At 37.9% G+C, this 70,800-nt stretch overlaps 7 protein-coding genes and 1 non-coding gene across 11 annotated transcripts; 5 read left to right on the forward strand and 3 right to left on the reverse strand.

Annotated features, from left to right (window-relative positions):
- The first annotated feature begins 1,862 nt into the window (after positions 1 to 1,862).
- LOC130719712 (serine/threonine-protein phosphatase 7 long form homolog) lies at positions 1,863 to 3,330 on the forward strand. Its single transcript, XM_057570324.1, has 5 exons — positions 1,863 to 2,244; positions 2,355 to 2,679; positions 2,790 to 2,877; positions 2,959 to 3,051; positions 3,118 to 3,330. Exons 1-5 carry the CDS (start codon positions 1,863 to 1,865, stop codon positions 3,328 to 3,330), a joined length of 1,101 nt encoding a protein of 366 aa, XP_057426307.1.
- Positions 3,331 to 13,966: 10,636 nt separating this feature from the next.
- LOC130719714 (alpha-(1,4)-fucosyltransferase-like) lies at positions 13,967 to 15,096 on the reverse strand. The gene is made up of 4 exons (XM_057570325.1): positions 15,062 to 15,096; positions 14,819 to 14,891; positions 14,562 to 14,734; positions 13,967 to 14,477 (listed from the first exon to the last, which is right to left on the reverse strand). The coding sequence occupies exons 1-4, from the start codon at positions 15,094 to 15,096 to the stop codon at positions 13,967 to 13,969; spliced, it is 792 nt and encodes a 263-aa protein (XP_057426308.1).
- A 491-nt stretch (positions 15,097 to 15,587) lies between these two features.
- On the forward strand, positions 15,588 to 15,670 carry TRNAL-UAA (transfer RNA leucine (anticodon UAA)). Its single transcript has one exon. It is a non-coding gene; the product is annotated as a tRNA-Leu (tRNA).
- Positions 15,671 to 23,863: 8,193 nt separating this feature from the next.
- Positions 23,864 to 26,932, reverse strand: LOC130717478 (glucan endo-1,3-beta-glucosidase 11). Its single transcript, XM_057567712.1, has 5 exons — positions 26,726 to 26,932; positions 26,106 to 26,623; positions 25,419 to 26,021; positions 24,786 to 24,966; positions 23,864 to 24,037 (listed from the first exon to the last, which is right to left on the reverse strand). Exons 1-4 carry the CDS (start codon positions 26,790 to 26,792, stop codon positions 24,889 to 24,891), a joined length of 1,266 nt encoding a protein of 421 aa, XP_057423695.1. The 5' UTR covers positions 26,793 to 26,932; the 3' UTR covers positions 23,864 to 24,037; positions 24,786 to 24,888.
- A 2,086-nt stretch (positions 26,933 to 29,018) lies between these two features.
- Positions 29,019 to 30,731, forward strand: LOC130717477 (protein FAR1-RELATED SEQUENCE 5-like). The gene is made up of 2 exons (XM_057567711.1): positions 29,019 to 29,276; positions 29,437 to 30,731. Exon 2 carries the CDS (start codon positions 29,448 to 29,450, stop codon positions 30,714 to 30,716), a length of 1,269 nt encoding a protein of 422 aa, XP_057423694.1. The 5' UTR covers positions 29,019 to 29,276; positions 29,437 to 29,447; the 3' UTR covers positions 30,717 to 30,731.
- LOC130717476 (protein FAR1-RELATED SEQUENCE 5-like) lies at positions 30,707 to 32,488 on the forward strand. Of its 3 annotated transcripts, none has more exons than XM_057567709.1 (3): positions 30,707 to 31,696; positions 31,786 to 31,863; positions 32,016 to 32,488. In XM_057567709.1, the coding sequence occupies exons 1-3, from the start codon at positions 30,722 to 30,724 to the stop codon at positions 32,184 to 32,186; spliced, it is 1,224 nt and encodes a 407-aa protein (XP_057423692.1). In that variant the 5' UTR covers positions 30,707 to 30,721; the 3' UTR covers positions 32,187 to 32,488. The 3 variants fall into 3 exon arrangements, with proteins under 3 accessions (XP_057423692.1, XP_057423691.1, XP_057423693.1); XM_057567708.1 differs by having other exon boundaries at positions 31,950 to 32,487; XM_057567710.1 differs by having other exon boundaries at positions 31,786 to 31,858; positions 31,950 to 32,082.
- Positions 32,489 to 38,452: 5,964 nt separating this feature from the next.
- Positions 38,453 to 39,933, forward strand: LOC130716813 (uncharacterized). Its single transcript, XM_057566817.1, has 7 exons — positions 38,453 to 38,576; positions 38,687 to 38,793; positions 38,905 to 39,088; positions 39,178 to 39,267; positions 39,354 to 39,491; positions 39,591 to 39,715; positions 39,798 to 39,933. The coding sequence occupies exons 1-7, from the start codon at positions 38,478 to 38,480 to the stop codon at positions 39,901 to 39,903; spliced, it is 849 nt and encodes a 282-aa protein (XP_057422800.1). The 5' UTR covers positions 38,453 to 38,477; the 3' UTR covers positions 39,904 to 39,933.
- A 621-nt stretch (positions 39,934 to 40,554) lies between these two features.
- LOC130720789 (uncharacterized) lies at positions 40,555 to 52,793 on the reverse strand. Of its 2 annotated transcripts, none has more exons than XM_057571487.1 (3): positions 52,481 to 52,793; positions 41,073 to 41,224; positions 40,555 to 40,987 (listed from the first exon to the last, which is right to left on the reverse strand). In XM_057571487.1, the coding sequence occupies exons 2-3, from the start codon at positions 41,214 to 41,216 to the stop codon at positions 40,721 to 40,723; spliced, it is 411 nt and encodes a 136-aa protein (XP_057427470.1). In that variant the 5' UTR covers positions 41,217 to 41,224; positions 52,481 to 52,793; the 3' UTR covers positions 40,555 to 40,720. The 2 variants fall into 2 exon arrangements, with proteins under 2 accessions (XP_057427470.1, XP_057427469.1); XM_057571486.1 differs by having other exon boundaries at positions 52,233 to 52,793.
- Between the last annotated feature and the right edge of the window lie 18,007 nt (positions 52,794 to 70,800).

The raw sequence follows: 70,800 nt of genomic DNA on the forward strand, positions 1-70,800 counted from the left end.
GGGCATATTATTAGATAAATCATGATTTATATTTCTACGTCTGTCATGCAAATTTTAATTAAAAATGTAGTGAGACAATTAACAATGGATGTTTATCAAGTATTATTTGCAATGGGTTCATTAAACTTCTGTTATGTGAATGTAAATTTTAGTTAGATCTTTATAAGTTTACATGTTATTTTATAAAGTTGTAAGCAACAAGATTTTCTATTTATTTAAGAATACCATCGAATCCTGTGGAAAAACTTTGCCCTAATTATCTAAGATTTACCTAGATTACTCTTTACTAAAATTTCGAGAATTTTATTGCAGAGGCAATCTTGGCTAATTTGAAAATTTTAAATTAGATAAACTTTTAACATTAAAATTTTAAAAGATTATCCCTAATTATCTTAGATTTACCTAGATTACTCCTTACTAAACTAACCTAACTTTTATTGCAGAGACAATCTTGACAAATTTAAAATTTTTAAATCTGAGAAACTTTTAACATTAAAATTTTAAAAGATTATCCCTAATTATCTAAGATTTACCGAGATTACTCCTTACTAAATTGACCCGACTTTTATTGCAGAGCCAGAGACAATCTTGGCTAATTTGATATTTTTAAATCTTGAAATCGTTTTCATCATCTCTTCAAATTAAGAAAAGTCTCAAGCCTAATTTACTGCATATTTACAGGAATCCCCTGATTTCTCGTTTTATTCTTTCTCATGATCTACAATATAAAAAAAAATATGTCGTGCTTAATCTAGGATTTTACAGATTTAAGATTAGTCAACCAACCTTCCCAAATAGTCCCGTTGGTTCCCAGTTATTTACATGTCCTCCATCTAACCTCACTTCAGATCATAGTACTCCAAATAGCTCGACCGAAGCACGGCTGAAAAGAAAATCCATTATGAAACAGAAAAGATCTTTAGTCAAATCTTCAATTAATATTTATGTCAGACCGTTTGTAATAGAAGACGAAAATGTCCAAAATCCCTTGAAAAATATGTCGAGCCAACCATCAGATAAACAAATAAAATTTGCACAAGCTCGAGCGAATAGTAAGCCGATTTTGAAGCGCAACAGAGAGCATAGGGAAAACCAGAACATGGAAAATATACAACCCGATAGTCCACCAATAGACTCTATTTGTGAAGTTGGTGCCCTCAGCAACGATGAGTACGCTAGGGGTTTGTTCGGTTGGAGAGGGGAAAGTGGGAGGAAAGAAAACACAGAAACCGAGGAATGAATTTAGATTAAAGTGTAGTCCAAATTTATTTCTTGAGATCAAACGAGTTTTTGTTGATCTCAATCAGTCTCAGAAGAGAAGTCTTTTTGTCCACTTTGCTTACGATTTCATACTATTCTATTTCATCTGTTGTTTAATATATTTTTAATAATCAAGGTATTAATTGATGTATCAAATACACACAATACACATATTCCCCGTGCAATGCACGGGTAAATAAACACTAGTATCATTGTGAAATGATGACACAATCACATGATTTGCGAATTGGAGCTTTGTCAGGTTGCAGGGGTTGTCGACATGTGCTTGTCTAACGCTGAAGTCGCAAGAAAAATTGCGGATTGCTGTTCAGGGGGTGCATGGGGAAGGAACGTTTGGCAGGTGAGGGAACACGAGGCATGCATGGCAGGTGGGGGAAAACGAGGCCGTTGAATGGACATGCAATTCGTGATAAAAGTTGCGAATTGCATATCCAATAGTGGCGGTCTGGAGCCCCTATAAATAGACCGCCACTATGTCTATCATTTTGTTCACAACTCTCTTCTCACTCTCAACCTCTTCCCTTTGTTTAACAATCTCATTCAACTCTCATTTCATTCATCCTCAACCTATGTCCAGATAAATGGCCGACCAAGGAGTGGTCAAACTGGGTCCCAAGGATCAAAGTCTGTTGTATTTGCAAAAAGATGGTAAACACGTGTCTATTAGTTCTTGGAACGAACAAAATAGAATTCTGAAAGTGAGAAAATATCGAGATTTTAGACATTTTATTCCTGAGGAAATTGTAGGCCACCTTCGTCAAGCCGGATTTTACGAAGCCGCCTTAGCTGGTTCTCTGAAACTAGACAAAGTGTTGATATCGACCATGGTGGAGCGATGGAGGCCTGAGACACACACGTTCCATATGCCGTTCGGAGAGTGCACTATCACTCTACAGGACGTTGCTCTTCATCTTGGCTTACCATTGATGGGAATGCTGTCACCGGAGTTACTTGGTGTGATTGGTCTGTGCTTGTGGAGGAATTGCTCGAAGTGGTGCCACCCAACAATGCTATCAAAGGAGGTGCCTTGAAGTTGGTTTGGCTACCTGGGCAATTTAATTTTCAAAATCTAGGCGGTGTCGGCCCGATAGAGATTATGTATGTTGCAAGAGCAAACATGTTGCGACTAATTGATACTTTCTTACTCTGTGACCACACCGGTTCACATGTTCCTCTTAGATATCTCATTCTCTTACGAGACTTTGAGGAGACCGCAAAGTATAGTTGGGGATCAGCCGTACTAACACTTCTCTATCATGAGTTGTGTTATGCAACCGGTGTTGAACGTACAGAGATTGACGGGTGTGCTTATTTAATACAATTGTGGACATGGCTAAGGATTCCAGGAACCGACATGATTCCACTACAGTTGGACCCTGGCCTCCCTCTCGCGGCAAGGTATCCACATAATTTTTTAAAAAAATTCATTGGTCATTTCTTTAAATTCGAACTTTACTGTTCATTCATTTGCGGCGAACTTTATTGTTCATTAATTTTTTTCCGCACAGATGGAGGAACCCGGAGGAACCAATAAAGTGGGAAAAGAAGCAAATCGAGTGGTGGCACACCAAATTAGACGATCTGAGATCGAATGACGTGAGTTAACGTTGTATTGATCTCAAAATGTCAACTTTATATTAATTTAACTTCTTCTCCTTCTTGTGTCTGTCTTTGTAGTTTGTGTGGATGTCGTACTCTGATGATGTTCTCAATGCTCTTCCGGAACGTTGTCGAGAAAACATGCATTTATGGAGAATTGTGGTGCCAATGGTAGTGTATCACGTTTCAGAGTGGCATCAACCAGATTGAGTAATGCATCAATTCGGGATGTTTCAGCCTGTACCGAATGCATCATCTCAACAAAATGAAATGCATGATATTTCTTTGAAAGAGAAGGAAAAGCAGAATTGGGTGCATAACATGCGTGGTTTTATACGGCTGTGGTCGGAGAGGCACCAAAGGTTGGCTAACAAACCCGAGGTTAATGGTCATGTTGGGCCAAATGAAGAGTACATAATCTGGTACGACGAGCATTCCATTCTTGGCTGACACGTACAGCTGTAACAAAAGGGCAAATGGTTATGATATTTATGTTGGCTTGATATTTCGACTTCTTTTATCATATACACCTGTCAAGACCAAAATCAATAATTTAATTTCAAATTTTTGAATTACAAAAAGTTATAAATTAATATTACTAAATTTAAAAATTAATATTTAATAATCAGTGATGATGTGATTTTAAAAAACTTAAAATTTATTTAGTAATATGAAAAATCATACATTTAATTTAAAATATCTTGAATTAAGTAATAAGTTTTAATATCATCAGATAAGTTGTAATATAATTTTTTTATCATCAGATAAGTTTTAATATCATCAGATAAATCATTCATCGGGAGCGACAACCACGATTTTTAAACAGTTATATACATGTAAAGACGAAAATTAATTATTTAATTTCAACTTTTTTAATGTTATAAATTTAATAGAGTTCATTATTATATAGGAAAAATAATTTTTCAAATATTGTAATCGTTATTTTCCTTTGTTATGCTTCTTCAAGTCATTTTTACTAATATATAAGGAATAAAAAATTGTATTTAAATAAACTATTGTTACATAATACACACATACGTTTTCTGATGGAGCAAAATAATAATAATAATAATACACACATACATACAATAAAAAAGTATAATGATTTCTTTTTCAAAAAAGTATCCAACACATCATTGAAATTTTCTTCCAAAGATTAATAACATTTAATTACAATTTAAATTACATTTAAGAAATTTCAGATGTCTTTCAAAACAAATGAAATTTTCAGAGTTTAAATTTATGCTATGAGTGCAAATAATGAGATTTAACTTGCTTAACTTTGTACAAGGCCTTTATTTGGTTGGAAATATATAACTTTTTTTTTATTCAAAAGTTGGAAATATATAACTTAAGACAATAAGACCTAAAGAAAATTGAACAAAAATAAAAGAGCCAAGAAAATTATTCTTATTTCTTAAAAGAAAGAAAATTGTAATTCGCACCCCCTTCATTGAATCTTCAGACAGAAAGAAATCTCTTCCTCCGCTGAAATGCTCTCCGTTCTCCAACATGAAGGAAGCATGCTTATCCATCATCTCCACGCGCTGCCCCTTGCGCGAGTGCCTATCCCTCGCCGCCTGGAACTTCCTCTTCTTCTCCCGTGACGCCGCCGATCCCCCTGTTTGGCTGGATTGTTGAGTTGCATGATTAGGAAAGTGCTGCATTGCTTGACAGCTTGAGTATTGTTGAGTTATCTGTTTGTCTTTGTCATTGTATTTGTTGTCACAAGAAAATGTGCTATTGAGTATTGGTATTTAGTTTTAGAAAGCCTCATAAGCATGTAGAGATTCCTTGATATATTTCTAGTTTACCTGGAAATTTATTTTGATGGATATTGAAGACTGTCTTCTTGTGAGAAGCTCAATTACAATGACATCAAACACAGGGAGAGTCCTATACTGTCGTTTGAATTGTAAGGTTAATGTTGCTGCCTAGTTCTTTCACTTTACTCTCAGGTTAATGCTGGGGATATATCATGGCTTCATTTTTTTGAGGGAATCTTTCTTGTTATGTGTTTCTTCTGTTTATGTACTTGAAGTAACTTCGGTTTGTGCCTTATTTAGTTGAAAGAATGCATAAATGATGAATTCAAGGTACTGGTCACTTCCACTTTCACAATTAAGCCTGCTTATGCTTAATGGCTAGCTTCTTTCAACTTTAAAAGTATAAGTAGATACTCATTGCCCAAGCTTGGCCAAGCCATCTTGAGTAACTACGATGCCTTTTTTTCTTTCAGATTGTAAAAGTCATGAGCACCTGGGTTTGATATTGTACTGAATTTATTTGCTCCTGCTCACTTATATGCTTAGTGATCGTTATAACTAGAAGAATCAAAGACATTTGCCACTTACAAATCCTTTTCGTGTTCTGACTGTTTCTCACATCTGCTTACTTAAAATAATATTGTGCTATTAAGATGCTTAATATTCTCAAGCTTAGATGCTTGACATTTTAAGCATAAAAATTAAAAATCAATACCAAAGGTGCTTGATTTAGAAAAAGACAAACAAGTTGCAAATTTTGCAAATGAAGGTATATATCAAGGTGACCCCTAATGTGGACCACTTTTAAAGTGGTCTAATTTTAGACCACTTTTTTTAACCTACTATAACAGGTCAACACATCTTTTTTTAAAGATATTTAATATATGACAAATTTTTAATGATGTTTTTTCTTAAAAAATATAATGTGTTGACCTGCTATACCAAGTCAAAGTAGGTGGTGTAAAATTACACCACCTAAAAATGGTGCATATTAGGTTCTCCCATATATCAAATTGTTGCAAACTAAACCATAATACGTGCATGAGATGCATGGAAAAAAATTTAAGGTTATTTATCTGCATAATTTTACAGTACAGTACAACAATTGAATTTCAATAGGTTGCATAGTAAGTTTCAGATTTTTTTTGGAGTGTGAGTGTTGAGGATGAGAAATTGAATACCTAAAATGTTCATTAAATGAGATAAAATAATATGCTGAGAACAAATCACTCTCAGCTGTGATAATAAAAATCCTTGAGATATAACTAGTTCAATTCACAATAACACAGCACGGCAAAAGTTGCGCAGCAAAAGGGCTCCCCAAAACATCAAGTTTTTCCTAAAGCAACAAAGTCTATGGCAATTCTACAAACCTCCTGTCCCAAAAACCTAGAGGAATATCCAACCGAGGGGATTGCCAAAAGATGGGATAGCTGAAATGAAAAACGCGGGGAAACGCCTCATAATATAGCTGCCTGTTGGTGAAAACTTCACCACCAAAAGCACGGATGACCTCACAAAAAAAATAACCGAAACGTGAATAAGTCATCCCATGAAATATACCTGTAGTAGCTACCTCATAAGCTTGGCAGGAAGCGTAAGTAGTGAGCCGTGGATAATCCCAGAGATGTACCCCGAAGATAGGATCTTGAAAAACGCCTCCCGAATAACAACAGCTCAAAATGACTGTAACATGGAAACACCGAGTTTGTGTGTACATTGCCCAAGCCCTCAATTGTTCACCTATATTAAAAAAAGAGTAGAAATTATTTCATAACTAAAAAAAAAACTAATTAAAAATTGACATATCAAAACATACATAATAAATATTTACTTGAGATAGAGTCAGAGTCATTTATCGAGAGGCCACCATCGTATGCGAGGCCGTGTCCAGCAAAATAAAACAAAAGCACATCAGCAGGGCCCACATGCTGAGTCATGAGATGCATCTCCTGGAGAATGCTAGCAGCCGTGGGAAGATGCTCATCATCATCATCTACTAACTATGAAGAAAATGTCTTCCATGGCAAAATCACATGAGTCAACTAGAGTATCGCCTACAATGTTGAGGTCATTCCATGGACATTGTCGCAAGTCACGTCTCCAATCTATGCCGACTAACAAAGCACTTCTTCTGCCGGCCATGTCACTTGTACAATTACAAAGAGATATTGATATTTGAATTAGAATTAAGAACTATTTTTCAATTAGCAGTTTTGGCGCATAAGAACAGAATCACGACGAGAAGCAATGCGACATTGGCGACGAAGGACAAGAAGTTGTAACCAGATGCGAGACTATGCAAAGGTGAAGCTGGAGCTAAATCTGAAGATTCATACAAATAGATGCTGAGGTGAAGCTAGATCAAAACACAAGTTCAACAAATCCAATGTGTATAAATCAAACTTATGAATGAATGAGTGCAGAATGCAGAAAGTAAGATAGCATAAGAGATAGGCAGATTTCTTTTTTTGGATTCAGACGGAAATTAGTACTTATTTTTTATAACCAAAATGAATTAATAGGGGTGCAAGGGGTTTTCAATCCATTCATAGAATGATGCAGAAAAAGAACTTAGCATTAACCATGTTATTATATGTAGCTAGTATAGTATGACTACTCTTGTATTGCTATTATTCATTGAATTTACACATTAGCATTAACCATGTGATCAATCAAGCAACTGGTTTATATTATCTTTATATTATCTTAATTTCATGAATAAAAAGAAGCAATTGGCCATATGGATTAACTTTCCAACCCTGTAGATGTCATCTTAAATAGAATATAACTTGATTAAAAACAAAACCTCTTTTACCCTTTCCACCAAAAGTAAAGAAAAATATTACAAGCAGCAAATGTATAACAATCAGCACTCTAGCACAACAGGATGAGATGAAATGTTAGAACTGGTAATCTGAATTGCACAGAAAATTCAAGAACAGAATGAGAATTCTCCAGAAAATGGAGAAGAATCTTATTCAGATGAACAGAGAGAGAGATACACGTTTCCTAGAGAGAGAGAACCAACTGAATTCCACAATTCAGTTCCAACAACTCAACTAACCAGAAAACTGCCTAACAAACTCTAACTGACAGCTATTTATAAGCTGTGTTACAATTATTGACTAATTCACTTCCAGTCCCTAATAACTGGATTATTACAAGAGTGACCCCATAACTCACTCACTAACATCAACAGCTTTTCCCTTAGCTGACCTTCTAACATACACATTGACTATAGGCTTTCCCTGGATCCTATCAATACCCCCCTAAAAGAACCACCTTGTCCTCAAGGGGAAATGAAGGAAACTTGGCCAACATAGAGGAAGCCAACTCCCAAGAATTCTCACAAGCGGGAAGGTCCTTCCAAGCCAGGAGCACTTCCAGCTGTCCTTTAGGGTTAATCCTCCAGTCCAACAAATCCTCTGGTTCGACCTCCAACTCATATTCCTCATTCAACATGGGAGGTAGTGGCTGAGGTTGCTGTGTGGGTTGTATAGCTTGTTTTAACAGAGAAACATGGAAAACTGGGTGAATTTTTGCATGATCTGGTAGAGCTAATTTGTAAGCAACCTCCCCAATTTTCTCAAGGATTTGATAAGGGCCATAATACCTTGCTGCCAGCTTGGCATAAGGTCGGTGAGCCAGGGATTTCAACTTGTAGGGCTGTAACTTGAGATATACCCAATCATTCCCAGCAAAAGAAATATACCTCCTATGCTTATTTGCTTGGAATTTCATCTGATCCTGAGCTTTCAGCAAATGTTGTTGAAGAACTCCCAACAACTCATCTCTGTCCCTCATCAATTGGTTGACATCTGCAATCTTGGAGGGTATCACACAACCCTTAATTAGCACAGGGGGTTCCCTGCCATATAAAGCCTGAAATGGAGTCATGCCTGCTGAAATGTGGAAGGTGGTATTGTACCAATACTCTGCCCACAACAAACCTTCCAGCCACCTCTTAGGATTTGGTCCCACAAAACACCTGAGATAAGTTTCCAAACACCTATTTACCACCTCAGTTTGGCCATCATTTTGAGGGTGGTATGAGGTACTAAACTTCAGTAAAGTGCCAGCCAGTTTGAATAATTCCCTCCAAAAATTGCTAAGAAAAATAGGGTCTCTATCAGTCACAATAGTAGAGGGGAAGCCATGCAATCTGATGATCTCCTTAGTGAAAACCAGAGCTACATCCTTGGCTGTGAAAGGATGACCCAAAACCAAGAAGTGAGCATATTTAGTGAGCCTATCAACCACCACCAGAATTGTATCCTTGGCATTTACTCTTGGGAGACCAGTCACAAAGTCCATAGAAATGTCCTGCCAAACTTGAGAAGGTATTGGTAAGGGTTGCAAAAGACCTGCTGGAGATAATGTAGAATACTTGCTTTTCTGGCACACATCACATTCAGCAATAAATTGTTGTATATCCTTCTTCATGCCTCTCCAATAGAAAAAACTGACAATTCTTTTATAAGTTCTGAACAGCCCTGAATGCCCTCCAATTGGAGTTGTGTGACATTCAGAAATAAGGATGGGAATCCTATTAGATGTTCTGGACAAAACCAACTTCCCTTGGAACCTCAACACCCCTTGCTTGAGCTCATAGCCCGGGTGGGAAGTAGAAGATAAGAGAAGATCTTGCTTGATCTTCAACAGTTCTGCATCTTGATCCACCTCTTGTATCCATTCCTCAGCTTCCTCACTATTAATAAGGGACAAGGCAGAATACATATCCCTTCTAGAGAGAGCATCAGCTACCTTATTCTCATTTCCAGGTTTATACTGAATCTCAAAGTCAAGGCCAATCAATTTGACAGCCCACTTGAACTGATCATCAGTGAATAGCCTCTGATCTGTCAAAAATTTTAAGCTTCTTTGATCAGTTTTAATGACAAAATGCCTGCCCATAAGATAGTGTTTCCACCTCTGGACTGCCTGTACTAAGGCCATGAGTTCCCTCCCATAAACCGATTTCTGCTGTGCTCTTAAGGACAGCCCTTTACTCCAAAATGCCAAAGGTTTGCCCTCTTGCATTAACACAACCCCCAACCCCTTACTTGAAGCATCTGTCTCAACAACAAACTGCTTGGAGAAATCTGGAACAGCAAGCAAAGGAAGGTCTACCGTAGCAGTCTCACTCCATTGGAAGCTATCTTTCTTAGTTAAATCAGTCAATGGCTTGGCTAATTTTCCATAATCTCTGACAAACTTTCTGTAATATCCAGTTAATCCCAGAAATCCCCTCAACCCTTTGATGTCTTTAGGGATAGGCCACTGCTGCATGGCTGCAACTTTTTTCTGATCTGCAGCTACTCCCTGTCCTGAGATAAAGTGGCCCAAATACTCCAGACTTTGTTGACCAAAACAGCACTTTTTCTTGTTAGCCTTCAAAGAATTTTCTTCCAGTACTGTTAACACTTGGTTCAAATGGCCAACATGGTCATGAATGTCTTGGCTGTAGACCAAGATATCATCAAAGAAGACCAATGCAAACCTCCTTAGGAATGGCTTCAAAACTGTATTCATAAGAGCCTGAAAAGTAGAGGGCGCATTAGTTAGGCCAAAAGGCATAACAAGGAACTCATAGTGGCCCTCATGTGTGCTAAATGCTGTTTTCTCCACATCCTCAGTCCTCATTCGAATCTGGTGGTATCCAGACTTGAGGTCCGACTTAGAAAATATTTTTGCTCCCCCAATCTCATCTAGTAACTCCTCTATGATAGGGATAGGGAACTTGTTAGGTATGGTTATCTTATTCAAAGCCCTATAGTCTACACAAAATCTCCAGCCTCCATCTTTCTTTTTGACCAAGATAATAGGACTTGAATATGGGCTTATGCTTGGTCTGATTACTCCAGCTTGCAGCATGTCTCCCACCAATTTTTCAACCTCAGATTTCTGGAAATGTGGGCACTTGTATGGCCTTAAATTTGGAATCTCAGCCCCTTCCTTCAAGTGGATAGCATGGTCATGAGATCTTGAAGGGGGTAGTCCCTTAGGGTCATGGAAGAGTTCATCAAATTGCTGTAGGACCCCTAACAATTCCTCTGGTACTGTAATCTCTGGTCTAATGTCTTCCCCTGCATTTGTACAATGGAGGAGTAGGCCCTCTTTCTCTGTTTTCAGAACTTGCATGAAAGCTGCCAATGACAATTGTGTCTTGGTGAGTGATGGATCCCCTGAAATTGTTATCCTTTCATCTCCTTGCTTTATGGACAGTACTAATTTTCCAAAGTCAGCCTTCACCTCTCCCAAACTGGCCAACCAGTCAAGACCAAGGACTATATCCACTCCTTGAAGGTTGAACAAATAGAAATTCTGGGAAATTTCTATTCTTTGTACAGTGAGTGATAACCCCTCACATTTGCCCTGGCAAGCAACCTTGTATCCATCTCCAACCTCTACTGTGTATCTCGGAGTGTTAGTCACTGTAAGTGCCAGCTTAGGAATCAGTTCCTCAGCTATAAAATTGTGAGAGGCTTCACAATCAATCATGACTACCACTGGTTTTCCTTTCATCTGTCCAGCAATCTTCCAAGACTTAGCAGTGGTTAGACCAGCCATGGAATACAGGGATAATTGCAGGGAATTGAAGTGCTCAACTTCTTCTTCCTTATCATCCCCTTCATCCACTTCTTCTTCACCAAGAAGGATCATTTTCATCTGTTTGTTTTTACACCTGTGTTCCCTGCTATAAGGTTCATCACACCTAAAGCATAATCTCTTGTCTCTCTTCTCCCTCATTTCAGCACTTGTGAGATGTTTGTAATCCCCACTTCTGAAAGTGGTTGTTGCACCCACACCACCAGACACACTACTTCCTACAGTAGGCTCTGTTTTCTTATCCCCATTTCCCTTGGCATCAATGGTAACTACCTTGTTATAAGAGTTACTTCTACTATAACTATTGGGCCTTGTATAGCTAGGATAACTAGATTTATTCAACACTAAATTTTTCTGCTCAATCATAAGAGATTTCTGAATAACAGCAGTTAAGGTAGGTAATTCATAAAGCTTTACCTCCATTTTGACCTCTTCTTTCAGACCATTCAGAAAAATTCCCTTTGCAAAGTCTTGATCAATCTCCTTCAAAGCTCCCACGTACTTCTCAAACTCTTCAACAAATGCCTCCACAGTTCCAGTTTGCTTCAGAGATAGCAATAGCTCCAATGGATTATGTACCATAGCAGGTTGGAAACGCCTAATCACTGCTAATTTGAACCCTTCCCATGTTGGATTGGGATTGCACCTCTCCCACCATTGAAACCAGCTAAGAGCTTTTCCTTCCAATGCTAGCAATGTGGCTTGCATTCTATCTTCCTCAGACACTCCTCTCAAAGCAAAATACCTCTCCAATTTGTGAGTCCAACCATAGGCATCATCACCTCCGAAAATTGGAATCTCCAATTTCCTCCATCTGTTGCTTCCCTTGTCACGTTCTGGATTGGGATCAATTCCTGTTTCACTTCCCAATTCGCGAGTTAGGGTTTCATCCACAGGAGAAATCCCCAATTTCGTTAGCACTGCAAAGAGAGAATCTTCAATTCTCTTAGCTCTGGTCGCATTTTCCTCAATCGCATCCTCCATGCGCTTGGTTCTGGCTTCATTCAATTCCATGCGAGTTCGAAGCTCCTCCTTCTCAGGATTTCCATCATCGCTCCCCTGAGCAATTGCGCGAGTGGTCACCATGCTTGAACCTTCAACGAGTTGCGGAATCTTCAGCAGAAGCGAAATCAGGGCACCTAGATCGGTGCTCTGATACCAGTGTTAGAACTGGTAATCTGAATTGCACAGAAAATTCAAGAACAGAATGAGAATTCTCCAGAAAATGGAGAAGAATCTTATTCAGATGAACAGAGAGAAAGATACACGTTTCCTAGAGAGAGAGAGAACCAACTGAATTCCACAATTCAGTTCCAACAACTCAACTAACCAGAAAACTGCCTAACAAACTCTAACTGACAGCTATTTATAAGCTGTGTTACAATTATTGACTAATTCACTTCCTGTCCCTAATAACTGGATTATTACAAGAGTGACCCCATAACTCACTCACTAACATCAACAGCTTTTCCCTTAGCTGACCTTCTAACATACACATTGACTATAGGCTTTCCCTGGATCCTATCATGAAACGAGTAATTGGTTTTCATCCATTGAAGCAACCGTATTTAGCTTTTTAGAAGAAAAAAAATGATACTCATGAACACAAGCGTTATTATTCTGAATCAATTCCTTGGATCCCTCTAATTGAACATAACACAGATGCAAACTCATTAATCAATCAAATTCTTACTTGCGTGAGTTGCGTACTTCTTGCTTTCTCTTTTCAATGCATTCCCTCAGAGCTTGTACTTCTGCCAAAGGTTCCAACAATGGTTAATCTCAACACAAGCATGGAATTGTAAACTTTCTAGAGAAAAAAATTTAGACTTTTACAAAAGAAAATTCACCAAATCAATAAACAGTTATCAAGATTCCAATTTTTGCTTTGGTGGGGTATTACAATCGTCAAGAGCACTATGAAATCATTCCAAATAGAACATGGTCTCATGATTCAAGAATTAGACTGGTGAACCAGATTCCATGACGATTTAGGGACACCAAATTGGACTTTTATCCACTACATAGCCTACAAATTAAAACCTTGATGTCCACAATAGCATCAGAATGTCCTCATTAATTAAGCCAACGGATAACATCCTAGATGAAAAGACTATATAATACACTTGAAGGTTTAGTCCTTTCTTCATATGGAGTGTTTCATCAAACTTCTACAAGCACAAAAGTAAATTGATACTACTGTTTTAGTTACCTTGCCATAAAACAGTAGTATCACGATAGGCCTAGGAAAACATCAATCAGAATTATGCCTACAGTATAAGGAGCCAAACATGGAAAAATCAAGCTAAATTCCAAATGGAAAACAGCCCTATTATGCAGAAAGCATACATAACAGAATTATTAACCAACCTGCTACCAATCTGAATTTAATTAATCACTACTAAGATGGTGTGAATCATGCACATTCGAGAAATGTCATATTCCTTAATGCAATAAGATCAACTCGGATTTATATATAGGGTTTGGAATCATGTATATGAAGTATATAGATATATATAGCCAATGCAGAGGATTGTTTATCTAGGAAAATTCATCATCTAATACAGTATTCTTATACATTTCTCAACTATTCTACTTACTTAAACCACTTTTTTGGACCTCTACGGCTCCACCTAATTACTCAAACTGTTAGATGGATAGTTCCTTGACAAAGAACCAAAACACTTCATCAAAAGACGATCAACAAATTAATCTTTAGGAATAGAAAAATCAAGTTTTAACAAGAAAACAAGCACTCCACACCTTCGCCATGCATGGTATTCTGCATAGGCAACTGGATCATTAGCCACCGCCTTCATGTATGAAGCCAATTCTTCCAACGTCCTGAACTTTGTACCATCTATAATTGAATGTGGAGGAACAAAATCCATGACGTTTGGTGCACCGAAATAGATAGGAACTGCACCATAATCCAAGGCATAATATAACTTCTCCGTCACGTAACTCTCAGTAAAAGTGTTCTCTATTGCAAGGACAAACTTGTAGTGAGACATGGCACAATGCAAATGATCCCACCACTTTGGCGTAGCATTGGCATCCGTTGCACACTCAGGATAAAGAGAAATAGCCATGCCTTTACCACCGACATTGTTTAGGCACCTGCCGAATGAGTGATGCGGCAGCAAGCTAAGGAGTCTCTTGGCAAGTTCATTCCTTTGACGAAGGCACCGTGATGAAGACCAATAAACAAGTATATCATGTAAATAATAGATGGGGTTAGGTTACAATGAGTTCCTTCTTTTGTTATCTGTCATTTAAAATTCTCTTAATGAATTACTTACACTACCTTTGGTATTGGAGACGTGATAGTTTCGACCATTGTGAAACACAGCACCAGCATAGGTTGACTGTACATCATCTTCAGCATGATAACTAATATATATATCCTCTCGACCTGATCTCTTTCGGCCAGCTTCGAGATCCATGTAAGCACGAAGTGGTTTTCCCACACGTCTCTGAAATTCAAAAAGAAAATAAAAACATAAAAAAGTGGCCAAATGCAATGTAAATTACCAGCCAAAAAGTCTTGAAAGCCTAACATGCATTCTGCAAGAACCATGCATGAGAAGCATTTTATAAGGGTACACAATAAAAGCACCATTGAGTACAAACCTAAGTAGATAGTGGGATTTTGAACAGTTTTAAAATAAGGAAGTGCTTATAAATCTGTTGTACAAAATTTCCCCTGATATTATTAAGGAAGACATCTAAGATGGAACAAATAATTGTGTCAAGCTAATGAACTCAGGATTGACGGTGGATATCGTAAGCAAGTTACAAACCATGTGTGAACACCTAAAGGCTCAAAATTATACATGTCTTGAACTATATGAGGTAGTGCAGATATATGCAACATTCACACTGCCAAATAACTGTCTTGTTTGAAGAAAAATGGACCCAATCACAATAAAGCTAATAACATTAATTTTAAGAAAACAACAGGACATTAACACCAACAGATTCTTTTGTCATCCGTGACTGGTTAAGCTGTAATAAATTAAGAAGAAATTTAACTTGCCATGTTATAAATTTAAAACTAATTTAGAAGATGAAAGCCGTGGAAAAGGAGAAGGTATTGTTAGAGCTGGATGATACATGTTATAAATTTAAAACTAATTTAGAAGATAATGTGTCAAATTTGTGTGATGCAATCTTACATCATTTGGAATTGAAAGGGTAATGCACCTGAACCAATTTCTATAATGCTATCTTGCCCCTCTTTTTACCATCCAAGCCTTAATATTTTGGAAGTAACAAGAGACAAAACCTATAAGCTAATAATTAATTTGCCAACAAATATATCACCTAGCTGGTTTGCCCGAGAGGTTAAGGGGGAAGACTTAAGATCTTCTGCACATAAGTGCGCGTGGGTTCGAACCCCACAGCCAGCACTTTTTCTTTTCTTTTATACACAAATCAAATAACCTATTATTTTTCGTTTTAAGGAAATAGATATATGATTTTGGAATATAAGAATTAGTAATTAAAGTTGTTAGAAAAATAAAAAGGAAACAATTTTGAAATTGAATTATAAATCCAGTAATACTTTTTTTTGACGGGAATCCAGTAATACTTGAAATAGATTTGAGTTCAAAAAAAAAATATAGATTTAAATTTTTAACCAATTATTTTTTTAAGTATAGAATAAAGAAATATGGTTTCAGTCAAAAAAAAATGGTAAAAATATTTTGATTTTACAAAAAAAAACTATTGTGGAAAATACAATTATTATTTTAGTCTAAATGATTACATGTGCTCTTGAATTTTTAATTATAGTTCAGGGAAATTAATTAGAAAAGTAAAAAGGAATTTTTTTGAAATTGAATTATAAATTCAGTAATACTTGAAATAGATTTTTAAATTTTGAAGTATACAATAAATGAAATATGCTAAAAAAAATTGATTTTACAAAAAAAACTATTGTAAAAAAATACAATTAGTAACTACATCAAAAAAAAATTATTCATCATTAGTAATGAATTTTGCTTTGATTAGTAAAGAATTTTGATAGAAAATAACAAGGAAACAATAAGAAAATTTAATAAATTCAATTTACTTTTAATATTTTTCTTGGTTACAGAGAAAGTATAATTTACTTGTAATATAATGTTTCTTACTAAATTTGTAGTTACTAGTGCTTTTTTACCCGCGCGTTGCACGGGGAATATGTCTATTGTATTTGATACATCGATTCATATTTTAAATTATAAATATTTAAGATGCTAAGAATGTAAGAATAATCATAATAAAGATGTAGATATTTAAAGAGCACAAATTTTGAAAAACACAGAAGTTAATAAACCAAAAGCTTTAATTTTTGCATATGTGAGGTATAACTGAATTTTGTTTGTGAAGATGTATACTCGTGTTGCATAAAGGGTAATGCTTTTGTGTTTTAGATATATAACAATACATAAATATATAATTATATTTTAAATTATTAAAAATACACTTAAGTTATAGAAAATGAATTTTATTTTTTTTTAACTCGTACAAATTTTCATTTTCATGTAAAATGTTTCTCCCCGTGAGATCTCGTAACTCTAATTTGTTAGCACTAATAAATTCAGGTCATAATTTTATAGTACATATGTATTAATATTTTGTATTCCTCTTACTTTTCTTGTTATCAAATTATTATAGTTATATACTTATATAAATATACACTCTTAAAATTTTGAAAATAATACTAAAGTTAATTATATTAAATTTATTCTATTAAAATAATATCAATTAATTAGTTTAGAATATAATGATTGTATAAAAAAAGTATAATGATACTTTTTATATAAAACAAAATCTCACGTAGATAGCATTATAGTACTTTAAAATTAAAACATACAATTGAAAATTATACGCAAATACAAACAACAACCGCTTTTAGGTTTCAGAGCAGACTTAAATGCAAATCATCTTACTCAATGGATTCTCATTTATCAGAGAAACAAAATCTTATAAATTTCATAAATCAATATAGAAGGGGAAATTCTAGTGTTTTTTACCCGCGCGTTGCACGGGGAATATGTCTATCGTATTTGATACATCAATCAATTATTTGATTATTTAAAATATATTAAACAACATATGAAATAGAAGGGTCTCAAATGCTAAGCAAAGTGGACCAAAAGACTTGTCATCTAAGCCTGATTGAGATCAAGATGAAATCGTTTTACATTCTTCATGAACATGAAAACAATGACACAAATAATAGATATAAGGAATCACCAATAAAGCAAACGATAAACACATATTATGGGAAAAAAAGTATGTGATAGTAAAACTAATCAGGATTGTAAAAGATAAATCATAAAGTATGACATCATTTTGTGTTTATACCAAGTCATCCAAGTTTGAGTCAATATTGCAAGGTACCTACAAAATTTATGAAATATATCGGAATTTTTTTTTTGGTTTGTTTGCTCTGTCCTGTTTTCTTTCCGGCATTTTCTAGGTTTTCCTATCTTTCTGTCTTTGGGTTTCTTCTGTTTGGTTTTTGTCTGGCTCGATCTTTGGGTGTACTTTCGGGTTTTTTCCGCCGGTGTTGGTTGGTTTGTATTTCCTGCTTAAGAGTTTGCTCTCAAGCCTTTTGATATATTATATATATATATATATATATTTATCTTTCAAAAAAAAGTTTGACTTTTTTATTAGTAGTTTGTCAACACTACTTTAGTTGCATATAATAATAAAATGTGTAAGAAATATATATTGATTCGTCTACTTGAAATTTGTCTTCTAAAGGAGAAGAGCCGAAATATATAGGGAGTTTATGATCTTTTATAGTATATCAAGTAACAATTTTGTGTCTAAGGGTGACGACTGTCCTATTACCACAATGTGATTCCACCCTTAGTACATTCATTAAAAAATTATTCTTTTTTTGAAAATGGAAGAAATAGCACGTGATTCTTTTTCAAAAAATTCAACGTGTCAATACATTAGATAACAACTGTGATTCTGTTACATATTTAATTTTAAAAATAAAGTGACTATTAAACAATAGATGAAATAGAAGAGTCTGAAATACTAAGGAAAGTGGACAAAAAAGAATCACCAATACAGTAGATGATAAATACATATTAATCATGGAAAAAAAAGAACGTGATAGTAGCACAAATCTGAATTGTGAAAGATAAATCATAAAGTATGACCTCATTTTTTTTATTTCAAGTCATCCATGTTTGAGCCAATATTGCAGGGTGCCTACAAAATTTAAGATATATATCAGACTTTGTACATACTTGTTTTAATCAATAAAGAATTATTTCATTGTAAGGGAAAATAGAACGAACCTTAAACCGACAATAATATTTTTGCATCAGATGTTCATCAACTTATAAGATGTCATAGACATCATGTTAACAATGAAATAAAGTTAGGTCACTTAGAAGTCAGTTTGTATTAAAAAAACTATTAAGATAAAAAATTAAACTAACCACTCATATGTTCTCAAAAACTTCTTGGTAAACAACATTGCGCTTGGAGTTTGAAACTACCCCTTGTTTATCCCCTAGTGTTTTTTATCCGTGCGTTGCACGGCAAATTGATTGTTGGAGTTGACATTAATAAAAAATATAACAAAATGTGACGAGTATAGAGAAATACGTGTGGTATAGAGTAAATTATATAAGTTGTTTGTATGAGAGCTGTGATAGTAGAGAAAGAATGACGTAGATTCTCTCCCATCGTTGGGTTAAATAGAGAATAAGAGAGGGAATTAGTTTGCCATGAATCGACATTTAAATAAAAATAAAAATATCAAAATATAAAAACAATGATAGGCTTAATAAATTAATAAGATTACTCCCTCCCAATAACAAAAAAAATTAATAAGATTACAATTGGAAAGCTAAAAAAAATTGATCAAACTTTGTTCTATGTCTACTCAAAATGAGAAGATTGAAAAAATACATTGGACCCACAAAATCTGCCCCTTTTATCTCTCATCCCTTGCCAATCAAACACACTAACTCTTATCTCTCTCTCCTCTATTTCTCTCTTCTCTTTCACTACCATATCAAACAAAGCATTAGAGAACCTAGTTGAATAGTTTAGCAAGGCTATAACAAAATGGCATAGGAGTTCTTGGAAAATAATTTTAAAATTTCTTTAAATTATTTTTCAAATCTTATCCAATATAGCTTTTGTTTGAAAGTAACCTATCCACTTCATTAGCATTCTTTGTGTGCAATCACCCTCCTCTCTCTCTCTGTCTCTCTATTCTCCTGCCTACAACTCATTTCCTTCTTCTAGCTTCTCATACCTTATTTCAAGTAGTCCCTTGATTTCTTTAAGGCATTTGATTCAAATTAGCCTAATTGAACCAACCAAAACACATAAAGAATAAAATTAAAAACAGACACATAAGTAGCTTCAAACCAATACATTAATCTTATGAATCAAATGCTAGACATAAAGAACTTTTAACTAAAAGGATTCATTCTCCTACCTCGGAAATTAAAAGCATTAAGCCACATGCTTTTCCTTCCCAAACTCTATCTCGAGCCTTTAATGTACTTCAACAATTCTTCTCTAATTTTTTTTTTTGAAATCTCCTGCATTCTTCATTCCTTAGCATAGTCTGAGAAAACAAATCATAATATGTCTTAGATCAAGAAAATCATTTCAACCTACAATATTATATCAAGAAACTGATTTTGGAGCAACACACGTAGGTAGATTGGCGGAACCATCACCTATAACCCGAGTCAAAATAAGATTAGACATAAACAAAACTATGCAAAGAAGGAATTTGGAGAGGAAAAGGGAGAATGCTCACCACTTTTTCCGGCCAGCTCTCCAATTGAGTCATGGAACGTGACAAAGAGGGGAGTCGAAGCCATCATTATAAATTTAGTAAGGAGTAGTAGTAAATCTTCTTTCAAAATATAATTTATTTAAATCTTAGATAATTAGGGAAAATCTTTTAAAATTCAGGTTTCAAGATAAAATAGCACAACATAAGAGAGGCTATCTAACAAATTGACAATAAAAACAAAACAAAATCTTTAAAAAATATTTAATAAAAATACGATAAAAATTCAGATTTTTTTTAGAGTATTAATTAATTTAAGATAAAAATAAACAACCTAAATCCTAATTGATTTATACTCTAAAAATAACTCTAAAATAGAATAAAATATTTCATGTAGAATCACATACAAAGGAGAATCAGAAAACATAAAAAAACAAATTAAAATATTGCAAAATTCCATATAGAATATAAAATGGACTCACCATCCATGGCTTCCAAAGAATCTCTTTTGGTGGAATATCTATAAAAAAAAAACTGAAGAAAAGAATTTGAAATTAGCATGGCAAGTGATGAACGAAATTGACCTTGAAGTCAAACATGAGTGAATGAAAGTTAAAGGTAAAGTAAAATAAAATTGAAAAAAACCATAACATATTATGCAAGCAAAGGAAGAAAATAATTTGAAACCTCCATCTGCAACCTTCCCAATCAGTCCAAGGCAGCAAATCGGAGGGATGCGATTGCAAGTCGATGGCAAAGTGGTTCCGTTGAGAGATGAGACGATTTTGTGGGGGTGGTTCCGTTCAGTGGAGAGATGAGATGAAAATTGCATGGAGGAGATAGTGGAGGTAGGTAGGGTTTTAAGAGGGTTTTTGCTGATGGGATGTATTATTGATTTAAATCACTTATCACAGATTTTATATTAAGATAAAATAATGAAATAAACAACATAAATCCTAATCAAATCTAAAATAAAAAAATGAACCAAATAAATATAGATAAAAACTATCAAAATCTAGCAAATCACAATAAAAACTCATAAAATCAGGAATTAATTAAAAATCCGAAAATTCAATAAAAATACCATAAAAAAATAAATAATAATATAAATTAAGATAAAATACAGAAATAAACAACATAAATCCTAATCAAATCTAAAATTAAAAAATGTACTAAATAAAAATAGATAAAAACTATCAAAATCTAGCAAATCACAATAAAAACTCATAAAATCCGGAATTAATTAAAAATCCGAAAATTCAATAAAAATATCATAAAAATTAATTAATACTCTAAAAATAAATCAAAAATAAATCAAGATAAAATCAAGAAATAAAAAACATAAATCCTAATCAAATCTAAAATTTAAAAATGTATTTTTTTATTAAGGAGAAATAAGGTAAGGAAAAATCATGGCACATGTGGCAAGTGGGGCCAAGGAGAAAGAGCTTACATGTAAAATATTAGGTGAGAATTAATCTGGGAGCGACACGTCACTAACTTGGCATGTGAGAGCGACACGTCATGCTAGAAGTTGTTCTTTTCTAATATATATAAAATTTAAAAATGTTCTAAATAAATATAGATAAAAACTATAAAAATCTAGCAAATCACAATAAAAACTCATAAAATCTGAAATTAATTAAAAATCCGAAAATTCAATAAAAATACCATAAAAAATAATTAATACTCTAAAAATAAATAATAATATAAATTAAGATAAAATACAAAAATAAACAACATAAACCCTAATCAAATCTAAAATTTAAAAATGTACTAAATAAAAATAGATAAAAACTATCAAAATCTAGCAAATCACAATAAAAACTCATAAAATCCGGAATTAATTAAAAATCTGAAAATTCAATAAAAATACCATAAAAATTAATTAATACTCTAAAAATAAATCAAAAATAAATTAAGATAAAATCAAGAAATAAAAAACCTAAATCCTAATCAAATCTAAAATTTAAAAATGTATTTTTTTATTAAGGAGAAATAAGGTAAGTAAAAATCAGGACACATGTGGCAAGTGGGGCCAAGGAGAAAGAGCTTACATGTAAAATATTATGTGAGAATTAATCTGGGAGCGACACGTCACTAACTTAGCCTGTGAGAGCGACACGTCATGCTAGAAGTTGTTCTTTTCTAATATATATAGATTAAAAAGGACAAAAATTAAGATTGCGATAATAGTTCTTTTTTTATGGCAAATGTTAGTTATTAGTAAATTAATACAAATTATTCATCCTCAGGGTTCGAACCCTGACATTTCACCTATAATTATCTTTAGCTCAACAATGTGAGCTACCTATCCCTCGATAATTATTTATATGATTAAGAATACGATAATTGTGAATTATAAAAAGCTTTTAAAATTAATTTATATGAAAAAAATTACATTTTAAGGAACCAAAACAGTTTAAACAAAAAGGAACCAAGGAATATAAGAATTAGTAATCAAAGTTGTTAGAAAATAAAAAGGAAATAATTTTGAAATTGAATAAATTCGATTATTTTATTAGTATAAATTTAGTAGTACTCCAAATAGATTTTGAGACTATTAAGTTTCTATAATAATAAAGATGGAGATTTTGACGTTCTACCCACCACCTCTAAGATAAAGATTGAGATGAATAATTTTGTAATTGTATCAATTTGTTATCATCATTTTAGGATTTCATTATTTTCAAAATTTGAAATATTTATGATATAAAATAATATTTCAAAATATTTTTTAATGTGTTAAATTACTCTCGCAATTTTGACTTGGGTTTGGTGGAAGTCAAATGTCTTCTCAAGAATACAACTCTTAAGAATCGAACTCTTAATCTAGGGGTTTAAGCAACCACTTTTTACCACTGGCCACTGCGGCCCACCGTTGAGTTATTTCGAAATATGTGTTATCATCTATTATTAAAAGTAAAATATATGCATAAAATTATATATATATGGCATCCTATTAATAATTATTATAGTAGGGGAAAATAGTAAAGTCAAATCAGATAAAAACTGAGTCATCGAAAGCGTGCCACCTAGAAGAGCTGTCACATTTTGGTTTTGAAAATAGATTATAGTATAATTTTTTCTTTGTATTAAGCGTTTTTTAATCGTAGTTGACATGAGAGTTATGTCACTATTCTAGATGCTGTGAAAATTTATAGACATTGGATATAACTATTCTTCTTTCTTACCACTAGAAATATAATATAAAATCATGTATGTAACCTTTATCTAATAATTTAAGCTTTTATGATAACTAATTGTTTAACATGTTATTAGAACCTCGGTGACCAAAAGGTCAAGAGTTCGATCATTGTTGCTGCCCTCATTTTCTAATAAAATTGAAACCATGAAAGGTCGTGATTTAAAACCTTGTTTTTTGTTTTCTTTCTTAAACAAGATGATAAGTCACAAGCAAAGATATGATGAGTTCTTTTTACAGGGATGATAGAATGATTCATTTAGGAAGGACGGGAAGCCGGTTAGGGATAGACTCGCTCCACCTTCAGCTCCATGGTTTTGCTCTCCTACAAACATCAGTATCTACTCAATGGTTGTGTTGTCCTTTTTTTTAACCTTCTGAGATCCCGTGAGATCTTTTTATAACAATAATTTGTTGTAAATGATCAAATTAATCAGATGCAGAGTGTCCTAAAGCTAAGGATAATTGTTTCAGACACGTGTTTATTTGTTTTGAAAATGATACTAGTAATAAGGCTTACGTGTGTGATAGATTGGGCATTATGATACGGCTTGGTAATTGAATATGGGATAATAATTGAATACTAAAAATGTGAGAGTAGCACATGATGAAAGAATATCTCAATAGAGAACCAAACCAATAAATTTATCTATTTCTGTTAATATTAATACATAATAGATTGATTGGGTGGGGCAAGGCTCTTCTCAATTGAAGTCCACGACAAACTAGCTTTTCCTTCACAGACCAGCAAGCGACAATAAAATAAAGACAGTGAATGCAATGCATAGTGCATACTCCCTGCAAAAATCAAAAGAACACAGACCAAAAGATTAACTTTCCCTTTGTGGCCAAGGAACAAGTGCCAGCCAGCCAACAAAAGTATGTGATGCTGCCAGTTTCCTAATCAATAATACCCTTCTCACATGTTACTCTTTCACACTAGTGGTGGTACTAGATTCTCTTTTTCTTATTCAACCAAAATACTCCCATCATGCTCGAGTTAAGTATATGAGTATGAACATTATTAGCGACAAAGCGCTCTAGTACTAGATTCTTTCAATTGTGTATTAGATATAAAACTTGTTACCATGAGTAAATAAGGAATTGTCAAAATTATCCTCAGTAAAAATGAGCTAATATCACTCATGTCTAAGTGACATAGTAACATTTTAACATGTGTGATTTAGAGATGTCCATACTTATGGATTCGAAAAATGTTACACAAGTTTTTTAATGTTACACCTTTAAATTTTTTTATTTTAATTCTTTTTGTGCAAATAACATTTTCAATGTTGAAAGAAAAGAATAGTCTTGGCAATGGGCAAGCCATGAGAGAAAGTGTTACCGTTGGATGAACCCAGTTAAAGCTGGCTTGCATCCAAAACGTAACAAGCTAAGGCATTTTCTAAAAAGGAGTGGGGGACAATAGAGACGTTGGAGATGCACTTTGTGGCCAGGGTGATAATAATTCCAATAGCAACACACAAGCAAAGTGAAAAATAAATAAATAATATACTAACGTAGCTTCTGTTGTGGGTTTTATTACCTTTACTCCTTTCTCATTCTGCCTTTACTCTTCTTCTCTTCTCTCCCATTGCCAAGCCACTACAACCCATGATGTCTTCTCTAGATTCTACATTGAAAATTCCTCAAAACCTCAAAATCATCAGCTCCACCAGCAACAGCACCAGAAAGGATAAGCAAGGCCCAAGTAAACAGTATCTCTCCTGAAGTATTATAACCAAAAAACAATCATAAACAATTTCAACCCCTTCAAGGATATAAGCTATAAATTTAGATAAAACTCTACAAAATTGATGACACATTCAAATGCAGGAAAAAATGATAGACATCTTTAATTTGTGAAGTAACACCCTTACATGGAAATGGAATCCTACATTTTTCTGCTAATGGTTAAAGGTGAAAAAAAGAAACATTTTCCCAAAGTGAAACCAACACTCCCAAGTTTCATTATTAGATGCACCCCACTCCTTTAGGGAAGTGTTAATTAATTGAAAGAGACAAACAATCTGATTTCACAGCTAGCTGCACTAAAATATAGTATAATCTAGAAGATAAATACAATCCTGACAGAACCTAAACTCAAATCTAATAATTAACAATAATAAATAAATAAAAATTGGGAATTGCAGTGTCAGTGATAGTAACTAACACTAACCAGTGAGGATGCAGCTGAAGAAATGGACAAGTAACCGGAGGAGGAGGTGGGTGGTGGGAGCGGCGGTGCGCGACCACCACCGCCACCACCGGTGGTGGCGTTGGTTGAAGGAGAAGGCGAAGAAGAAGAAGACGGAGATAAACCAAGTGAATAAGCAAGGGTACCATCAGGCTTAAAGAGCCCATAGTTCCTTTCCGAGGCAGGTCCTGGTTTTTGGTTCTCATTGAAGAGGGCAAAAACGTAAATATTCAAATCAGCATCAGGCTTCAACGGCGTCCCCTTCTTACTGCTCATCTTGATCACGTTCCCGTTGTACCTCTTTGCGTTCTCAACCGTCGCGCCGGCCTCGTCGTCGTCCCCTTTCGATGGCCACCCCGTCTCGGAGATGTGCACCGGCACCTTCGCGCACCCCAACCGGCTAAGCGCCGCGTAAACCGCGTCGATCTGCGCGAACAGCATGTTGTCGTAGTGAAGTCCAGTGCCGGGATCCACTGTCCCCTGATTCGGCTGAAATAGAACATAGTCCAACGGAACCTGCTTCGGATTCGCCTTGTAAGCAAAGTATGGGTACGCGTTGATGAGGAACGGTGACCCGGTCTTAACCTGAACCGTCGGAAAAACATTTTAGTGCATCAAATAGAACTAACAATAAATCATGTAACTAACTTAGGAGATACTACTAGTAACCTGGAAACTCAGGATCTGTGCTAAACACGGAGCGAGGTCCGAACGGAATGCTCCGGAGGAAGGAGGGTAGGAGGTTTCTAAAACAGCTAAGGAGTGAGTTGTTGTGACGGTTATTTGCTTGTCGAGGCCGAGATTGACGAGCGCGGTGTGAACGCCCTGCATTGCGGGGAGGAGGTTGGAGGTGAGGGAGGTGTCGTTGAAGGTGAGGACCTCGTTGCCGACGAAGATGGAGGTGATTTTAGTGGCTGGGAGGTAAGGTTGGATGTTGGATTTCACCCATGCCTGTGCTTGCTTTGGGTCCTTCATCTTGGAGAGAAACTCGTTGCCGAGGCCAACCATGAACTCCACTCCGGTGCCGGCGAACGCCGTGAGCACGCGCGGATCGGCGTCGTAGAGCTTGACCTTGGTGGCGCCGATGCATTTCACCAGCGAAACCACCTTCTCCGGTGAGGGGAGGTTGTTGGCGATTTGACCGTAGTTGATTCCGATTGACTCTGTCCTAGTTACAAATCCTGCAGCTGCACGGAAACGACGCCGTTTTTCAGTTCCGGTTTCAGATTTACGGTATAAGATGTTGATTAAGAAGGAATGAATTTGCAGCATTGTTGTTTGTTACTTACCTGTGATGAAAATGATGATGATGAAGGTGGAACAGCGACGGTGGAATGTAGAAGGAGGAGGATCCATGGAGATCTTTGATTGATTGAAGTAGGGATGTGAAAGGAACGAACGAGATCGGTTAAATGTAGTGTCGATTGTGATATTTGTTGATGATGAAAACCTGCTTCCACGGTTTACTACTTTACTTGAGGAGTGAAGAGACAGAGAGATAGAGAGAAGATATTTTATTTTATTTTAGGGAGATAAATATATAAATAAATAAATAATAAACTAGTATAGGCGGATTCTACCATACCCCCAATGTATGGTACACGATTGACGAGTTATGACGTGTACCAATGGGGGATCGACACCTGGTACCGTATTTAAATATTGGCTTAATACTCCCTCCGTTCCTATATATAAGTCTCAAATAACTAATTCTCTTAGATTAAGAAAAGTAGTTACTAGTAATAAATTTGTAAAAAAATGATTTACTTTCCTAGATTACCCTTATTTACTTTCCTATGATTTTCTCTCTCCAAGTTAATACTTCTAAAGTTTATCATCTCTTTCATATTAAATATGAGGGTGAACTTGGAAAAAATTATTTAATGCTTCCTAGATATTAGAAAGTGACTTATATTTTGTAACAAATTTTTTTTAAAAAATGTGACTTATAATAGGGAACGGAGGGAGTACATCACAAGGCCCCTAGAATTGTAAAGGGAATCAGTTTCAGGGCCTGAAAAATTTTCGCATCAAATTGGGTCCCTAAGAAATTTTTTTTAATTCAATTAAGGCCAAAGTGTGTCAGACCTCAATTTTGTCATAGTCATAATTTACACGTGGCTTTTATAATTTTTTTTAATTAAAAAATAAAAAAAATTTAATTCCAACTCATCTCATTTATTTAAAGAGAAAAATTAAAAATTAAAAAATTCCAATTTATTTAACTTTTATCCTAATTATATCTTTAATCTTATCTCCCTCAATCTCCATGGAATCAACAACAACAAATTCAGAAGAAAAAAAAAATCCTCAGAATCAACAACAAATCTAACATCAACCACCATCTTCATCTTCATCCTCAAACCCAGAAACAACCACAAATTCAACATCACCCAAAAACAACCACAAATTCAACATCACCCATCGTCTTCATCTTCAGCCCCAAACCACCAAAGAGTCAAATACTGATTTCAAATCAAGGTTTCTTCACATAAAAGCTCTGAATGTCAAGAAGCCACAATCTTCAAGCTGGACAACCCATCAAAATGAACATTTATGTTTTAAATCATAAACATGATATGTGAACCAAATCACAAAACTTCTAGCTCATTAAAAAATCACAAACCAGATTCAACCCCTCTTTTGTGTGCTGGCACGCAGTACAAAATCACAAACCAGATTCCACCACTGAGAAGCTCCACAACGCGATCCACCTCCTCGAGAACCAGCTCCGCTCCGAGTTGCTCTCCCGCCACGACAACCTCCTCTCCCATCTCTCCTCACGCCGACCACGCCCTCTCCACCCTCCTCTCCTCCCTCCAATCCTCCCTACGCCGCCTCCGATCTGAACTCTCCTAACCTCACCGCTCAATCGCTACCAAAACCTCCCACCTCTCCAACCTCCACGGAACCACCGAGCTTCTCCAGCACTCCTTCCACGCCCTCGCCTCTGCAAGAAGCTCCGAGACCTCATGGAAGCCGCCGATCCGGATAAGCTCGACCTCGCCAAGGCCGCGCAGTTCCACTCCATGATCCTGAGCCTCTGCGACGAGCACGACCTCGCCGGCATCGACGCCGTAGACGAGGAGCTCCGGTGGGTGAGAGAGAGCGGCGACAGGTTGAGGAGCGAAGCAATGAAGGTTCTGGAGAGGGGAATGGAAGGGTTGAACCAGGCAGAGGTTGGAACTGGGTTGTAGGTTTTCTATAATTTGGGTGAATTGAAGGGTAATTAGATTTAGGTTTTATTTTTTAGGAAATGAGTTGGAAAATAAAATAAAAATATTAAATGGTGTTTAAAAAAATTATAAAAGCCATGTGGAAAAAAAGTTTAAGACACATCAGCAGTTGGCACACTTTGGCCTTAATTGAGTTAAAAAAAATTTCTTAGGGACCCAATTTGATACAAAAATTTTACAGGTCCTGGAACTGATTCCCTTTACAATTTCAGGGGCCTTCTGATGTATTAAGCCTTAAATATTTGTTTCAATTTTTAACATTTTCCAAAAATATAAGAAAAAGACATATTTATTATTCATTATTATTATATCCAAGTTGAGTTAAGGTTAGTAAACCCATGTGGGTCCCCCTGTGGTTAACACATTTCGAGGCTTTGAATTTCTGAGAGGGAAATTGAAGTGGGTTGTCACCTTTGGAGGGAGCAGAACAAAGAGTGCACGGCGGTGAAGGCGATTATGGCAGTGAAGGCGACAACGGCGGCGAAGGCTCCACTGTAAGCAGCGAAGGCTTGTTGGTTAGCTCCTGAAGCTATTTGAAGTGTTTGTTTGTGAGTTTCTTTCGGAATTCGACATTTAGGGTTCTAAGCTCTTGTTTTGTGTTACTGTAAGTCCTTCTCCTCTTTATTTAGTTTTTGTGTGTGTTTCTTTCGATTTATGGGTTTTTCAAGTTTAGGCCTTTCTCAAATGGTGAATTTAGGTTGTGTTTGTTGTGTTGATTTAGTATAGCTTCGATTTTTTGGATCTGAAAATGTACCATTCTGAAGTTGGTTAGGTAATGGAAAGTAATGTACAATCCGGTGAAAATGGAGAGGAAGAAGCCCATGTCAGTTTAGGTAACAATGGGCATGAATTATCTGAGGAAAATGGTGGTTCTACTGGAGTGGAGGATGAGGACGATGATGGTGCTGTGTATGAGAAGAGCATATTAGATTTGACAGAAGATGATATAATGGGTATGGAATTTGATTCTGAAGAGGATGCGATTAAGTTCTACGAAAGATATGGTCAGTGTTATGGTTTTGGTGTAAGGAAAGACAATGTCTATCGTTCTGCTAAGGGTTACATTGTTACTCGTCAACTGGTATGCAGCAAAGAGGGGGTGAGGCATAGAAAATACGTGCAGCGGAGGGACCGGGTTAGAGTTTCAAAGGGAATTACCAGGGTGTCATGTCCAGCTCGCTTCCGTGTTCGCTTTGAAAGCAACTCAGGTAAGTGGAAAGTTGCTTACTTTGTCAAGAATCACAACCATGTTCTGGCACCTGTGGATAAAGTCCACTTGATTTCTTCCTTTCGGCACCTCAATGATTCTGACAAGGCTCAGATTAATAGCCTTAAGCTACATGGGGTGAGGACTTGCAACATAATGGGCTTGATGCTGGGGCAGAAAGGTAGTCATGAGGCATTGGGTTTTACGAAGAAGGATCTGTTCAATCACATTGATAAGGAGAAGCGGATAAGGGTAGGAAACGGAGATGCAGTTGCTGCTTTGTCATATTTTCAGGCTAAGGCTGAGGGTGATCCAATGTTTTTCTCCAAGTATACTAAAACTGAAGATGAAAATCTCAAAGACTTATTTTGGAGTGATGGAGTGAGCAGAGTGGATTACCATGCTTTTGGCGATGTAATTGCCTTTGACAGCACCTATAAGAGGAACAAGTATAATAAGCCTCTTGTGATTTTCTGTGGCTACAATCATCATGGGCAGACAACAGTTTTTGCTTGTGCTTTGGTTACGGATGAGTCGATCGAGACTTATAAGTGGGTTTTGGAGACATTTGCTGAGTGTATTTTTCAGAAGCACCCGAAAGGTGTTGTTACAGATGGTGATTTAGCAATGAAAGAAGCAATAAGTTGTGTCTTTCCTAATGCCCGTCACAGGTTGTGTGGTTGGCATATTCAACAAAAAGCGCTACAGAAACTTAAGAATTCAGACTTTTTGGATGATTTTAAAGTTCTGATTTATGGCAACTTCAATCCGGATAGATTTGACCATGTTTGGGCTAAGGTTATGGAGAAGTATGGATTTGGTGATGATGAGTGGTGACAATAATGTATGGGATGAAAGAAATGTGGGCAACTGCATTTATGAGGGACAAATTCTTTGCAGGCATAAGAACCACGTCAATGTGTGAAGGGATCAATTCATTCATCAAGAGCTATGTTCAATGTAAAAACAGTTTGATTGATTTCATTCATAATTTTGAGAGGGCTGTGAAGGAGTACCGACACAATGAGTTAGTTGCTGATTTTAACACAATGTATACAGAACCTTTGCCCACTACTTCCCTTGGTTATATTGAGCGAGGTTTCTCCCATAAATTGACAAGGAGCATGTTCAATGAAGTTAAAACTCAGATTCAATATGTGGGTGGCTTAAATATTATCCAAAGGACTGAGGTCAATGATGTGGTGATGGTGAAGATGAACAAGGCTTTGTATGAAAGGCGTGAGTATGTGGTGTTATATGACAAGAATTCTTCAAAGTTTGTGTGTGATTGTGGTCACTTTGAGTATTATGGAATTCCTTGTTCTCACATGATATGTGCAATGAGAAATGAGAGACTGGCTGAAGTTCCTGATAGTCTTATTTGTAAACGGTGGTCAAGGACGGCTAAGGTGGACTACATGAATCAGATTAATGACACTGTTACTGGCAATGATTCAAAGAAATTGGCGATGTTAAGGAGGGGTGTGCTTTCTGCTGCTTGCAACATACTAAGTGAAATAGCTTGTGAGAATGTGAATGATTTCTCTCAAGTCTTGCAGGACATATATAAGTTGGCTGACAGTGTTCAAAGGCGTAGGGTGGGAAACAAAACCATCCGCACTGGACCATTCTTGATTGGTGATCCCACTGTGGTGATCACAAAGGGGCGCAAGAAGAAAGGTGGGAAAAAGACAAGGTTATGCTCAAGATGCAGAATGCCTGGTCATACAATTCGCACATGCCCGGAAATGCGTGAAGGTCAAGGAGTTGGTTCCCACGACACTGCTATGAGTGATTCATCTGTGGAGCTTGATGATGTTAGTATACATTTGGAGTTCTTAAACTATAATATTTTATTCTACTTGTTTCAGTTTAGTAGTGATTTAAAATTAATTTGTGTGTGTAGGTTGATGAGGTATTGCCATATAATGTAACTATGCCTGGAGTCTCCTCACTTGAAGTTGCTGGAAAAGGCAAAGGCAAGGTATTATCCTTGTGGGCCATCTTTGTGTCATTCATTTTTGATCAGTACATGTCCATGAGCATTTTAGATTTAACTTTGTTTTACAGGATCAGAGTGTTAACGAAGCTTGTTCTCAAGATTTGAATTATCCTTTTATGACTCCTTTGACCCAGGAGTATTTTCATCCTGGAATGAACATCATGGATGGGTTCACTTTGCCATCATACCCTGGGATTCGCATATGTGAACCTGGATCTTCTACACAAGTCCCAACTGTAAGTGTGAATGTGTTCTTGAAAGGGATTAAATTTTGTCTGCCAAGATTATGTTTTCAGATTTTGTAACCAATGTTGGCAAAATCTATAGCAAAATCGCAAAATCCTAAGATTTTACGATTTTGCAGCACTGTTCCGATTCAAATTGCATGCAAAATCTTTTTTTGGTGGAATCCCGTAGAATCTTAGATTTTAATCGTAAAATCGTAAAATCCTATTGAATCTTACGATTCTAGTATTTTTTTAATTTTTGAAGCTGATTCCTAAAATTGGGGAAACTAGAGAGTTTTTTTACTTTGTGGAAAAAACAACCCACCACCCAGCATTTAGGGGATTTCAAAATTGAAGCTCTAATTGATTGTAGTTGCCAAATTTGAATGGTTAATTGACAAGAATTAATAACTGATTGTATATTTTGAAAAATCAACTCATGTGACCGTTTTCATGCCTCTAATTGCCTATTTAATTCACTCATAGTAGAGTGAATTGAATCACGCATTCATGCTCTGTTTTCTGTAGTCTCTATCTAGGTCTCTTCTTCTTATGTTTTCTCTTCATTCTTCAACATCTTTGTTTTCCTTCATTCTTAGTGCTCTTATGATTTTGGATTGAGATTATGACTTATATGGATGTTAATCTAATGAATTTTTATTCCAATTTTTGTTAAATGATGTGACTTACAAGATATCAATGCTATTTTTTTGTTTTTCTATTCATGGTAGAATCTTACGATTCAATTTACGATTATACGATTATCCGATTTTGAACCCCCTCTCCGATTCTACGTAGAATCTAGTTTTTCACAACATTGTTTGTAACTAAACTATTGTTGTGACACAGATTGTGGGTTTCTTAAATGAAGTTGAGCGGAAGGCCAAGGCTGCACGCATTTATGTTAGCGATAGCAGTGGAGAAGATTGATGTTGTTGGGGATGATGATGCGGAGGAGTAGATGGTGAAGACACTTTGATTGACTGTAGTTTAGGTTGTGGTAGTTTTTGGATTGATTAATGGAAATGTTGATACCTAATAGCATACACTTTAATTAATTTGCACTGTGTTCTGTTGGTGCCAGCCACATGTGTTGTTATTCAATGCATTTAACTTAGGTACGCTATTAACTGGAATAAAAATTTATTTGAAAAAAAAATACACACAATGACTCAATGGGATTCGAACCCAGGTCATGGGACTTAAAAGACATTGCATTTACCACCAGGGCCAGCCACATTTGTTGCTATTCAATGCATTTAAATTATACTTATTAACTTAGCAATTAACTGGAATAAAAATTGATTTGAAAAAAAAATACACACAATGACTCAATGGGATTCGAACCCATGTCATAGGACTTAAAAGACATTGCATTTACCACCAGGGCCAGCCACATTTGATGCTATTCAATGCATTTAAATTATACTTATTAACTTAGCAATTAACTGGAATAAAAATTGATTTGAAAAAAAAATACACACAATGACTCAATGGGATTCGAACCCATGTCATGGGACTTAAAAGACATTGCATTTACCACCAGGGCCAGCCACATTTATCGTTATACAATGCATTTAAATTAATACTTATTAACTTAGCAATTAACTGGAATAAAAATTGATTTGAAAACAAAATACACACAATGACTCAATGGGATTCGAACCCATGTCATGAGACTTAAAAGACATTGCATTTACCACTAGGGCCAGCCACATTTATCGTTATACAATGCATTTAAATTAATACTTATTAACTTAGCAATTAACTGGAATAAGAATCGAGTGTGCATCCGTGAGTTCTTATACTTAGGTCAAGAGCGGCGTGCATCCCTAATCTCACTCTCTTAGGGCTACCTTCCACCAAGGCTAACCTTTAGTGACTGATTAGGGTACCCGATGGGGTAGGTGGACCGAATCGAGTGTGCATCCGTGAGTTCTTATACTTAGGTCAAGAGCGGCGTGCATCCCTAATCTCACTCTCTTAGGGCTACCTTCCACCAAGGCTAACCTTTAGTGACTGATTAGGGTTCCCGATGGCGTAGGTGGACCGAATCGAGTGTGCATCCGTGAGTTCTTATACTTAGGTCAAGAGCGGCGTGCATCCCTAATCTCACTCTCTTAGGGCTACCTTCCACCAAGGCTAACCTTTAGTGACTGATTAGGGTACCCGATGGCGTAGGTGGACCGAATCGAGTGTGCATCCGTGAGTTCTTATACTTAGGTCAAGAGCGGCGTGCATCCCTAATCTCACTCTCTTAGGGCTAACCTTTAGTGACTGATTAGGGTACCCGATGGCGTAGGTGGACCGAATCGAGTGTGCATCCGTGAGTTCTTATACTTAGGTCAAGAGCGGCGTGCATCCCTAATCTCACTCTCTTAGGGCTACCTTCCACCAAGGCTAACCTTTAGTGACTGATTAGGGTTCCCGATGGGGTAGGTGGACCGAATCGAGTGTGCATCCGTGAGTTCTTATACTTAGGTCAAGAGCGGCGTGCATCCCTAATCTCACTCTCTTAGGGCTAACCTTTAGTGACTGATTAGGGTACCCGATGGCGTAGGTGGACCGAATCGAGTGTGCATCCGTGAGTTCTTATACTTAGGTCAAGAGCGGCGTGCATCCCTAATCTCACTCTCTTAGGGCTAACCTTTAGTGACTGATTAGGGTACCCGATGGCGTAGGTGGACCGAATCGAGTGTGCATCCGTGAGTTCTTATACTTAGGTCAAGAGCGGCGTGCATCCCTAATCTCACTCTCTTAGGGCTACCTTCCACCAAGGCTAACCTTTAGTGACTGATTAGGGTTCCCGATGGCGTAGGTGGACCGAATCGAGTGTGCATCCGTGAGTTCTTATACTTAGGTCGAGAGGGGCGTGCATCCCTAATCTCACTCTCTTAGGGCTACCTTCCACCAAGGCTAACCTTTAGTGACTGATTAGGGTACCCGATGGCGTAGGTGGACCGAATCGAGTGTGCATCCGTGAGTTCTTATACTTAGGTCAAGAGCGGCGTGCATCCCTAATCTCACTCTCTTAGGGCTAACCTTTAGTGACTGATTAGGGTACCCGATGGCGTAGGTGAACCGAATCGAGTGTGCATCCGTGAGTTCTTATACTTAGGTCAAGAGCGGCGTGCATCCCTAATCTCACTCTCTTAGGGCTACCTTCCACCAAGGCTAACCTTTAGTGACTGATTAGGGTTCCCGATGGGGTAGGTGGACCGAATCGAGTGTGCATCCGTGAGTTCTTATACTTAGGTCAAGAGCGGCGTGCATCCCTAATCTCACTCTCTTAGGGCTACCTTCCACCAAGGCTAACCTTTAGTGACTGATTAGGGTTCCCGATGGCGTAGGTGGACCGAATCGAGTGTGCATCCGTGAGTTCTTATACTTAGGTCGAGAGGGGCGTGCATCCCTAATCTCACTCTCTTAGGGCTACCTTCCACCAAGGCTAACCTTTAGTGACTGATTAGGGTTCCCGATGGCGTAGGTGGACCGAATCGAGTGTGCATCCGTGAGTTCTTATACTTAGGTCAAGAGCGGCGTGCATCCCTAATCTCACTCTCTTAGGGCTACCTTCCACCAAGGCTAACCTTTAGTGACTGATTAGGGTTCCCGATGGCGTAGGTGGACCGAATCGAGTGTGCATCCGTGAGTTCTTATACTTAGGTCGAGAGGGGCGTGCATCCCTAATCTCACTCTCTTAGGGCTACCTTCCACCAAGGCTAACCTTTAGTGACTGATTAGGGTACCCGATGGCGTAGGTGGACCGAATCGAGTGTGCATCCGTGAGTTCTTATACTTAGGTCAAGAGCGGCGTGCATCCCTAATCTCACTCTCTTAGGGCTACCTTCCACCAAGGCTAACCTTTAGTGACTGATTAGGGTTCCCGATGGCGTAGGTGGACCGAATCGAGTGTGCATTCATTTATTTTTTTAAAATTTGAACAAATTTACATATTCAATTCATTTATTTTATGGGTATTGAAAATTCAGTGCATTAATATTTTACTAGTTTACAAATTTTGTATTTTTTTTATTTTTAAAAATCAAAAGTTGTATTTACGTTTTATGCATTATGTATACTTTCAAAATACTCTTTAGTATTTAGTATTAATATCGAAATTTTTTAATATATTTAAGTGGGTTTTTAAATCAAATAATTGAGGCAGAGATTTTTTATATAATCAAGTGGGATTTTAAACCATTTAAGTGATGCACAGATTTTGCAGCCCTAATTAAGTGGGTTTTTAAATCAATTTTGGAAGAAATCACATTTTGAAGACAAAAATTATTTAAAAAAGAAAAGTGTAAAGGTCATTATGAGCTGTTCAAACGTGACCCTCGAATCACGAGTATACCCCTATTATTTCACGCAGGTGGGCGATTTTGCCCCTATTAAATGGCCTATTATAACGAGTATGCCCCTACTTTTTTGTCCCAGAATATCCATTATGCCCCTATATCAACACCGGAAATGACCAGTTTGCCCCTACTTTTGGCTAAAAATGTCAGATTCAATGTGTTGGAACGCGGGAAGTCATGAGTGCAACAGGCGGCATAGGGTACAATCAAATCAATCAGAAGAAGAAGTGGAAAGGTTTATGGAGTTGGAGTTTATTTTCAATTTTCAATAGCAATTTACACTTGACCCACTTCATTTTAGTGAGAAATCATCAGCCAAGCCGTCGTTTGGCCTCAACCATGCCAGCTAGCATGATGAGGCTATATAAAGCTTCTCTAGACTCGAGTCTAGACGTTTTGACACCCAATCCTCACCGCAAAACCCACCGGAAAACCCACCACCACAAAACCCATCATCGCCGGTGAAGACATGACTGGAAGAGGAAAAACCCGTCGGAGAATGACCACGAGGAAGAGAAGGACTCGAGATGTTGACTCGATCACCTCTCCTTTGAAGTCTCGCACCCACCCAACCCTTTCCATCCATTCTGTCAGGCCAAGGAAGATACCGTCCATCATCACCATATCTTCCAGGTTTGTTCGCTACTAAGGTGGTTTTGTTTTCTTTGAAATACATCGTCATGTGATAGTGGATTCTAACTTGTATTTTTTTTTTCTTTTTGCATGACATGGTTCGTGAAGCCGTCATGAGGTGAAAGGAAAAGGTATCGACCATGATGAACACCCACTGCTTAGGCCTGAGGTCTGTACAGGGAAGGAAAGCCCCAATGAAAAGGTATGTTCAAGTTTAGATTTGTAGGATTTCTGTTGTTATGGTTTTTTAGGGTTTCGGTTGAGGTTTTTGGCACAAATATTTTCCTTATTTCTGATTCTGATTTTGTCATAAACCAACAAATCTACGACAAATCTGCCATATCTTTTCATTATCTTCTTCCACTGAAGTTGACAAATGTATTTTACTATTAAGTCAAATGCGAAGTCAAAATGGTTTTTTTTTTATTCAAGGTCAAAAGGGGGGTTTATTTAGGGTTTTGAAAGTGATTGTTGGTATAGAATGAAACTCCCATGTGAAAGTGATTTTGTAGGGTTTCGGGTTTGTTTGTTTGTTTTTTCCTATAAAGTGATTGTTGGTATAAAAGGAAAAGGAAAAGGAAGGCCTAAAAGGAAACTCCCATGTGTGTGCAGTATCTGACTTTGGTTTAAAAGGACCCTACCTGGCTTATTTGTTCTTTATCATGTGATGTGTCTTGTTTGTCATTTACTTGTGAAGAAGATTCTTCTTCCTGACTTTTCTGTCTTCACATTTTTTGTCATATACAAATGACTTCCTTTTCACAGTACTTGGAAACCTTTATGGCACCAACCTCTATTACCTTACCATGTGTTTAGTGTTTAATTTAATTATTTGTCCTTTGCTGACAACTTCAAAAAAACCTTCTGTGATAAAGAGTGAGTGAGAGAGAATGAAAGTGGTGGCATTTCTTTCTCATAATGATGTCTGACTGTGACTCTCATTTCAGTTTTAACTTTTCTCATTATTTATGCCCACCTTGCAATAACTTTTCTCATTATTTCTGACAACCCTGTGCAGGATGTTCTAAATACAGTGACTGGATTGAAGGAAGATGTCAACAAGCTCATGCATGCTGTTGGGTTCTTAGCAAATGCTTGGTGCAGCCAAAACACCATAAGTTCTCATACAGCCACACCAGAGAAACCAATTTCAGTAGGAACTGAATATGTTATCACCCCAAAGTACTCTCTCCGAACTGCAGCTACTGAAGAAATCCTTCACAAATTCTTGAAGACCAACCCAACAAATGAGAAAGCTAAACCCACAGAGGTAAGTGGACTGGTGAAGAAGCTGTTCTCTCCATCTGAGTTTCAAACCATACACCCTGTTCCACTGGGCACCAAGACAGCTACCCCTTCCTTTAAGCCAAATGACATGGATCCCACCAAGACAGCAACTCCTTCATCAAAACCAAATGACAACACTCCTTTGTGCACTCCAGTCCCTCCAATTGATCCATTATATATTCCCTCTGTAAGTTCTTTATGACTCTCTCCATATGTGAATGACTATTATTTATTTTAATTTTAGCATTTTAGCAGACATTGACTACTTTATTTGTAATTTATTTGTGTTTGAATCAGTGGCTGCTTAGCTTGTTTGGACCTGCTGTGACAGAGTCCCTAAGCTACATGGAGGCTGCTGTGGCTTGCTATATCTTTAAGAGGTGTACTGCTGGAAGTGCAGACAGGTAGATAGTAGATTAGTTTAATAATTTTTCTTATACAATATATATCTACAATATATATCTTTTAGTATTTTATTTTTAATAATTATTAATCTTTATTATTGTTAAACACAGCAAGGAGACAATCATCAAACCAATCCTGAATAATGTTGATGGTACTCGCCGCATTATGCAATTCCTGAAGCCCAAAAAGAGTGTTGACCAAGAAATCATAAACTTGACTGCCTGCATGTTGACATACACTGAAAGAGCCTTCAACAAGAATCAAACCACTTGGTTCTTGCCTACTTACTTCTCAGTAAGTTTTCCCTCTGTAGTAGAAATATGTTAGTTAGTTAATGTTATATTATTCCATGCATTAATTGTCTGCCTTTTCTTATTTGACAGCAATACATCCTTGGTTGGACAACCCATCCCCGAAGCATGACTATCCATCAGCAAAGAAGCTTCATGGGAAAGATAGAAGTCTTGACAAAAGTTTGTTACCTATGACTTCTATCTACCTATGTCAATGTAAATAAAACTCTAACTATCAATGTATGCATTTTTTGACATTATGTTAGGTGTTTGTGCCGATGAATGACAACAACGAGCACTGGTACTTGATTGTGTTTGACTTTGAGAATCAAGAAGTAGTCCTATTAGACTCGTTCCCTCAATCTGATAGGCTACAGTATAGGATAACAGATGCAAAGCTAGTTGTAAGTCTTCACATCTATTTTTTTTTTGTCTTATCCGCTGTGGTTCAGCTACATGTGTTTATCATTAAAGCTACACTAATTCACTCTGCATTCATTCAGGCACTCTACATGGAGGTCATGCTCAGGGACAGCACATTCTACCAGCTTGAAACAACTCCAAGGCCACGTTGCTCCCAGTTTAGGGTTGTCATACCCCAGGGATTACCAGCGCAGAGAGCTAATTCGTAAGTGCCTCTCACTTCTAACTTTTTGTTTCATTTTAACCACTTCTAACTTTTTGTATCACTTTCATGATGAATTTTGTAGAAATGATTGTGGCATTTGGGTCGCATCTTGGATGAAGGACAGTAGAAGATGTGGTTACAATCTTCAGGTTTCTTACTTTTCTGAAACTTTAACAATTGTGCTCTGAGACTTTATGAACTGGGTACAGAACTGTGATCAATGTATGTATTTTTTGCAGGTTAACATTGGGACTCGTTTGACACTGGCATTGCAGCTTGCTCTCCACCCGTTCAACGAAATGCAGGATGTGTTGATAAGGAAGTCCTTTGACAATTATGGGACCCTGGTGAAGTCCATGTTCACTAGGAAGAATTGAACCTGCCTTTGCAAAGCTTAGCATGTTTTGAGGATGGGGAGAAAGCTGCGGTTTAGCTTTTGTGCATGTTGTTTGGAATTCTGTCTAAAATGCCCGCCCCCATGATTTTGTGCATGTTTAATTATTAATCTTGCTCTTGGACAACGTTGGCCTGTGTGCCATTATTTTCTGATCTGATCTTTGCTTGGATGTTGGAATCCTTTAACTTTATTTTCGGACAAATCTGATCTTGATCTTGCCATTTGGTTTTGGTGTCTATTTGATTTTACTTAATTAGATGCATTAATCCACTAATGATCTCGCAATGAGTTGTTTTTGGCTCATGCGTATACATTTCATTCGTATACATTTCATGTTTCATGTTTCCATACTAAACTTCATGATAGAATAATCATGCGTATACATAATCATACTTACTTCACTTCTTTTTTCAAAAAAAAAAACATAACATTTCATGTTTCATGTTTCCATACTAAACTTCATGATAGCATAAATTATGGTTCTGGGCCAAATGTAGATCATTACATAAAGACATATAAGCTACGTAGAAACATGGAACCAAAAGCTATTGCAACAAAACATATAAGTTTCAAGTCTTAAATACGTACTACATTTCAGACACTTAAACTTAACCCATTTTGCTTGCAAAAGCTATTGCAACAATCACAAGCACAATACAAACCAAAACAAACACCCAAGTGCCCCTAATAACCTGCTCATAAGCTTCCTCCCTCCTCCTTGCATCAGCTAGCAAAACTTTAAAAGTGGCTTCCTCAATCTGAGCAGCAGTGGTCTCCTTGTTACTTTGTGAATTACTCACAGTAGAATGGTTCATTTGAGGTACTTCATCCACAGCTTGAGTAGGACCTTCAGCCCAATCAAAATAATTGCACCCCTACACATTGAACTGAAACTAAGATCAAGAATTAGGAATAACACAGTATATTTCACACCAATTAGTTTAGGTTTAGTTTATTTACCCCAGTAGGGCATTGATAAAAAGTGCGCCCATAGTTGAACTTAGTCCATGACGTCTTAAGGGTCGGATAAACACCACACTTGCAACGCCTTCCATCATTAACAAAATTTCCAGATCTAGGGGAAGTAAATGATTGGGAGGCCATTTCTTAAACTACAAAACAAATACTAAGCATAAGCATAAGCAGTAAAATATAAAACTTATTTTAAGCGCAGTGCAATAGAAAACATCATTTGTCCTCAACATGAAATCATGGCCACACAACTACTAATCTAATTGCCATTGGCACCATTGCCATTATGGCGCTCAATCCTAACATGCAGAATGTTATTGGACCCATTAACAGTTCTGAAAAACAGCCGGTCGTGTTCGGCTAAAGAGTTGTCAGTGACAAACTTGTAAAACCCATCGCCAAGATGGCAATCAGTAATTCTTCCATTCCTCTTCCTCCAACAGAGCTTGCAAATGTACCACTCTTCATCCCCTTCATTCTTCAATAAAACAGATTGCCAGTTCTCTCTAAGGTGGCCACGGACATATGACCGTGGCAATGCCTGAAAAAAATAAAGTAAAAAGTTGCATTAGAGAGACATATACATATACTACAAGCATCTATCTAAAAAATACAAACATCGATGCTTACCACAGTCTAACCACCACCAGCAAGAGAACTAGTCACATTCTTCTCAAAGGTCTGAATTCCATTTTGAGGTTGGCCAGGTGCAGCAACTTCTTCCGCAGCCACAACCTCTTCAGCAGCCACAACCTCTTCCTCAGCCATAACCTCCTCCTCATGAACAAGCTCTTCCTCAGCCACAGCCACATCCTCTTCATCATTGTCAGAACTCAAGTATATAACTGTTCTGTACTAGGGCAAGCTTATGTAAGAGAAAGACAAAAGGTAAACCCTAGCAGAGCACTAAAATAGCAAAACTACCATAAAAGGAATATTCTCATTAATGCTGAAAAAGTTGGTCTCGTACAAGTGGATGACCTCCCCTTTTATAGAGGGGGTGGTCATGATATGGATCTTTCCTATATTTGGGCCTGACAATCAGGGCCCAAATCCCCGTACACATAAGACAAATCCAAAGGAATCTTCCAGCTGGCTTGTGGGTCCATCACCTAAGGGAGGGCAATGAAGCTCGTCATGTTGCCTTTCCCGCCTTGGCTATCGTCAATGGTTTATTGTTCATTTTGGGCGGGACATAATCTTCTTTATGTCCCGCCCAGTCCACATGCCCCCAAGACATGAGACTCGAGTAAAGAGTTGAAATGTCTTCATCATGTTACCTAGTAGTTCGCCTCTATTGTTTATTCGTTCATCGCCATTTTACCTTCGTTGTTACATCGCCATTTTCACGCTTCGCCACCTTTGTTGCCGTTTCAAAGATATGTCGCCATTAATCATAACCGTCAACCACGTCTTTTCAACTGACGCACGTATCCTTATTTTCCGGGATTTCGTCATCATTTGTTATAAATGCAATCTTCAGTTGCGCGTCTCGAGGAGTAATGTCTTTTCGCTTCCTAACTTTTCGAATTTCAAATCCCACGATCCCACGATCTTCCCCCACTCATTCTCTCTCTTCCTTTCTCTCTATAAAATCCCCTTTTCACTTTTCATTTTTCACTTTTGCTCTGAAAACCCTTTTCACCGCAGCTTTCATTCTCTTCTTTGAACTCCGGTGAACCTTTTCTTCCTCCGGCCGTCGTCATTGCGCGGTGCTCCCCTATCGCCGACGTTCTCCTTTCTCAAATTCACGTTTCTCCCTCTGGTTAGTTTTTCTCTTTCTTGAGACTCTTCGTTTACTTCTTTTTTCTGACTCTGTTCATCTTCTTTCTTCTTTTAACTCTGTTCATCTTCTTTTTACTTTTAACTCTGTTCATCTTCTTTTTATGAAACTGCCTCGCATGTCTTTACCAAACGCTAGCCTTTCTTCCCTAGAACTTTCTTCACCCTCCACGGAGGAGGAAGTTGTCGCCCCTTCTATAATTGAAATTCATTCCTCGCCTTCTACCCATGATGATTCCGGTCCCGCCGGCTCTGTAGACTCAATTCTCTCCTCTAACGGAGATTTGTCTTCACCTGAATGGCGCTCTGACGTGCATTTAGTTGAAGATAAATGTCTGTTGCATTCTATCTGGAGCAGCGTTGGGAGCATTAGTTCGCTTCGAATTTCTGCTCAAGGGTTCACGAAGATAGATCCCGCCACCTCGAATAATGAAGATCATCTGTTGAATGTCCTCCCATGTGGCGAAGATGACTGTGTTCTGTTGCGTAAAGAACCAGACGATGGATCGCCCGATTTTTTCTTTGTTTATGGCTACTTCTTCTTAGATTTAAACATTAAACTTCCTTTCTCGCCGTTTATATGTCACGTTCTTTCTTTTCTGAATGTGGCGCCTTGCCAACTCCAGCCCAACGCCTGGGGTTTCCTCCGCTGCTTTGAAATTCTTTGTGAACACTTGAGTTTCACTCCAACCTATCCCTTGTTCTTCCTTTTCTATAAATCAGTCACCACTAAACCTACTTCTGTGAAATGGGTTCCACTATTAGCCCGTAAGAACATGAGTCGGTTTACCGCCCTTAAAAGCCATTACAAAGTATGGCAGAAGAAATACTTTAAAGTTGTGGAGTCGCCCGAAATAAAGAACTTGTTCCGAGATTCTGACAATAACCCCCTCTTCCCTTTTTACTGGACAAAGAACCCTCGCCGAAAAATATCTGTTTCATACGACGCCTTGGATGAATCTGAACAAGGCGTCGCCGATTACCTCCGCACACTACCAGTAATTTCCGGTCACGACTTGATTGAGGCGTCGAAATCCGGCACTTTAAATCAATTTTTTAGTAAGTTTATAATCTTTGTACGTAACTTCTTTTTCTTTTTGTTCATGTATCTCGTCTAATTGATGTTTTCCGTACAGCTACGATGGGAAAAGGCAAGGTTGACGCGAACCCACTCAAGATGAAGGAGTACCTCGCCCAGTCTGCTGCGGCGGCGAAAAAGAGGGCCGCCGAAACTGAGCAGAAGAAGAAGAATGAAGGTACCTCGGGTTCTGACAACGTCAGGGACCCTAAACGTCAAAAAACTTCAGGTGCTGCTGGTGGTAAGCCTCTCCACCAATCAACTCTTGATTCAAAAAGTCGTCCCGCTGAGAAAAAGAAGGGACATGACAATGTCCCGCCCCCTCAACAAGATTCAAGCACGCTGATCAACCGCCCATCAACTCCATTTGGCCAGGCTGGGCCTAGTTCAGCCATTGGTGGCGAAGCTCCTCCCCCCTTGCTGAGCTTGTCGGATCCTCACTTCAATGGGCTGGAATTCATGACCCGTACTTTTGACAACCGGATTCACAAGGACATTTCCGGTCAGGGTCCCCCCAACATTGCTTCCATGGCGATCCATCACGCACTGTCTGCCGCCAGTACTGTAGCGGGAATGGCTCAGTGTGTGAAAGAGTTGATCTCAGCCAAAAACCGTTTTGAGAAGAAGGCAGCTGATTACAAGACAGCCTATGAACGGGCTAAAACTGATGCTGAGACCGCCAACAACAAGCTGAAATCTGCTGAGGAGAAGTGTGCTAAATTAACTGAAGACTTGGCTGCTTCGGACCTGCTTCTTCAAAAGACCAAGTCTCTTAAAGAAGCCATAAATGACAAGCACACTGCCATTCAAGCCAAATATCAAAAGTTGGAGAAGAAACATGATCGCCTGAATGCTTCCATCCTAGGGCGTGCTTCTCTCCAATATGCTCAAGGCTTTCTGGCGGCCAAAGAGCAGATCAGTGTAGTTGAGCCGGGCTTTGATCTTTCCCGCATTGGGTGGCTGAAGGAGATCAAGGATGGTCAAGTAGTTGGTGATGATGACATTAGCCTCGATCTCCTTCCCCAATTCAATGATGAGAGTGAGCCTGAGGAAGATGGCGAGGATGGGAATGAGCAGCACAGGAATGAGGATCAAGGGAAGGAAGATCCTCAAGCTGGGACAAGCCAGGGCAACAACGCCAACAACGAGAACCTGGCTTGAATTTGTTTTTATTTTACGAAGTTGAAATTTTTCTTTGGGCATTGCCCTGTTTTATTTTCATTCCAAATCATGTATGGGCATCGCCCCCTTTTTTCTACTTTAAATGGATATCATCTTAAGTTCATTCGTTGTTTTTAGTTGTTCCCAACTTTCGTTGTTATATACCTTAGCCGATTTTTCGACGAGGCTTGGTTTCTAGTGGCCACTAGAATTGCCAAGGCTTTTAACTTTTGAAGGCGATACTTTCTTATTCCGAAAGGTTTACTCGCGGTATTGCATACCTTGATACGATTTGCATTGCATGAACTCGTAATAAAAATTCAAAACATATATGATTCTGTTGAAATGATCTTTTCATTAATTTTCTTTCGTATGGGAACAATTGTCCCTTCATTACAATTGTCGCCTCATTAAAAACCTTTCCAAAGAAAGGGAAAAAGAGTGCGACTTTGTTCACATTTGTTGTTTCTACTAACTAAAATACTGCTTTAGATGAGAGGCGTTCCATGTTCGTGGAACCTTTTGACCGCTTAGTTGTTCCAACTTATAAGCTCCTCCTCCAACATCGCCAATAATCCTGTAAGGCCCGCCCCAGTTGGGTGAGAGTTTGTTGTGTTTATCGGGCATTGTATTTTTTCGGAGCACTAAGTCTCCTACCCTCATTTTTCTTGGCACCACTTTTGTTGAGAATTTTCTTGCCACCTTCACTTTTCCCGCCTCATTTCTTATGTGGGCCTCTCGTTGTTCCTCGGGCAGCATAATTAGATTTGCTATTAAGTTTTCTCCGTTGTCATTTTCATTAAACCGAGCCACTCGCCAATTTTGATTTTCAATTTCCACTGGGAGCATGGCGTCAGTTCCATAAGTTAGACGATACGGGGTTTCCTTTGTGCTTGACTGCTCCGTGGTGTTGTATGCCCAAAGAACGCCTGGTAGTTCCTCCGCCCAAAGCCCTTTTGCCTCATCCAGTTTCTTCTTTAAACCCTTCAGGATAACTTTGTTAGCCGATTCAGCCTGCCCATTGGTCTGTGGATGTTCTACAGAGGCAAATCGCATCTCGATTCCCATTTCTGTACAAAATTCTCGGGTAACACTACTTGTGAATTGTGTTCCGTTGTCCATTACTAATGCCCTGGGAACCCCAAATCTACAAATAATCCTTCGCCATAAGAAGCTCCTGACCTTAGCGGCCGTGATAGTTGCTACTGCCTCAGCCTCTATCCACTTAGTGAAGTAATCAACCGCGACGATGATGTACTTCATTTGTGCCTTCGCCACAGGGAATGGTCCTAAAATATCGGTCCCCCACATGGCGAACGGCCAAGGCGCCATCATGGTTGTTAATTCTTCTGGTGGAGCCTTGTGTAGGTCAGAAAAGACTTGACATTTTTCACATTTCTTAACATACTCCAAACAATCCTTCTTCATCGTTGGCCAATAGAATCCTGCTCTTATCACCTTAACTGCCAAGGATCGCCCGCCAATATGACTAGAACACACGCCTTCGTGGACTTCCGCCATTATTCCGAGGGCGTCCTTGATATCGACACATTTGAGCATAGGAGACATGATTCCTCGCCGATACAACTCTCCATCCACCAGTGTGTAAAAACTGGCTTCCCTTCGTTTTGCTCTCGTGTTCAAATCATCCTCCTTTGGTGGGTTCTCTAAGAAGGTTTTAATCGATTCCATCCAAGATACCTCGCCCTCACTGACTGACTTTACAGCTTTCAACTTTATTTCTACCAAATCAATGCTCGGGCGAGGCAGGGTTTCTTGAATGACTGTCTGGTAGTTGCCCAATTTCCCTGTGCTTGCCAACTTTGCCAACACATCAGCCCTCTCATTTTGTCCCCTCGGGACATGTTCTATTTTGATTTCTTTGACCTCCATCATCAATCTGCGCACCACTTCCAAATATTTGGACAGTTGCGGATCCTTCACCTGGTACTCACCTTTCACTTGTTTAACCACTAACTGCGAATCTCCTTTGATAAATAACTTCTGGACTCCCAATTCAATGGCCAACCTTAAGCCGGCAATTAGAGCCTCGTACTCAGATTGATTATTGCTCGCCTTGAACTCGAACTTGAGAGACTGTTCAATGATCATTTTATCTGGACTTTCGATTGTTATTCCCGCCCCACTTCCAGTGTTATTAGAGGATCCATCCACAGACAGGACCCATTCTCCTTGAGTCTTCTCTCCTTCAGTGGGTGTTAATTCCGCCACGAAGTCAATTAAACTCTGGACTGTGACTTGGCCCCTTGGCTCATATTGTAAGTCATACTCTGACAGCTCAACCGACCAGCTAACCAATCGCCCTGATAAATCAGGCTTCTGAAGTACTTGCCTTAAGGGAACATCAGTTTTAATTTTGACTTGGAAACTTTGGAAGTAAGGTCTGAGGCGCCTTGCAGTTTTCAGAATCGCCAAAGCCGCCTTTTCAATTTTTTGGTACCGCAATTCTGCCCCCTGTAAAGTATGGCTCACGAAATATATAACTTTCTGCTTTTTTCCTTCTTCCTGGAGCAAAACCGTACTTACCGCCTTGTCAGTAACCGCCAAATAGAGCACTAATGGAACGCCTGGTGTTGGCTTGGAGAGTACCGGTAATGTGGCCAATGTTTCTTTCAATTTGGTAAAAGCTTGTTCGCATTCCTCTGTCCACTGAAACTTTGAATTCTTTTTTAAACATGTGAAGAACGGGGCCGCTTTGTCACCCGCCATTGGCAAGAAACGTGACAAGGCGGCCATTCGCCCTGTCAAACGCTGAACCTCCTTTATACTTGTTGGGCTTTTCATTTCCAAGATCGCCCTTCCCTTATCTGGGTTTACTTCTATTCCTCTTGATGTTAACATAAATCCCAAGAATTTTCCTCCCTGGATCCCAAAAGAACACTTCTCAGGGTTTAACTTCATTTGATATGTTCTTAACTGATCAAACGCTTCTTTAAGGTCGCCGCCATGATCACTAGCCCTGGCGGATTTTACAATCATGTCATCCACATACACCTCCATATTCCTGCCTACTTGCTTTGAAAAAATTTTGTCCATGAGCCGTTGGTACGTAGCTCCTGCATTCTTCAAACCAAAAGGCATTGTCTTGTAACAATAGTTCGCCTGATTGGTCATGAATGCTGTACTTTCCTCATCCGAGGGATGCATCATAATCTGATTATAGCCCGAATAAGCGTCCATGAGACTTAAAAGTTCATTCCCTGAAGCTCCATCCACAAGCTTGTCAACATTGGGAAGTGGGTACGAATCTTTGGGACACACTTTGTTCAGGCTCGTGTAGTCCGTGCACATTCGCCATTTCCCATTGGCCTTCTTGACCATTACAACATTGGCGAGCCACGTTGGGTACTGTACCTCACGGATGAAGCGGGCCTTGATCAATTTTTCAGTCTCTACTTGCACAGCCTTGTTCTTTTCTTCACTCATTCTTCGCCTTGGTTGGATGACCGGGGTCGCCCCTGGTCGTATGGCTAGCTTGTGGGTGATCACCTTGGGATCAATCCCTGGTACATCATTGATGGTCCATGCGAAGAGATCTAGATTATCACCCAGAAGGGTGATTAGTCTGTCCTCTTGTTCTGTTGTCAACCCACTGCCAATCTTTAGAAACTTGTCCTTGACTTGCACCTGCTTGGTTTCTTCCAGCGGTTGTGGGCGAAAATCATCAGCATCATCTCTTGGGTCCAAGCTAAATCCTTCTTGTGGGAAGATTTCTGTAATTCGGTGGCTCTCCTTGGCGGCCTTCCGCCCATAGAGCGCCACGCTCCTCAAATAGCATTCCCTTGCTGCATTCTGGTCTACACGCAATATCCCGACCTTCCCGTTGCAGGCGGGATATTTAACAGTTAAATGAGCAGTTGAGATGACCGCGCAGACCTTATTGAGGGTGTCTCGCCCCAAGAGTACGTTGTAATTGGCTCTACACGCCAATACTAAGTACTTTACTTGAAACTTCTTGACAAACTCTCCTTCTCCAAAGGCAGTCGGAATTTCGACGTATCCCCGCACACTGACACGGTCTCCTGTGAATCCCACCAAAGTTCCCCTGTATGGTTTCAAATCTGATTCCTTTAGTCCCAGGCGATCAAAGGCGTCTCCATAGATGATGTCTGCCGAAGATCCCTGGTCTAAGAATACTTTCTTTGTCACATAATTGTTAACCCTAATTGTTACCACAATTGGATCGTTGTCATGGGGAATTACATGCGCAAAATCCTGAGGGGTGAATATAATAGGGGAATGATTCACCCAACACTCGCCTTCGTTCGACTCCTGTACTGAGTGTACTGCCGCTACGTAGCGTTTTCTAGCCTTACTTGAAATTGCACCCCCGCCAAATCCTCCTGCAATAGATGAGCATTCCCCAGCAGGATCGCCCAACTCTTCAACTATCTCTTTACCTTTACCTTTGTCCCCTTGAGTGATTTTAGCTACCTCCGGCGCTGCTGTGTCTTTGACAAAGTTTGCCAAATGGCCAGCTTTAATCAAGCGATCAATTTCCCGCCTTAAATTCCAGCAATTATCTGTCGTATGCCCCAACGCTCTGTGGTACTCGCACCACCTATTGGTGTCCACGTTAGCTGGCGGTCGCCGTGGGGGTGGTGGGTACTGCACAACGTTGGTCTGTCCAACCGCCCTTAAAATGGTACTTAAGGGTGCATTCAACTTAGTAAGTGGGATTGGCGTTGGCGAAGCACCAGGCTGACCAGCTGTGGCAGCAGCGGGACCTTGTGAATTTCTGTGCCATGTATTTTGAAAGCCAGGTTTAGAGTTGTGGTATGGTCCCGGTCTTGGTACGCGGGGGGTTTGCGCTATCCTGGTTTCCTTCCCCGCCTTAGATTTGTCTTGTGAAACACCGCCAGATTGAGACTGCTTACGTCCTTCCTCTCTTTCTTGTTTCTTCTGGTCATCTTGCTCAATCAATATGAACTCTTGAACACGAGCGCGAAGATCCATCATATCCTTCGCCGGTCGCCTTGTTAAGTCTCTATTCAAATCTCCCGCCCGAAGGCCATTTTTGAATGACGCCAAACAGACATCTGGATTTTCATCCTCCAACTGCACCGCCATCTTGCTGAAGCGTGCCATGTAGGTTTTTAATTTCTCGCCTGGTTGCTGATGTATGCTGATAAGATCAAACATTGTTGCTTTTGTGGTTTTATTGGCGGAAAATTGAGTCAGAAACTTAGTGGACAGATCAGTGAAATTATCAATGGAGAAGGGCGGTTGTCGAATGAACCACTGCATCGCCATGCCCTTGAACGTGGAAGGCAATAATCGACATTTTACCGCATCCGACGCCCCGCCGATCACCATTTTAGTATTGAAGTATCTAAGATGCTCCATAGGATCAGATTCGCCCGAAAAGGCGTCTAATGCCATGGTTTGCAGGTGCTTTGGAATGTCCACCCTAGTGATGGCTGGAACAAAAGGTTGGAATTCAACTACATCCTCCGCCTCCAGGCGTTGTTCTTGCTTAAAATTCTGCCGCTGAGTAAGATACTCAACTTGGGCTTGCAACTGCTCGTTTTGGGACTGCACCTTCTGCAAGGTATCTAACATTTGTTGCAAAGCCGCAGGCGTGATACCTGTCACTGCCTCTTGCACTCTCCGTGGAGCAGTTGTTTTAAGATCTTCCAAGTTCACGTAGTCAGGCGGCGTTGAACGCCGCCGAACACCTGGATCTGATTTAGCGATCAGATCTGAAGGTCTTCCCGGAGCTGCATTCACCAATGACGCCGGCGACGGTGCCACTGAGTGGACCCCCTCCGAGGAAGCTTCCTGCTCTTGGTCGTCCAGTACGGGACGGTTGTTGTTTCGTCCGCCGGCGCGACCGCCGTGTCGACCACCACCGCGCCGGCGATGATCGCGCCGACCTACGCCGTATGAACGAGTCTCCATGGCTCGCGATTCCTCCTTCTGTCACCGGAAGAGCTGAGTCTTCCCCACAGACGGCGCCAATGTTCTGTACTAGGGCAAGCTTATGTAAGAGAAAGACAAAAGGTAAACCCTAGCAGAGCACTAAAATAGCAAAACTACCATAAAAGGAATATTCTCATTAATGCTGAAAAAGTTGGTCTCGTACAAGTGGATGACCTCCCCTTTTATAGAGGGGGTGGTCATGATATGGATCTTTCCTATATTTGGGCCTGACAATCAGGGCCCAAATCCCCGTACACATAAGACAAATCCAAAGGAATCTTCCAGCTGGCTTGTGGGTCCATCACCTAAGGGAGGGCAATGAAGCTCGTCATGTTGCCTTTCCCGCCTTGGCTATCGTCAATGGTTTATTGTTCATTTTGGGCGGGACATAATCTTCTTTATGTCCCGCCCAGTCCAATAACCTCTGGGGTTGGGGGTTTTGGAGAAGGGGAATGGGTTGGTGTTTTGTTCTTCCCTTTTTCACTATGATTTGGATACGGGAAATGCTTTTTATTTTCATCATAAATTTCAACTTTGAACCTATTCCCCCCTTCATGTATGAAAACCATATCATGATCTTTTTGAAGACCATAAAATGAAACCAATATAGGAATAGCCTCAAAAAGAATCCCTCCAGACGGCCCCACCAAAACTTTCAACTTCAAACAGTTTCCCATAGGATCAGTCAGCTGCACCTCATTCTTAATTTCGTTTTTCTTACTTTCATAAAAAACCTTTGGCAATCTCATGTTAAAATCTCCCAGAATTATAGGGATTGAAAACTTTGGGGCATTTCTACGAGAGGAAGAACCACAGGGATCCATTGCTTCACAATAAAAAAATTTAGGTAGATTAAATCACCTAAAAAATTATGAATCAAAAAATTATCCACAAGCATATGTCATACACATTACCATTGAGCCACATATGTCATAACTGTAAACAACATCTACAACAGAGAAAAACCTCAACCAAAAAACAACAGAGAAAACTCAAAGAGATTACCAACCACAAACCCTATCCCAGATCAAACCCCATATCAACAAAGATTGGATTAACCCAATAATCGAAAAACAAAACCTCAAACACTAAACCCATGGCCAAACACCGCAACAATATCAACATGCAACACAAAATCCCTAAAATCCCTAACATCAACACTCAGAACACAGAAAATAACTAACCTTGTGACAGTCGTCAGATAATGAAAGAGAAGCGACAAAAGGATCGTGCTTTACCACCCTTCACGAACAAGACACGAACACGCACCAAAGCATGTAAACAAAACAAAAAACCAAACGATTAAAACGACAAGTAAATGGAAACCGACATCAGAGACAAAACGGAAAACTTAAACTGAAACTGAAAAACGTAACGACAAAGGAGGAAGAGAGGGGAAAGGGAAAGAGTGAGACAAAACACTAAGCGGTACCTTGAAGTTCAGAGGAGAAAGGACCGGCGGAGTTGCACTGAGCTTGGTCTTTGTTTGGGAATAGTAAAGCTTCTCCGGGAAGATAAAGCTGATGCAAGGGAAGATAATTTTGGGAAGGTGAAAAGTGGAGTAGTCATTCAACTCTGACTACCTGCCACCTTGGGTTAACTTCGGTTAACTAAGGTTAACTTTAATTTCTTTTTCCCTTTTTCGGTTATTAAAAATTGAAATAACTTAAAATAAATTCCTTGCCACCTGCACCTTTCTAATTGGTCCACGTCATACCCTAACTTATTTCTGTATCATACCTGAGTAAACGTTGAGGTATCCTAGTATGCACCTAGTAAAGGAGATTCTATAGAAAAGAAGGGAAAATAAGAGGAATTAGATGCTCTGTCATGGGATACCAATTAGGAAGGCCTCTGTTACTGAGTCCTTTGCTTTTTGGTTTATACAGCGAGAAGGACAATCCATTATTAGTGAAATCCTCCAAATTAGTGAAATTTTCATTCAACCAAGACATCTTTAGTCAACCTCCTCTCATATCGGTATATGTCTGAGTCTTTCACAATAACTCCTACACAAGAGCCATCACATGTCGTCACCCAGTGACAAATTAATCGTCGATTCTCAGACTAAGATGCAATACAATATCTTGTAAGGTTATCGTGTACTTCCCAATCGGTAGGTAGAGTGTCTCCACCGCTTGACCAAGGTTGTTAACAACTCATGATTAGAGCTTACATCCTTAACGCAAGTAATCTTGTAAAGCCTGACATCTTGTAAGAATGACACAATTTTGGCGAGCACTCTGCATACCAATTTGCCCACTTTAGAATCTCGAGCCTATCTCATTGTTAGCGGTTTATGTCTGTCGTTCTACACATGTTCAAAAACATGTTACATGTTGATCACTGAAAGATTTTGCGGTCCTGGATGAATAACATATTTTTTCACCATTTTATGGAGTACCTAACATAAATTAATATTGAATTCAAAAGTATAACAGAAGAAGAAGGAGAAGGCCTAGACCTAGCCTTTGACCTTAGAAGCGCCTGTCGCACTTATTCCCCTAGACTTAGCCTTTCACCTTAGAAGCGCCTCACTTCGGGCAAATTTCAAACACCTTTCGCCACCTACCCCAACCACTGAGCCAACATAATAATTTCAAACACCTATCACCACCTACCCCAACCACTAAGCCAGCAAAATAATTATGCATTTATTACTTTAGAAAACGCCTCATTTGAGACGACACTCAAAGTGTAGAAGTCGCTTCATGTGAGGAGCCTTTTTACAATCAGATCATATCAACATTCTTCATAGTCAAAATAACCCCAATTTAGTAAATATTCTTCAAATATCACTTTCAACTCACTTATTTTATTTTGTTTACCCTATACCTATAGGCGACATTCTCAATAGTTCAAATATGACATATAACGAACTTGTTTAACAAAATCTTCTCTACATTATAGCATCGACATTAAGGTTGTTTATAGATAACAAACATGTCGGTGAAATCTTAATGAAATCTTACCCGTTTAATTTTACATGAAAACATGATAATCATAACGAACTTGAGTTTGTGTGTATAAGAGCATCTCCAATGCAAGGTTCTTAGTTCTTATTTTGGAGTTAAGAACTAAGAACTAAGAACTTTATCATTGGAGGTGCTGACATGGACTCCTTAGTTCTTAAAAATAAGAACTCAGTTCTTATATAAGAAGTTTTGCTTTTTGAGTTCTTAACTTAAAATATTAATTATTTCTCTCTCATCCAAATTACTTTATTACTTTATGAGTTTTTTTAATTACTTTATGAAAATAAAAAGTATAAATAATGCGGTTGGTGGGACAAATGAATAGTGGTAGAACTAAGAACTAAGAACTCATGGTTGGAGCAAAATTGCTTGAGAGTTGCTTAAACACATGTGGCAATACAGGCCCACATCAATAATTCTAAGAACTAAGAAATAAGAACTAACATTGGAGATGCTCTAATGTAAAAAGGAGTTCATAAATCATCTTAATTCGTTGTATAGTTTTACATGTTTGATATTTTTTTCTTACAGATATCCTCCAAGGGATGATAGCCACAAAAGCAAGACACTAGTAGCATTCCTGATATCCTTGATTCCTATTAGAAAGCTTCAGACCAAAACCCCAACTTCCACAAAAATTAGACTTTGATCCAAGGATGAATGCAAATATAAGTAGAGGAAAGACAGGAAGTATTTGGGTTGAATTGGATCGTTATTGGTAAAGCATAAGTCACGATTTGTCCAATGCGTACAAATTGGGGCTGATTTTACTGTTATCCGAAACCCCAATTTGTCAATTGGGGAACATTTGGGATTTATTGGAACCCTAATTTGTTGAGATGAAAAATTAGAGACGGTAGGGTTGAATTGGATCGTTATTGGTAAAGCATAAGTCATGATTTGTCGAATGCGTACAAATTGGGGCTGATTGTACCCAGATTTGCGAAATTGGGAAATTAGGGTTTATAATTTATCGAATTGGGTGTTTTGGATTTTTAAATTCCCAAATTTTAATCTGAAAAGGAATATTATTGGCATGCTAGAACTTATGTGTGGTATCCTATTTTTAGTAGGTGTTACATGAAGATCATGATATCCCAATCACATAGCTCCCCAGGACCTTGTAGTCATGTTGATTATGAAAGGTTATGCAAATGTGGTCTGTTAGCTTCGTTTAGGACATCCTGGACAGATTTTAACTATGGACGTTGTTTCTCTAATTGTCCTGCAATGGTAATCATCGTTTCTGGTTGCTAACACGAATTCTTGATTCAAGTTGTTTGAATAACATATTTTTTCTTTTCTTTCTTCATTTTTACAGAAGTGTGACTATTTTGTCTGGGTTGATCCTCCTCGACGCATCCAACAACGAACTAGTAGACAACCAAGGAATCAAGCGAGTACATGTTTTGTTAATCCAGTAGCTGAAGAAGAAGAGAATAGTGGCCATGAGAATGAAGATGCCAAAATTCAAAAACTGGTGGATGGAATGAAGTCCAGGGACCAAATGTTGTTGACCGTAATTATTGGAATTCTTGTGGTGGTCCTAATTACGTTATTGCTTGTTATTTTGAAGTTGTAATTGTTGTGTTTATTGTCTTCGAATTCTTGTATTAGACTAAGTGTGGATTATGCTAAATTTTAGCATTTTGGTGCTTAAGTACATTTTTGTGGTTATAAGTTAAGTACATTTTTGTGGTTATAAGTACATTGCTAAAGTAATATGTTTATCATTGTTAGCCCTAGATGTAAATGAAACTTCATGGAAAGGTTATTCATCTTCAGCAATGAATGAAAACATGGTACAATTTTTCACAAGCTTCATGGAAAAAGATTTATCTTATCTCCACAGTTAATCTTGAATCTTAAACAGAAAACCTGGATGCAGTGAAATGAAGTGGAATGAAAACTAAACCGAAAAAAAAGAACTTGGGCCAGGCCCATTTCCTATGACTATGAGTGAGCGAGTCTACCCAAAAACTTCAAAAAAATCCTAACCTTTGCTCTGTTTTTATAGGACAATAGCATGTGGTGAGTTGTATCTGTATGACCCCATACATATCAATAAGGATAAGCATTTCACAAGTAAAGAACTTAAAGATGTAAAATCAGCCATTAAAACATTTTCCAATCTTAACAAAATGCAAATCAAACCGAAATTTGTCATAAAGGCCCAAAATGATTGTCAGCAATGCCCAAAAATTACAAACCATGGCATAAGTAGCCATAAAATTGTCATAGTCATAATGATAACAACAGAAATAAACTTAATTTGGTTATGAAGGTGATCCAGGAAAAATTCTCTTCCTCTTCCTTGTACTGAGACATGAAGAAGGACTACCAGAGGTTGAAGTAGGGTCAGATAAATTAACAACGCTGGATGTGCTTTCATTGTCCCCACTGTTATCATCTGGATCAACAACATGTTCATCTTCAGCATCTCCAGCACCATCATGATCATCTTCAGCATGTGCAGCAGCAGCATCCAATGCAAAATCATCATCATCATCATCATCATCATCATCATCATCATCTGCATCCCTTTCAGACTCTGGGCGCTCCTCAGTGCCAACACCTCTGCATTCAAGAAAGGCAGATGACATCTGCCGTGCTTCTTGTCGAGCAAATTGGTTCCACCCAGCAAAGCGCATCGGTTCCATATACCGCAGGTATAGAGTTATCAGAAATCCATAAGGAATGCCCATGGAGTTATTTGCTTGGACACGCCTTAAATGTTGGTGGACGAGATTAACAGGGTCTAACTTAATTTTCTTCAATATGTGATAAATGATGAACACATCCAGATCTGTGATATAGTTATGTTGAGATACCCTTGGACAGAAGACGTTGACAGCCATAAGGAAAACAAGGCTGGCAGCAGGGGTCAGATATATGACGCGGGTGGCATTTGCATTGGAGATTTCCTGAGCGCCATACACAGTTTGGCGAAAATCATCCATGTCCTTCCCACGTTTCCAGTCCTTGTCATATATTTCCCCTCCAGTTGGGATTTGTAGAAGATCGGAGATTCTGTCAATGTCAAATGACAAATCATAGTCCAGAACCTGCCCTTTCAAAGTCCCTGTTTCATCGAACCGGGCACCGCCCCAGAATTCTCTCACAAGCTCTGGAAAGATGGTTTCCTCAGCAGCAGCATAATTTATGTGCATAAGCGAACTAGAATGAATACGTTTTGCGCCTGGTATGTTCCACTCCAATAAGTCATGAGTGTCAATAAAATATGGCTTGCAGATGGGTCTATTTGCCATTTGAGCCTAGAATCAGAAATGTGAGAATTTACAAGGGATCAGAAAATGTAGATAATTCACAAAAAACCGCCATCTATATTCATATATAAGAAGCATTAATAGGAAGCAATTATGATTTATTTGGGAAAAAAACTCTGAAAAGGGGTAAACATTGAAAAACATACATATAGTGGTTTTTGTGAATATAACACACATAAAACAGGTTTCCTCATTACAAACTACTCAAACATGTTAATAATAACAATGTTAAATAAACGAAACCATCAAACTCATAAAACATTAAACAGGTTGAACTCGAAGATGAAGCAGTTTTGAAGATTATAGCCCTAATCTATTATAAATAGAGTAGAAGAACAATTGACAATACCCATAATCGTTTGTAATCCAAATCACACAGAAAGCATTATACTTCATGATAGAGAACGAGAAATAAAGCCCTAATTTCTAAATTGAGTAATTGACAAAACGCTTACAAGATTCTAACCGAAACCACAAAGAAAGCAATCGACATGATGATAGATGAAGAAAATTAAAACCCTAACTTCTAATTTGAGGAAAAAAATGGAAAAAAATGGTGTGTACCTTGAAATTCCGCAGGTGTCGAAAAACCTTTGCAATGGTTGTGGAAATCTCTTCATATATTCAAGGGGTAAGGCATCGTGTGTTGATATTGCACCGGTTGAGATGCTCGAGTATGGTTTCAATTCTCGTGTCAGCAGCCATTTGGCAGAGTGCTAAAGAGAAAATTGAATACCTTGATGGTTTCCAATGCAGTGATGATTAGGGTGGCTGATGCGTTTTGGGAAGAAAGGGGCTAGGTTTGGTTTTTGATTTCCCAATTTCAATGAAAGCTCGAGAAAGGGATACCAGAGGACCAATTTGTGAGTGTGTGTATTTTGTTAGTGAGGAGAATAATATTTTTTGATTTTCATAAAATAAAAAATAAGCATGTTTGGAAAAATAATAAAATAATCGCTTTAATTTTTTATTAATTAATTTAGTTAGAAAAAAAAGTAATGTATGCTTGTTTTGTTTTAAAAATTTAATTATGCAAAAATTTTATGCTAAAAGTCAATTAATTTATGCTAAAATTTGAACTGCATAATTAATAATAAATCAATTGTTAATTTGAAAAATAAACGGAATATTTTGGGGAAATATTCAATAGGAAAAGTAATAAACGCTAAAATTAATATTTTTAATTTCAAACGCTAAAATTTTATTTTGGCGTTTCCTCATAAATTTTAATCTGACAAATTTTCCTATCAATTAGTAATGTGAAAAATATATGGAAAAATTATGAGGAAATACTTGATAGTAAAATAAAACGCTAAAATTAAAATTGATACATCATATAATTGATATATCAATTGTTAATGTGGAAAATATATGGAAAATTTATAAGGAAATACGTTATAGAAAAATTATACGCTAACATTGTATTTTCATACTTGAAATATCAATTGTTTGGAAAAAATAAGGGAACATTTTGACGAAAAAATTAATTTTGGGAACTATATGATGAATGCTTCGGGAAAATTATTTGATACAGTACAGGTTTTTTTGTGTGACTGAAATAGTAATATAACCTAACACCTAAATTCCTTTGAAAACATTTTGATACTCAAATTTTTTTTTTCTAAAATGAATGAATGGTTCGACAATAACGCATAGCAATATTTAGTTCAACCATTCACAGGAAATAGTAGATATAAAAAGACTACATAGCAAAATTATAGTCATTTAACCACCAGCAGTCACAATATTTAGTTGTCCAAACAAAATAACCGGGATAAAAAGTCGAAAATGATCAAGAACAGAAACAGGACAAGATTCAACACACGATTAAGCAGTTAAATGTCAGAAAGTAGGTGCCCATAAAGTAATGAAAAATCTCAAGTTGTTGACACAGCTGCATCCTTGCATATGTCCATGCAGGTCAAAGCTTTTTTGGTAAGGACATCATACTTGTTAAATTGACTCATTGTCAAGTCCAGAGCTAGCCTCAACCTGGAACCTTCATCAACCTGCGTAAATACCGATAAATAATTAAAAATTTGAAGCAAGTAATTTATAAAATATTTAAGTATGAAATTCTTATTTACCTCAATCTTGTAGTGAATGAATCCATGGTGTGACATCCATTTAGCCACAAAGATTCCACAATCATTCCTACAGGCACAACAAGAAGTTAGTTTTATAGCTAAGTAAACATTTTTAATCAGAGATGGAGCACTTGAAATCTAACTTACGTTTTATCCTTCTGCATGCTCAGCCATTCTGGAATAACAATCTTAAATTCCGATACCTTAGGCCTTGCCATTCCCATTGCATAGAATGATTGATCCATTAACATTCTTTCGATAAAAAGAGCCTGAGACAATGATTGAGTGATATAAAGAGGTAAATATATTAACAATATGTTGGTATCTAATACAATGTAGTTGATAGTTATTTACTAACCATGTGATTTATGTCCAACACTCTAAAATCAAGCCTGTGTGGATCTGGGCAGGAGTCAAGCAGCACCAAGTTCTTGTTGACAAAATCAACAACAAGTAAATACCAGTGGCAGCCAATGTCATTCATAAGGATGTATATCTACAAGAGTAAAAAACATTGAGACTACATGTAATGGATATTTTTGTTAATTAATTTCATACATCATCATTGTACCTTGGTAACATAGTTGATTTTTCCCATAAAATCCTTCTGGTAAAACTCGATCATGTCAGCTGATTCTACGGTCCAGGACTGGACAAATTGCTGACATGATAACAGTGCAAATAGTATGTCAAATTTTAGTTATGAATCACTATAAACAAAACCTAATATCGGTACTTCATATATATGAAAAAAACTCACGGCAAATGCAGTAGGCATGAACCATATAGATGGGTAGAAGGTCATTGCTCGCTCTTTCAGTGTAAGTATGTTGGCATGTAAGGTCAATATCTGGACAAACTATATAATCAGATTAAATTAATTTATCCCCATTTATAATCTTTAGATTATAACTCACCTCATCCTGAAGCTTCCCTCTTGGTTGAAGACATAACATATCCTTTCGAAGGGCATAAGCATCCCTGCATTCAAGTTTCACAATCTCTTCTTCCCTTGAAAAAATATAAAGTCTATAATTAAGGGCATGCAAATGTTGTTGGTCTAAATACAACCACAAACCACATAGTATTAAACTTACAGTGGAGCCCCTGTTTTATGTTTTGGGTTGAAGATGTAATTTGCAACAGCAACCTCAAGATGATTCAAATGCATCACATTTGTATTCCCAAACATGGAAGGCAGCCACTAATAAAAAAATGTTGAATGACAATGTAAATTAATGAACTGATTTAAGTGTATCAATTAATGACAATGTTCAGGTTAGAAAAAAAATGACTCTAACAAAATATAGCAGTAACATGAAGCAGTAATATTATATTTCACAATAAAAATGAAAACAAAATCATGCAACTAAGACATAACCTGAAAGAACTTAACTTATGCAAACTAGCTTAAAACTTCAAACTAGATTCATTAATCATCATTGATTTTCCCCTTCATCCTTTTAATTTCATTTTTGTCGTCATAGTATCTTAATTATTTCTACCAGTAGTGCTTCAAGAGCATATTGGTTTTGGATCACTGGAAAATTAAAAAATAAGTTTTAAGAAACCTCATAATCAATCAGCCAATTTGAGTTATTTTTAAAATTCGTTAATTTAATCTCCATAAATATTTCGAAAGGTTATAGAGGACATATTATGACTGTCATTTTAGGGTTTAGGGAAACTAATGTTGTGTTGTTGAATTAAAGCTATAAAAGATATGTAAGCTAAGCACACAATATATCGTAGAAATGCAAAAGGAAACATCTCATTGCAGGGACCTTAAGATTCTTCATCAGTCAAAATTTAAATGTATCAATTCATGACAATATTCAGATGAATTAATACTTACATCTGGAACCGAGAATGGAGATGCAGGAGGGGTGCATACTATAGGTCGATGTCCAGGTACAAAGTTATTGTCTTCATCCATTGCAGGTCGGTTAAAAAGCTTCTTCACCAATCCTTTTGCCTTGGCCCTTACACGTTCTTCATTGTCATTCGGAGCTTCTTCATCAGGTTGCATAAACTTTTTCAGGATCGTTTCAGTAGCAATCATTTGTTCAGACACTGTGCAATTGTTTGGTGAAGTAACACAAAGGGGCAACAAAGATGATGAAGCCAACTGAGTATATTGTTGAGGGCTATGAAGGGCCTGGCTAAGCATGCCTACTGCTAGAATAACCTTTTCCAATTTTTCATCTAAAGCAGAGAACTGTGAATTAAGACATGAAGAAAAACAAAATTATTGTTTTGTACTGAACAAAACATGGTATCGTGATAACAATAAACAAAAGAAACAGAATCAAAAAAGGCAACTTGTTCGACCTTATCTTCTTGATTCACATTAGCATCCTTCTCTTGACAGTCTTTCACGGTAGGAGACTCATCGCATAATACATCTACTTGTTTGGTATGGAGCTCGGTTTCTTGGTTACTGGAAATAAAAGACAATTTTGGTGAGGTGGGTTTCTTGTAAACATTAAAACATTGAAAAATTTTGGATTTCAAATGTTAAATTGAAAAAACATTGAGCAGAACTTGTATTGCAAAAAATGTGAACAACTAAACTAATCAGATCATAAACCTTTTTTGCACCGCATTATCGATTACATAACAAATACCTTGAGGATAGTATTATCAAATACGGAGGCTTCTCCTTTTTGCCAGCATTGGCTTGAAGGGCTCTTTCAACCCTAGGACTGAACAAAGGACCGGACACGGATTGACTGTCGTCAATTCCCCATGGACGCTTTCTGAGATGATTTCGTCGAGGGTTCTTTCCCTTGCGAGCCATGACTCATTCAGATTGGTGTTCGAGGTTTGATGGTAGGAGGGAAATTTGGGCAAAAAAAGTTTCAAACGAAACCCTAAAATCAGCATTTTATATCTCTTTGGATATGTGATGCCCATTAGGAATGTGTTGAAGAGAATAATCGACACCACTACATTGCATGCGTCTGGAAAGAAGGAAGAAGAAAGAGAGTCATTTAGGCATCGAACCCTAGGGCTTGCAAAACAGACGTGGGTGTGGGATTTAATTCGCAGCCTTTGAACAAAGTGCAACTTTTTCCTTTTTTGATGGTGACACATTTATTAGGGTCTATTTAGGTGGGATTTCTATTTAAGGAAGGAAACGAAGATGCAGTCATTGTTTGTGAGCCGCGAAGTGGAGGAGCTTGATGAATTGTGTGTTACAACACCGTGTAACAATTAATATTTATTATATTGAATTCTGTTGAGGAAGAAGACAATGATCATGCGTTGTCTAAGTGGCCAAGTGATTTTGTTTGTGGTTTAAGGTAGAAGTAGAAGGTTCAAATCCTAACTAAACCTTTTTTTAATAATATTAATCATATTTTATTTTTCTACCTTGTAATGAATTAAAAATGTCTCACCATTGTCACCGAAATATACGTTGCTTATAAAAAAAAACCGGATCATACGTTATTTTATTTCATCATCCTTTTTTGCATAAAACGTATATTATAAATGCTCATATTATGGTTCATTTATAAATATAGTAAAACGTATATTATAGATGCGGATATTATGGTTTAATGGAAACTCTTGTAACCCAAATCTATACAGTCTTGGGTTCAACTCCTGTCCAAAGCTTTTTTTCTTTTTTTTGTTATAAAAACGAAAAAAAAAACAGAAACATGGAATCGAACCCAGGCAAGGATTGATATAGGGTTAACTAAACAGAACAACCAACGAACCAGTACTTAAGTATGTTTCTTTTTGACCCGTTTTAACTTAATAAACTAAGTATGTAGTTTATATTTTAAAAAAAAAAAGTGCATATAATCAAACTGGGAAAAATCATCAAATCAATTTAGCCAACTGTAACTTTGCTTCCAAGTACACAACCACTATCTGCAAAAATCAATTTATAATAACCACAACCACCACTTATAATGAAAGTAAAATCATAAAACCATAGTCAAAATGATTAAGCAATTTAGCACACAAAACAGAATCATAAATTGAAACCTAACATAAAACCATTGTTGAGGGCATACAATGCTAGCTTCCATCTGGTTGACTATTGCCTCACCAGAGGAAAATGAAACATAAATTTGTCCAAACACTTGTTAAGTTATAGACCAGAATTTTAAATTATACTAAAAACAACAACAGAACATATCAGCATCAACCCTACTCGTCCCCATCCTCTGAATCCATACCAGCATCCTCATCATCTTCATTGTCATCATCAGGAAGTGTGATACCGTTCCACAGAAAGATATCCTTGTTCATAACCTCAGTACGTAGGGGATTGAAGTGGCTCCAACCTGGAAAGGGGTGAGACATCATTGCATTCAGAGACTGTGTGATGAGATAACCGTATGGAATTGCATGTGCAGTGTTGGCATGCACACTTATAAGGTGATCATAAACTAAGTGCACAGGATCTATTTGGACACCCTTCAGCATATGGTACATTATGAAAATGTCCTTGTCATATACGTAGTCATGGAAGTTGAGCCTCGGGCAGTAGACATTTGTGATCAACACATGAATCACTTTTGCAGCCTGTGTCAGATTGGTTGCCTTCGTGGCTTCAGAGGCAGAGAGTTTACCATCTTCAAAAACAGTGCTTCTGATATCATCATCATCAGACTCAAACCTCCACCCTCTTTTGTAGTGTACTCCTTCACTTGGAACACCAAGCACCTCTGAGATTGTCTTCATGTTGTAGTTAAGGGCATAGTCAAAAAACTCCCCTAACAGTCCATCATGTTCAGTCAATTTTGCGGGTCCCCAAAATTCTTGTACAATTTCTGGGTAAATATGGCCATAGGCAGCAGTGTTGATTGCATCCAGTGATGAAAGTGTGATCAAATCAGCAGCAGGAAGTTTCCAAAGAGACAAGTCCTCTGGATCATAGCACATGTGTGGACAGATAGCTCTTGGAGGCATCTTGTGAAATATGGCAGTAGTAATTTCTGCAAACAAATCATAATGTAGACAATGTATACATCAGAAAGCAAAATCGGGTTTGAACAAAAGGGGTTTGTTTGTTCAGTTTAACAATAAACTTAAAGTATGTCACCAACAAAAAGTATGTTTGAAATAATTTAAGAGAATAGCATCAGCAATCATGCACTAAACAAAAAAGGCAATATCTATGCTACAACAAGAAACACGCATCTTAGAAAGAAACAGATTGCATGTTGAATTCGAAGATGATACAGAATTCAAACAATGCATGTTTTTCTTGAACACTCAGTTATTAAAAGTTGAAAATTTCACCTTTACACTCAGTTAATAGAATACGTGAGGGAATATACACCACTACATCACTATATATAGGCCAAAACGGGGGAAGTTACCAAACGGTTTGCAACCAAGTTACGGTGTGTGTGTGTGTGTGTGTGCGCGCCACATCATTCCATAAAAATATACTGCAACTTGATTCAAGTAACTGCATGCAATGAGTGTATAAGGCAGTTGAGAGCAACATTGTACATAGGCCATTTCAAAAAAAAAACATTGTAAATAGGCAAATAAGTATCAAAGCCGAAAATAGAGGATGAGCAAAGCTAAAACAAAGGCACAATATGGTTACTTAGTGATGAAATCAGATAAACTAAAAATCAAATCAAGCATATGTAGGAAAATTTGGGGGAAAATTGAACCTGAAAACCTAATTAAAAAATAAATAAGCCAAAACAAGAGTCAAAACAGAAACAAGACTGCTTGATGGTTGGATGAGAAATTCGTGAGAAAAAAATGCAGAAACCCTATCAAATGCCAAAAGGGGCTAACCTCAATTTCGTAATCTCTGCCTTTGAAATCCTGATGGTTGGATGAGGAAAGAGTGAAAAACCCATAAAAATGATCTCTGAGGTATTTATATGGCGTTTTCAATTCCTCACAATGGCCAATAGAGTTTTAGGCGTGTGTGTGGATTCAATCTGCAGCCTTTGAATACTGTGCAAAATTCTTCATTCCCAATGCCGGAATCATTATGTCTGACCCTAACATTTATTAAAAGTGGGATTAGTTGGGTCATGATTTGTAGTAGGAAAACGCTGATAAACTAGGGAAGGAAGAAACTATCTTCTGGCGCGTAATGGAGATGGTAGAGAATTTGTGTTTAACAGCTAGTAAGATCATTTACTCAGATATATATAATTTCAATTCAATTACTAATCAAACAATTGTCTTGGTTCAGTGGCCAAATTTTTATAAAATTTATAACATGTTAAGGGTTCAACTCCTACATAGGACCTATTTTATATATATATATATATATATATATATATATTTGCAAATTCAATTCTTTTTAGAATGACGCCTTTAAACTATTTTCATGGTTCCAAGTTATTCAAAAAAAAAGTTATCCAAATCGCTTACTCACCCTCGGGCATGACTCACACAACGAGTACAGTACGAGTCATGCGTATCACATATTAGGGTTAGCGTTACGGTTCATTGGCCTAACACCATTAGTCCCACCGAACGACGAATCAATGCTTCTTAGGTTATGTTAGATGATGTAGGGTTCCCGCGATATAGTGGCTCACACCAAGCTATCCAAATCACTCGCTCACCCTCGTGCATGGCTCACACAACGAGTACAGTACGAGTCATGTGTATCACATATTAGGGTTAGCTTTACGGTTCATTGGCCTAACACCATTAGTCCCACCGAACGACGAATCAATGCTTCTTAGGTTATGTTAGATGATGTAGGGTTCCCGCGATATACTGGCTCACACCAAGCTATCCAAATCGCTCGCTCACCCTCGTGCATGGCTCACACAACGATATAGTGCGAGTCATGCGTAACACATATTAGGGTTAGCGTTACGGTTCATTGGCCTAACACCATTAGTCCCACCGAACGACGAATCAATGCTTCTCAGGTTATGTTAGATGATGTAGGGTTCCCGCGATATACTGGCTCACACCAAGCTATCCAAATCGCTCGCTCACCCTCGTGCATGGCTCACACAACGATATAGTGCGAGTCATGCGTAACACATATTAGGGTTAGCGTTACGGTTCATTGGCCTAACACCATTAGTCCCACCGAACGACGAATCAATGCTTCTTAGGTTATGTTAGATGATGTAGGGTTCCCGCGATATAGTGGCTCACACCAAGCTATCCAAATCGCTCGCTCACCCTCGTGCATGGCTCACACAACGAGTACAGTACGAGTCATGCGTATCACATATTAGGGTTAGCGTTACGGTTCATTGGCCTAACACCATTAGTCCCACCGAACGACGAATCAATGCTTCTTAGGTTATGTTAGATGATGTAGGGTTCCCGCGATATACTGGCTCACACCAAGCTATCCAAATCGCTCGCTCACCCTCGTGCATGGCTCACACAACGATATAGTGCGAGTCATGCGTAACACATATTAGGGTTAGCGTTACGGTTCATTGGCCTAACACCATTAGTCCCACCGAACGACGAATCAATGCTTCTTAGGTTATGTTAGATGATGTAGGGTTCCCGCGATATACTGGGTCACACCAAGCTATCCAAATCGCTCGCTCACCCTCGTGCATGGCTCACACAACGATATAGTGCGAGTCATGCGTAACACATATTAGGGTTAGCGTTACGGTTCATTGGCCTAACACCATTAGTCCCACCGAACGACGAATCAATGCTTCTTAGGTTATGTTAGATGATGTAGGGTTCCCGCGATATAGTGGCTCACACCAAGCTATCCAAATCGCTCGCTCACCCTCGTGCATGGCTCACACAACGAGTACAGTACGAGTCATGCGTATCACATATTAGGGTTAGCTTTACGGTTCATTGGCCTAACACCATTAGTCCCACCGAACGACGAATCAATGCTTCTTAGGTTATGTTAGATGATGTAGGGTTCCCGCGATATACTGGCTCACACCAAGCTATCCAAATCGCTCGCTCACCCTCGTGCATGGCTTACACAACGATATAGTGCGAGTCATGCGTAACACATATTAGGGTTAGCGTTACGGTTCATTGGCCTAACACCATTAGTCCCACCGAACGACGAATCAATGCTTCTCAGGTTATGTTAGATGATGTAGGGTTCCCGCGATATACTGGCTCACACCAAGCTATCCAAATCGCTCGCTCACCCTCGTGCATGGCTCACACAACGATATAGTGCGAGTCATGCGTAACACATATTAGGGTTAGCGTTACGGTTCATTGGCCTAACACCATTAGTCCCACCGAACGACGAATCAATGCTTCTTAGGTTATGTTAGATGATGTAGGGTTCCCGCGATATAGTGGCTCACACCAAGCTATCCAAATCGCTCGCTCACCCTCGTGCATGGCTCACACAACGAGTACAGTACGAGTCATGCGTATCACATATTAGGGTTAGCGTTACGGTTCATTGGCCTAACACCATTAGTCCCACCGAACGACGAATCAATGCTTCTCGGGTTATGTTAGATGATGTAGGGTTCCCGCGATATACTGGCTCACACCAAGCTATCCAAATCGCTCGCTCACCCTCGTGCATGGCTCACACAACGATATAGTGCGAGTCATGCGTAACACATATTAGGGTTAGCGTTACGGTTCATTGGCCTAACACCATTAGTCCCACCGAACGACGAATCAATGCTTCTTAGGTTATGTTAGATGATGTAGGGTTCCCGCGATATACTGGGTCACACCAAGCTATCCAAATCGCTCGCTCACCCTCGTGCATGGCTCACACAACGATATAGTGCGAGTCATGCGTAACACATATTAGGGTTAGCGTTACGGTTCATTGGCCTAACACCATTAGTCCCACCGAACGACGAATCAATGCTTCTTAGGTTATGTTAGATGATGTAGGGTTCCCGCGATATACTGGCTCACACCAAGCTATCCAAATCGCTCGCTCACCCTCGTGCATGGCTCACACAACGATATAGTGCGAGTCATGCGTAACACATATTAGGGTTTGCGTTACGGTTCATTGGCCTAACACCATTAGTCCCATGCAACGACGAATCAATGCTTCTTAGGTTATGTTAGATGCTCTAGGGTTCCAGCCACACCAATTTATTCATGAGCGTAACACCATGACACCATGATTAAGGTTAATTAATCTATGACAAAAGAAAAGATATTTATTGCCAAAAATAAAATATATTATTTTTTTATATAACTAAGTTTAAAAATGTTAACATATTAGTAAAAATAAAAAAAAATGTCCAAGTTTAGATTTGAACCTTGGACCTATGGTTAAATAAGTGTAGCATTAACCACTTTGACAATGATTGTTTTTAGTTATCCGGTCAACTTAATACTTATATGTCCCATATATTGAAACAGAACTTATAAAAAACCAAGAAAACAAGTTTTCGTCTTTCCCACTGGTCTGTTACGATCATTTAATGATTAGGTTAAATTTCTTTCTTTGATACATACTATTTATAGAATAAAAGCCATATAAATTCATAACGTCTCCCTTGTCCCAGTGGTTTGCACACTATCTATTCAACCTTGTTTGGTAGGGTTTGATCCCACCCAACCTTTTTTATTTTTTAACATTTTCGTATTATTTTGCTCCATCTCTTTAAATATTTTCTTTGGGATTTTGTTTACATCTAATTATTTATCATTGAACTTCAAGTATAACAATTTTAAATAGAATCTTTAAATATTTTTATTGGGATTTTATTTACATTTATTTATTTATCATTATTATTTAAGTATAACAATTCTAAATATTATCTTTAAATACTAATTTTGAGATTTTATATACATCTATTTATTTATAATTGTCATTTAAGTATAACAATTTTAAATATAACCCAATTTATTTATCATTACTCTTTAAGTATATACTCTGTAACTCTGTTGTCCAAGTTCCGCCACTTGATGCATTAGGGTTCATGTGCTAGAGTGTATTAGACATTTAGACTATATAGTACGAGTACAGTACGAGTCATGCGTATCACATATTAGGGTTAGCGTTACGGTTCATTGGTCTAACACCATTAGTCCCACCGAACGACGAATCAATGCTTCTTAGGTTATGTTAGATGATGTAGGGTTCCCGCGATATAGTGGCTCACACCAAGCTATCCAAATTGCTCGCTCACCCTCGTGCATGGCTCACACAAAGATATAGTAAGAGCGTTCGAATCCTAATTTAACCTTTTTTTTATAAGATCAACCTTAAGTCACCTACTTAAAAAACTGCGAAAGTTAGCTTATCATAAAAATTAAAAAAAAAAAAAACTGCCAAAGTTTGGATTTGAACCTTGGACCCATAGCTAAATTGGTGTGGCATTAACCACTTTTACAGTTATCGACTTTTGTGATCTGTTCGATTTAATAGGTATAAGTCTAATAATTTAACACAGAAATCATAAAACAAGAAAGCAAAAGAAAGGAAAAAAAAAATTGAGACATGGACTCGAACACGGGACCAGCACGGGGAACTAGTATAATGAAAGAACCAACGAACCAGCACGGGGACCAATGCGATTTTTTTTCATCATTGCTTCTTTTTACCACCTTTCCGTCTTCAACTGCACCTGTTACATCAACTTACATGACCAGATATCAATGTCTATTCAACGAATGCTTCATATCTCATTGAATCTTCCATGAATGCTTTTTTCTCCTTCTCCATGAATGTAATTTGAAAGGTCGTTTAAAAGTGGAACACGTGTAAACATCTCATTTTGCATGGAACTCCAACCATCATGTCTTTTAATTCTTCCCCTCTATAAAGTCTTCCGTTCTTTAGTTTGGATTTCCCATATCATATTTTATTCGGTTAAAATGGATCATGATCTTAGCTTTTCAGGTGAAGTTGATCCGAATGGGAGTCCTTCGTATAACCCTCCTACTCCTTCTGAGCCTCCTATTTTGTCTGACGATGAGCAGAATTCTATTCAAGAAGGTCCCATGCAAGTTGATGTTGCTGAACAAAATGTTTTTCATGAAGTGTTATTTGAATGTGAATTTGACACACAAATCACTTCAGAGTTTTTCTCTTTTAATGAAGTTGTAAGTTTCTTTATGATTATCTTTTTCTATATATGAATTTGTGATATTTATGTCTTCTAATCCATATTCAATACTTTTTATTTTATGCAGCCCGTGCCCAAATCTGGTGCTTCATTCCTCAAAGGAGTTGGGGTTGACAAGTGGATTTTTATCGGTCCTCAGCAATATCCGAGGGAATTTTCCATGCACCTTCTTCCCAACTCCAGCATTGCTAAGATGGGGGATGGATGGAGTAGTTTTTGCGATGTTAACGATATATGCGCTTCTGATCTTCTCCGATTCCGTTTTACCAATGCAGTGAATCGAATTGCTTATATTCACAGGGTGTAGGGCTTCAAGAGCATATTTAGGAGCGTTTTGGGTATGGGGATTTCTGAATCAATGTGTTGTATAAATTTTCTTCTCCGA

Source organism: Lotus japonicus, chromosome 5, assembly GCF_012489685.1.
Source record: "Lotus japonicus ecotype B-129 chromosome 5, LjGifu_v1.2".
Taxonomy (NCBI): domain Eukaryota; kingdom Viridiplantae; phylum Streptophyta; class Magnoliopsida; order Fabales; family Fabaceae; genus Lotus; species Lotus japonicus.

Bases quoted from the DNA above. Each gene is read 5' to 3' on its own strand.
- LOC130720789 (XM_057571487.1), bottom strand. From the start codon at position 41,216: ATGGCCTCCCAATCATTTACTTCCCCTAGATCTGGAAATTTTGTTAAT. The intron at 40,988-41,072 runs GTAAATAAACTA...TTCAATGTGTAG, and splicing joins TTTATCAATGCCCTACTGGG to GGGTGCAATTATTTTGATTG.
- LOC130719714 (XM_057570325.1), bottom strand. From the start codon at position 15,096: ATGTATAATTTTGAGCCTTTAGGTGTTCACACATG. The intron at 14,735-14,818 runs GTTAGGCTTTCA...TTTGAATTTCAG, and splicing joins ATGGTTCTTGCAGAATGCAT to AGACGTGTGGGAAAACCACT. The intron at 14,478-14,561 runs TGTAAGTAATTC...CTATTATTTACA, and splicing joins GTCTCCAATACCAAAGGTAG to TGATATACTTGTTTATTGGT.
- LOC130717477 (XM_057567711.1), top strand. From the start codon at position 29,448: ATGGAAAGTAATGTACAATCCGGTGAAAATGGAGAGGAAGAAGCCCAT.
- LOC130716813 (XM_057566817.1), top strand. From the start codon at position 38,478: ATGGATCCCACCAAGACAGCAACTCCTTCATCAAAACCAAATGACAAC. The intron at 38,577-38,686 runs GTAAGTTCTTTA...TGTTTGAATCAG, and splicing joins ATCCATTATATATTCCCTCT to TGGCTGCTTAGCTTGTTTGG. The intron at 39,716-39,797 runs GTAAGTGCCTCT...TGAATTTTGTAG, and splicing joins CCAGCGCAGAGAGCTAATTC to AAATGATTGTGGCATTTGGG.
- LOC130717478 (XM_057567712.1), bottom strand. From the start codon at position 26,792: ATGGATCCTCCTCCTTCTACATTCCACCGTCGCTGTTCCACCTTCATC. The intron at 26,022-26,105 runs GTTACTAGTAGT...CCGACGGTTCAG, and splicing joins CACAGATCCTGAGTTTCCAG to GTTAAGACCGGGTCACCGTT. The intron at 24,967-25,418 runs GTTAGTGTTAGT...ATAATACTTCAG, and splicing joins CTTCAGCTGCATCCTCACTG to GAGAGATACTGTTTACTTGG.
- LOC130717476 (XM_057567708.1), top strand. From the start codon at position 30,722: ATGTATGGGATGAAAGAAATGTGGGCAACTGCATTTATGAGGGACAAA. The intron at 31,697-31,785 runs GTTAGTATACAT...TTGTGTGTGTAG, and splicing joins CATCTGTGGAGCTTGATGAT to GTTGATGAGGTATTGCCATA. The intron at 31,864-31,949 runs GTATTATCCTTG...TTTGTTTTACAG, and splicing joins CTGGAAAAGGCAAAGGCAAG to GATCAGAGTGTTAACGAAGC.
- LOC130719712 (XM_057570324.1), top strand. From the start codon at position 1,863: ATGGCCGACCAAGGAGTGGTCAAACTGGGTCCCAAGGATCAAAGTCTG. The intron at 2,878-2,958 runs GTGAGTTAACGT...CTGTCTTTGTAG, and splicing joins ACGATCTGAGATCGAATGAC to TTTGTGTGGATGTCGTACTC. The intron at 3,052-3,117 runs GTAGTGTATCAC...GGGATGTTTCAG, and splicing joins GGAGAATTGTGGTGCCAATG to CCTGTACCGAATGCATCATC.